Genomic DNA, 72,089 nt, shown 5'->3' on the forward strand with positions numbered 1-72,089 from the left:
AATAGAAAATAAGCACATCAATCAAACACTTAAGTAATAATATGATCATCAACAATCGCGTTATATATTTTATAAAATATGATTTAAAAATGGTCTCTCTAGCATTATCCAGCAAGAAATGCAGAAAAATTTCAGAAACTTGCTTTTGATGACAAACTTGCAAGTTAGATTCTTTACTTTGTTTCTGATCATTTCATTTTTCACGGGATATGCTATCCACATATTCTAAATTACTTTCTCACACACTTTTTTTTAATTTATGTCCGTTGATGTTCTTCAATTCATCCAATCCGACGGCCGAAAAGTAGAAAAGTGTGTGAGAAGTAAAATGGGATGTGTGGATATCACACCCCTTTCCCATTCGGGAATTTCCGTCTTTGAATCTTCCCCACGACCAAAGAAGTGACCTTTTGCAAATGCTTTCCCCTACTTTGCGGTTTGTCACGTGTAATTTTATTTCTTTTCTGTAAAGAATAGAATCTATCTAAAACATGAAATTATGAGAATCTGATTATCTTCTCCTCATCTCAACTCTTCTATTGAATACCTCCTACTTCTATTACGATTCGATACACACGTTATAAGAGTGTACGCGGTGTAGATTAAATGACGATTGAATTGAAGATTAAATCCATGATTTGCGCAGATTTAGACTTTGGCATTTGTTTTGTGACAGACTTGCTGTTTCTAGAAGAAGGACGTCTTGTGTCTAACTCCCAACTTAGCTACGATATATAGAATTTTTGGTCCAAATTTCATCGTTTAATAGGATGGCCTTATTTTTAGTGGAAGAATTTTTGGTTTATTAAGTGATCCCTTGGACCTTATTTGGGATGCCCTATTTGATGATTGTTATTGTTTAATTACTTCAATAAAGCTATCGTTTCAACTCAAGAAAAAAAAAAAAAAAAAAAAAAGAAACTAAACTTTGAGATTTATCATTCTCATTCCCTAGCAGATTCCAAGCATCTTATGTGCTAAGGTTATTGTTTGATACCCTTTTTCTTACGCTGCGCCAGTACGTCTTTCAATAGTAAATCCATCAGAGAAGTGTTCCAATAACCGGAGGCAGATTCTCTACCCTTTCATTTTTCGTGTCTTTCTGTTTGTGTGGTTACGGTTAAGCCATATCAACATTTTATATTACTATTCTTTTTTGTCTCATTATCTTTATAAAAAAAACAATATAAAATGTTGACGTGGTTTAATCGTGACAAAAAAAAAAAAACAATAGGGTACGGGAGGGCACGGGAAGTGGAAAGGCAGATAATCTGCCTCCCCAATAACCACCCAAACCCAACGGATTTTCGGGAACACCCCGGGAAGTGGAAAGGCAGATAATCTGCCTCCCCAATAACCACCAAACCCAACGGATTTTCGAGAACACCCCCACTATTTGTTTGTTATTATTATTATTATTATAGCGATATAGTTTACACTAAGGAGAGGGAGACTTCGGCTAAGCCACACAATATGTAACCTAATTTGGTATCGAACTTGCCATTTACGAGATTCGAACCTAAGACCTTTCACTGTTTTAACTTACATATAAAAATTGGTACAACTATATCTATTTTCTTATTATGTCCGACCTCGTTTTGCCAAGTTAGCTAGAGCAATGTCAACACCCTCTACACCCACATTCATATCCCCTTTTTATTGTTTAGATGAATTTAGTGTAATTTATATGATGTAGTTATTTTTTTATGAAAAACAATAGCAATTTTACATTCATCTTAAGAAGATGTACAAACTTCAAAGAGGGTGCTCTATATTTATTTATTTTGAACAAATGATATGATCTGCAATAAGAGAGAGGGGGTAGGCTTAGCCTCACAATGAGCTAGTAATAATGTGGTTCAAATCACCTTTGATGAGAATCGAACCTATGAGGGTAATCTGAGGGATTCTACATCTCCAAATTTTCATCTCCTGTATATGGGGGATTTAGAACACTAATTTCCTTAATAGGTACATAGTGTACCACAATGAATTACGGTGACCTTGACAAAAAAAACAAAAGAAATATAATGATAATATGGTCAAAATTGCGTGACGTTATTTTTTATGGTAGCAAGATACTTGTTTATATACAAAGAGAATCCAACTCCAAAAAGGGAAGAATTGTGAAAATAAACCCCAATTAAAACGCATCCAACTCTTTTGCAACAAAAAAAAGTAGGCAAATATGGATCTTGTAGATCATATCAATAATTTAAATGTCCACAATTAGATGTTTTTGTACCAAGGAAGGTATTACTTCTTCACCAATACTCATTCAATTACTTCATTTTGTCTTTTCTTATATACGGTGTTGATTTTTCTTTTATTTTTTAGGGTATCTTTTTTTTATTTGTTTCCACGCGTTAACAATATCTAAGGCCAATTAAATTTCGTACGTAACAAAAGTTGACAAAGCAACCATAAATTTACCTAAAGTTGTACAATTAGGTTTACTATTTAGTTTGAGAGCTTTCCTATACATCTGTGTATTCCGAAAAAGCTTGATCCATCAAACCATTGCTCAACGACATGGAGATGATCTGAAATCTGGTTAGTGAACTTTATAAATTTGTTATTCCCGTGAAGTGTTGTTTAATTAATTTGATGTATAACGATTGGCATGCATATATAATCGCACGAGAGAGAAACATATATAGCATGGAGAAAAGAAGGTGAAATAGCTTTTATTTTCTTAGTAAGGAATCAATACATAGGTTGTTTTTAAAATTATTTAATTATGTTAATTCATAATTTTTTTGACTAAAATTAATACAAGCTACACATTTTACTGAATTTTGAATTTCAGAGTGCCAAATATGTACATATATTTTAAAATATTTACATCCATCCACATATATACGCTGAGTAGATATATACTTGTACTTGCACTTTTATTCCACTCTTGCATTCTTTACATTTATCATCGGAATACATGGAATTATAATTTTATTAATACAGGATTAAGATTAGCTTGGCCATCAGATATTTTCTCTTCCCTTGTATACAATCATTAGATTCATTACAGTGTAATATATTTAAGCGATTATACCACCATTAGTGCATGGGATTCCATCCAAACTTTTCGCGGTGATCAAATTATTTAATTATTTTCTTTTTTGGGTAAAAAATTAAATTATTTTTTAGTACTGCTCAAAATATATTTTGTCCTCTCTAACTTTGTTTTTCTATATACATTGCAAACTGGCCCCTTTATCAAACTCCCTCTTGGTAAATTATCTCACAGAAGCCCGTACGTGTGCATACGTTTAGTGCAACTTCAACTTCTTCCTTCAGCTAGAGATCATATCCGTCCCGTCCCTTCCTTCACTCCCTTCACCACCCAGGATCCAACTTCCCAGAATGAGTGAAACAAACACCGCGGGCAACAGCAGTGGCAGCCGCCACCAGCTCTACATCTACCTCGCTTGGGGCACCGGCATCTTTGTTGTCCTCTTTGCCATCGTAGTCTTGCTTGTTTACCTCATTCTCAGGCCCTGCCGGCCAAGCTTCATTCTCCAAGACATGACTGTTTACAACTTCAACGCATCCACCGCACCACCCTTCGCTCTCACCACCAAGATGCAGGTGAGTTGTACATATAACTCTATTTTCAGTAAGCGTGTCGGTTTTGTGTGTTCAAATAATATTACTCTTCTTAAATTTATCTAATAATTCTTTCTTCATCTTGTATAAGCTCAACTTTTTGGCTTCGCTCTTGTAGGTGACACTCTCCTCTACAAACCCTAATTCTAGGGTTGGCATAGCGTACCAATCCGGCATGGACATCTACGCCGTGTACCGAGACCAGCAGATCACGTTGGCATCTCTCTTGCCTGGAACGTACCAAGGGTACAAAGAGCCTGTGGTGTGGTCGCCGCTTTTGAATGGCGATAGTGTGCCGATATCTCCATTGTCCGGGGAGGCCTTTGCACAAGATCTGAATGCTGGGACGGTGATGATAAAAATCAAGCTTGACGGGAAGGTGAGGTGGAAGGTGGGCACTTGGATTTCGGGCAATTATCACTTGAACGTGCTGTGCACGGGGAATATCAAGTTTGGTGATATGATCATCAAGGGTCAGCCGACGGATCCTTGCATTGTGGAAATTGGTCTATAACTCTCAATTGATTTCTCTCTTAGCTACCGTTTTTTTTTTTTTTTTTTCAATTTTGTTCGTGTTTTCTTTAGGGAAGATAGGATTCCCTTCCTCTTTTTTTTTTTTTGGTGACTTTGAAGGATATTCTTTGTTCTTATACATTAAGGTACTCAAGGAACAAGAATATCCATGAGATCATTACATTTACATAGATGGTTTTCTGTCTCCTGAATCTTGTGGTGGCAACATTTATTTTTACCGTTGCCTTTTGAAAATTTCTGCCTATATACTATGGCGACAAAGGTCATCAGAGATTATGACAGGATTAACTGCGCTGGCCAATTTGTGTCATAGTTACGTTATCATCTCTCACAATTCATCTACAGTTCAGTACTTATTCAAATAGAATCTCCCTTGCGTCCAAGGAGACCAAGGCACTTTCTTCTAAAATCCAGTATAAAAAAAGTAGAAATTGTTGTATCATCATATCCTGCTTTCCCGAAGCATGTGTTTGGATCGTGTTGCATGAAAAGTGTACACAAATTGGCAGCCACATTCCTAATGGTTTTGAGTATTTTTGACACAGTTACGAGTAAAATCCTTTCTTTTTTGTCATCCAAGAAGTCAAAGAACGATGACCTTTGGAACCTTGAAAGGATTTTTGCTAATCTATAATCGAAATTCAAAATAGGCATTATACATTTTACAACAATCAATCAGGAAGGAAAAATAGTTCAAAAGAACCGCATGCTTATCGGTTTTCCAGTAGTAAAGAAACCAGAATTCGAAAACCCTAGATTACTGCAGAGGCATGCCTGCTGTCCTTCGTGATTGATTACCAGAAACATATATATACATCGATCACAACTAGATACTACCATTTGCCCGATGAAACTTTGCCCAACGAATATTGGGAATTGGTCGGTCAATCAGACTTTACCCAAAGAAATACAAACGTTCGTCGGACAAAAATGGTTAACGTTTTGGTTTCTTTAGAGGCCTTTGCCCCATGAATGCCGTTTGATGGGCAAAGGGTCCTTCGTTGCGTGATGTTTTCGCTCCAAGGGAAAAAATTGGCACGTGATATGGCATCCTTTACCCGACGAACAATTCGAGGTTTGTCACACATAAGTATTTATGATTTGTGGTTTAGGGTTTACATTCCGCAGGGCAAAATATACTATTTCGTCATGCAAAGGTTACGGATATTTTGGTATATTCAACTCCTTCAATGATTTTCGTAGTTTGCATAATTAATTTTAACAATCCAACCGTCAAACTTGTTTGTATATACTCTGAAATCACATACGCCAAAAATACTAAAACAAATTTTGGAAGATTAGATAACAAGACGAAACCCTTCGATGGTTAGAAACAAAAAATCAGGATTTAACGGTTATTTAAGCTCTAATTTTGATGATTTTTTTGACAATTACACTCCTGGATCCTAGAAGGAAACAATGAAAGAACCTAATCATCAGTTCATATATTTACACTAGTGTTTGTTGAATAAACACTTACGTTCTACTTAATGGAAGTATAGAATAAACTCTAAGTGTTTGTTGAATCTATTGTTTGGACAAGATAGGCAGTCTACAAAGCTATTTCAACGATCCAACCGTTAAACTTGTTTGTATTGTCATGCCTTGAACCCGACATACGTCCAGGATCGACACTTGACGTCACCATGTACCCGTACATTTATCATGCCCCACCTCCGAGACATGGACAAAACACCACTCAAGGTCCAATTGCATAGTAATTTTTTGTATACTTTATGGCTGCATCTAACCTCCTCGTTAGACTGCTTACATACCCTCAAACGGGATCAAGCCTTTCATAGTTCACCATTTATTAAACTTCGAGATTTCTAATAGTACTATATAGTAGAAAATCATTTAGCTCCAGAATTACTCAAACGAATTCAAAAGGCATGCTCACTCGATTCCAGACTACATAACGAACCCATATATCAACCAAGGTTTTTCATTCACATATATCATAACATTTTCTAGCACAATTCCACAACGATAACATACAATATTTTAATGAACCAACGATGCATGATATTGACCTTTAACCATATTTATCAACAAAATATAAATCAATCATAAACCATAATTGATAAACTGATAAATAATTTAGCCAGAAATCCTGAATGAGTCACCTACACATTCATCGGCCTTTCTAATTCAAAACACAAAGGTTCTCAAATATTTCATTAATAAACATGTAGAGAATTAGTGCTAGAGTGACACAAAGGAACCATAAAGATTTCTAAAAATCTAGCTCCAAACTAACTCAACGGAATCTCGAATAGAATATGATTCTGGAACACTCAACAAAATCTAACTAAAATATGGTCGCCTATCAAAACATACCAAGTACAACTAATCCTCTTAACCCTAGGTAATCAATGATCACCCATCACGGATATACCAAGCATGATCACCCCTGAAATACGTATGGTCCCCCATTATGGATATACTAACCAGGACCATATCCTAACTCTAGGTAATGATCACCCATTATGGATATACCAAGTATGATCACTCCTAGAATGCGTATGGTTCCCATTGCAGATAAACCAAGCAGAACCATATGCATAGTCGTCTAATAACGTAGGCAATGATCACCCATCGTGGATATACCAAGCATGATCACCCCTAACATATGTACACCCCCATCGTGGATATACCAAGCAGGATTGTATCCTATAGCTCTAGGTAGTGATCACCTATCGCAAATATACCAAGCATGATCACTCCTAGAATGTGTATGGTCCCCCATTGCGGATATACCAAGCAGAACCATATGCATAGTCTAATCATGCAAGCAGTGATCACCCATCACAGATATACCAAGCATGATCACCCTTGAAATACGTATGGTCCTCTATCGCGGATATATCAAGTAGGACCATCCATATACCACTGTTACATGGTTCAGTCACATCATCGTCCAACCTACTTCCTACATCAACACCTCTGATTTACAACGTGATCACATACACTAGTGATTTTCTATGACAACTAAATATCCACTACTATAATATTAGCTTTAGGTGGCGAATGATGGTGGCGTATATTAGAAAAATCATGTCAGATAAATTATATCCGACACATCATTTAATTAGTGGCGGATATTAGAAAAATCATATCGGTTATATCCGACATAAATTTCTGATGGATATTTAGTGGCGGATATAAAAAAGCTCCTGTCGATTATAACCGATAGTATTTTTGAATCCTTTTTTTAAAATACTTTTTATAGATCATGGCGGTTTTTAAGTTAATGGTGGTGGTTATAACCAATAGAAATTGACTATTTTATTATTTTACCTTCTGGCGGTTATTATTTTAGTATTCTAGCGGTTATAACCGACAAAAATGAAAATTTTATTATTTAAAATGTTATATTGATTAAAATAAATAAATAAACACATATTTTAAATATTTTTTTTCACTCATGACCCTAAAGTCTAATGAACCCAATTCCCACGAGCCATAAATTTTCTGAGAGAATAATAATAATAGACTACAATCTGAAGCTCTATCATTTTTGTAATAAGGATTATGCTCCCTCATAGGCAAGCAACAAGATACAAAGAAATTCAAACAATTTTTTTCAATGCGTCACAAAGCACATTGTCTGGCACATAAACATACATGAACATTTGGTGTACTCTATCATGTTTGATTTTATTATTTTAAAATGTTATATTGATTATAAATAAATAAATAAACACATGTTTTAAATATATTTTTTTTCACTCATGGCCTTGTTGGATATATCCGACACGAACAAAGCAAAATTTTGGAAGGCAGCCAGAATAATCGTTGAATGTTTTTTTTGCGATTTTTTACACATGCTATCTCGGAATATATACAAACATATTTGACGGTTAGATCGTTGAAACAAGTTTCGTAGAATGCATATCCTATCAAATTGATAGATTTAACAAACACTTGAGAGTTAATGTTATACTTCCATTAAGTATAAAATAAAATTTATCCACTAGTGTAAATATTTTAAATTGAAGATCGAATTCAATCATTGCATTCTTTTAGGGTCGAAGAGTGTAGCTGTAAAAAATCATCAAAATCAGAGTTAAAATAATCGTTAAATTGTGATTTTTTGTTTATAACCATCGAAAACTCTTGCTCCGTTACCTAATCTCTTAATGTTTGTTTTTTGCGATTTTTTACGTATGCGATCTCGAAGTGTGTACAAACAAGTTTGACGGTTGAATCGTTGAAAAATGTTTCGTAGAATGCGTATCGCATCAAAACAGTAGATTAGACAAACACTTAGAGTTAATGTTATACTTCCCCGTCAAGTATAAAATAAGATTTTGTGGTATCCAATAGTGTAAATATTTTAAATTGAAGATCGAATTTGTTCAATGCATTCTTATGTAATTTTTCGTTTATAACCGTCGAAAACTTTTGTTCCGTTACGTAATCTCTGAATGTTTGTTTTTTTACGATTTTTTACTTATGCAATCTTGGAGTGTGTACAAACAAATTTGACGGTTGGATCGTTGAAAAAAGTTTCTTAGAATACATATTGCGTCAAAACAGTAGATTAAACAAACACTTAAGAGTTAATGTTATACTTCCATTAAGTATAAAATAAGATTTTGTGGTATCCACTAGTGTAAATATTTTAAATTGAAGATCAAATTTATTCATTGCATTCTTATAGGGTCGAGGAGTGCATGTGACAACCCGTTCCACATTTTACGTTTTTATTTTATTTTAAAAGTGTGAATTTACGAAATTGCCCTAGAAGTAAGGACTTTGACTTCCGTTGACCATCGGCTTGAGAGATGTGGGACTTATTCTTTTAGCATATCCTCGTAGTACTCGTTGGTATGAACGTATAGGCGAAAGCCGTTTGCGAGTCCGAATTATAATGGTATAGTTACAGACGTTCAAAATTGGTTATTAAAGGTTTAGTTTTAATTAAATTAAATCCCCACTTTGTGGGGTGAAGCCAAATCAGAAATGAGGAAAGAAAGAAAACAAATAAATAAATAAAAAATAAAGGGAAGTAGCCTTCTCGTCGACCCACACCCACCGCAAGCTCCCATTTTCCAAGGCTGATTCCGGCCAAATCCGATGGAGTTTTTCAACACCACCACCACCATCTTGAAGCTCTCATTCCCCTCTACAAAATTCACCCAAGAACCACCTTGATTAACCATGGTATATGGTGGTTGGAGGCCACGAAAGTCGACGAAAATCAACGGTGCTCCGGCCACTCTTTTCGATTTTCCGGCAAATCGGCAAAGCGATGGCCGATGCCACCACTTGGGCTTTGTAGCCCATCATCCCAGGAGCAAAACCCAACCAACATTGACCTCGTTGGACCATTGTAGAAGACAAATCGACACCGGGAAGCTTTAGGCACCCGCCAGCTTTGTAGGAAAAATTGATCACCTTCCATCCACTTTTGGACTTCGTGGCAGGTATGAAACTTTCTCCACTCACTGAGATCTTCATTTCTGTGAAGTTTGAGAATTTTTTGAAATAGTTGGATTTTCCGGCTAGTCGGGGCGGCCGACCGCCACCCACGGTGGCGCGTGGCCAGTGGGCCGCCAATGCTATTTTTAGGCTATGTCAAATGTCTTGAATTCAGTTTTGATATTTGAATGACGTAGGTTGATCGTTGGAACCTAAATTCGTTACGATACGTTACTTGATAAAAATGTGAATCGACGATTCGACCGTTGGATCGTCACCAAACTTGGATACATTATAATACGTAATATTTAAAGATCATAGGAATTTATGGATCAGGAATCCGACATACGGATCTTCCCAAATTGGATTTGTAAGTTAGTAAAATAAATGTTCATGTCCACTTGGTTTTGGGCAATTGGCGGAGATCCAACCGTTGGATCGTAATGAAATTTTAATATGTTATTTTAGAAGCATATTGTGTATATTTGGGGGTTGTGGATTGGAAATCTGATATGCGAATCTTCCGGGTGGAGTTATACAAGGGGTAGAAAGATCGACGGTTGACTTGTGGTCAATGGGTCTCGAACTATTTTAGAATGTCCTTGAGGATGTGTTTTACGTGAATTACGTATTCTATTGATTAGAGTTCTGAGATGTGATTCGATAATTGGTCGCAGGCACCAATCATTCGGGACGCCTCGATGCGTGCACTAGAGAATCATAGCGTGGACTTCAAGTGAGCAGATCTTTTCCTTTTATCGTACATATTATTGATAGTTCCATCGACACTTTTAAATTGATTTTGGTATATTACCTTCATATAATTATTGTGAATGCTTGAAGTACTATATGAACTACGAATGGCTTGATCCTTATTTAGGGTACGTAGGCAGTCTCACGAGACGTTAGATGCAGCCATAATATATTTGAGACAAAAGCCTTATTTGGGAAATTGAGTAATGCGAAGGAAATTGGTAAAGACAAGTTTTAGTTTTGTGAATTAGTTAGTTAAATTTGTGTTAATTGGGCTTGTCACGGATAATTATCCCTGAAAATAAGAAGTTCGGGAGTAGGGTGTTATTGATTGTACATTTTACACCGTATTGTATATAATTTAAAATGCTATGACATGGTTGAGTATTTGATTGCATCATGGTATATCCATATGTATATTACTAGCACATAATTATTGTGAATGCTTTGAAGTGCAAAGGTGAACGTAGGACACCCAAGTAAGTTCAGGTGAGTTTATGGTATTAGTTGAATCGATGGAGTTATAGCATGACTACATTTATGTGTTAAGCAACTCCGATACTGTCATACTGTTTGCCCATGAGTTGTACATGTTATATTAAGATGCATTGAGAGCTCATGAACTTGCTATGGCCAGGGCACAGTCCTTCACATGATGTTCACCTCCCGCACCTTACACTCATCTTTGACTCAAGGTAGGTGCACAAGTCTGTCGTACAGACCACTATAGGTGATTCCGACTCGTAGGTGACCCGCGATTATTCGTCCAGTCTTCACGTGATCGTAGCACTTGAGTGTACTTATTACACCCAGTCCTATCGTACAGACCACTAGAGGTAGTTCCGACTCGTGTGCAGGGATGTTTGATGAGTTATAGATTAAGTCGTATAGGTCACTATAGGTGACTCCCGACTTGTATACTAACATTGATTGATGAGATATGGATACTTGCACCCTGGTATTAATGCTCCCGCCCGTGGTCAGGGCATAGTCCTTCACGTGATGTTCACCTCCCGCACCTTGCGCTTACCTTGGACTCAAGGTAAGTGCATAGGCCTGTCATACAGACCACTATAGGTGGTTCCAACTCGTAGGTGACCCGCGATTATTCGCCCAGTCTTCACGTGATCGTAGCACTTGAGCGTACTTATTACATCCAGTCCTGTCGTACAGACCACTAGAGGTGGTTCTGACTCGTGTGCAGGGATGTTTGATGAGCTATAGATTAAGTCGTATAGGTCACTATAGGTGATTCCCGACTTGTATACTAACATTGATTGATGAGATATGGATACCTGCACCCCGGTGTTAATGTTCCCGCCCGTAGTCAGGGCACAGTCCTTCACGTGATGTTCACCTCCCGCACCTTACGCTCACCTTGGACTCAAGGTAGGTGCACATGCCTATTGTACAGACCACTATAGGTGGTTCCGACTCGTAGGTGACCCGCGATTATTCGCCCAGTCTTCATATGATTGTAGCACTTAAGTGTACTTATTACACCCAGTCCTGTCATACAGACCACTAGAGGTGGTTCCGACTCGTATGCAGGGATGATTGATGAGATATGGATAAGTCGTACATGTCACTAGAGGTGACTCCCGACTTATATGCAAGCATTGATCGATGTGATATGAGTACAGTCGTACAGGTCACGTTAGGTGATTCTGACTGATGTATCATTTTATATCGATTAAGTTCATTTGGCCTACTTGTTAATGCATTGTAGAGTCTATAGACATGGCATACCCGTGGTTTTGGCCATTTTTTTTTAGCATGGGTGGATATATAGATATATATATATATATATATATGTAGTACTGTTCTATAGAAAACGATAAGGGATTTACAGTGAGGAGTTATTACTGTTAGAAAGGTAATAGTTTTGGGAAGCTTGGTTTTACAGCTTACTCACATTTTTTGTTTTGTACCCCTCCATGTTATAACTGCTAAGTCCGTATTGACGAGGATCTATGGCTAATCTTAGTATTAGTGGCTACTTTTAAGGGTATGATTCTTACCCATACTACTGCACTTTACTTATGCTCTGGCATCGCGTGTGAAATGGTTCGCTCCCACTCATAGCCCACTCTGATATTTAGACACTTTTAGGTTCAAATTTATTCACATTTTATACATTATCACACTTTATGGCTTCGTCACCTTTCAGGTGTCGGCCAACACAGCTCGATTTGGGGTCCTAATGGATATTCCGGGTCGGGGCGTGTCAGTGTAACTGTAAAAAAAATCATTAAAATTGGAGCTAAAATAACCGTTAAATTGTGAATTTTTGTTTATAACCGTCGAAAACTTTTGTTCTGTTACGTAATCTTTGAATGTTTGTTTTTTACGTATGCAATCTTGGAGTATGTACAAATAAATTTGATGGTTGGATTGTTGAAAAAAGTTTCGTAGAATGCATATCGAGTCAAAACGGTAGATTAAACAAACACTTAGAGTTAATGTTATACTTCCTCATCAAGTATAAAATAAGATTTTGCGGTATCCACTAGTGTAAATATTTTAAATTGAAGATCGAATTCCTTCAATGCATTCTTATAGGGTCGAGGAGTGTAGCTGTAAAAAATCATCAAAATCGGACCTAAAGTAACCGTTAAATTGTGATTTTCCGTTTATAACCATCGAAAACTTTTGTTATGTTACCTAATCTCTTAATGTTTGTTTTTCGCTTCGTAGAATGCGTATCGCATCAAAACAGTAGGTTAAACAAACACTTAGAGTTAATGTTATACTTCCATTAAGTATAAAACTAGAGTTTGTGGTATCCACTAGTGTAAATATTTTAAATTGAAGATTAAATTTATTCATTACATTCTTATAGGGTCGAGGAGTATACCTGTAAAAAATCATTAAAATTGAAGCTAAAATAATCGTTAAATTATGAATTTTCGTTTATAACCGTCGAACACTTTTATTCCGTTACGTAATCTCTGAATGTTTTTTTTTTTTTTTTTTTTTACGATTTTTTACGTATGCGATCTTGTAGTATCTACAAACAAGTTTGGCGGTAAGATCATGGAAACTAGTTTCATAGAATGCATAAATTTGCCTAAATTTTGAAGTGGGAAAATTAATTTGTGCTAAATTTTTATTTATGTTTTTCAAGTATTGATTAGACAATATTTAGTTTGTGCGATGACATTTTCATTGTACAATTCTGTTTTTGTTTCTTTGTCACATATTTTACATGGATTATTATCTATTAAACCAAAAGTGTAAAAATTATCTATTAAACCAAACAATTATTTATTTAATTTTTAAAAACATATTCTATTTAAATACATATTATTTATTCATTTATTAAACCCAACAATTATTATTTTATTTTTTTAAATCATAACAAAATTTTTTGGGGTGGGGGGGATTTAAAATTTTGGGGGAAAATTTAAAATTTTCAGAGGGAATTTTGGGAGGATTTTTGCCGCCATTTTATTTCTGTCGGTTTTTGACACACCCCGACCGAGATCGGAGCGTGCTGGCCGTCACACAAAGGTGACGTAGCCATGTGCACGTGCGGAAGCTAATAAAGTAGTATAAAGTACGAATAATTCAGAACTAGCATACAAGGTACTAATATAAGTGCTAGTAAGTGATATACAAAATCAGAGCAGGTCTAAAGCAGTCCAAACAAAAACGATAACAGTAGTACGCCCGAAGGCGACCCTACAAGGTGGAGTGTCTGTCAGAACACCGAAAAGCTCTCAAGGGAAACCACCGCAACGGCTAAGCAACTAGAACCTGGAGGGGCACAAAACAAAAGCGTGAGTGGGCAAAAACAAAGCTCTTTGAAAACCATTTAACAAAATACCATCTAACCCCTCGTCGTAAAACCTGTATACTTCCCAGAAAATAAACATATGTACGTATGTGTAAACATGCACAACATGCTCAAGGGTATGCCAATCATGCTCAAGATATGCCGTGCCAAAGCCTCAAAATGAATGTAAGTGCCCAGGTATAAATCATATCAACATCATAACATCTAGCAGCCTGAGTCACCTAACGTGACCTGTACGGCTGCATCTAGAGCTCAAATCTCAACTCTAAAACTGAACCTGCCCACGAGTCGGAACCACTCAAGGTGGTCTGTACGACAGGCCTGGGTGTAACATATATGTATACGCTCTAGTGCTACGATCACGTGAAGACTGTGCGACTAATCGCGGGTCACCTACGAGTCAGAACCACCTAATGTGGTCTGTACGACAGGCCTATGCACCTAACTTGGATCCAAGCTGAGCGTGTGGTGCAGGAGGTGAACATCACGTGAAGGACTGTGCCCTACTCTGGGCGGGAGCACTAACACCGGGGGTGCAGGTTATGAGCTCTCTAGGCACCTCAACCACTACTGAAACATAAACGTGAATGTCACTTACCTGACACTTACCTTTGCGTCCACAGCACCCAATATGCATATGTATATGTATGCCACTAATATTGCATGCAATGATGCGTAAACGATAATAATAAAGTGCATGGCATAATGTAAATAGCCCTTTTTAATCAATTTCTGGGAATATAAATGTATATAGGTATATACGGAAAACAAAAGCCCACTCACTGGTATGTAGAAGGGTCGTAGCCCCCCTGTCTCGCGTGTGCACGCTCGTCCTCGGGGTACGTGTCACCTAAATGCGAAACAACTATAAAAACGTTAACTTTAAAGCACATAACCCGTTTCTCGTAATAACTTCTCATACATTGCTCAAAATGGACAAATGAATATACCAACGTGCTCTACACAACCTCAGGATCACAACCATATTTTTAAAAATAATTTTTGGACCCCGCACGCGCCAGGACATGCACGGACCCACGCGCCCCCACGCGCGACCACGTGCCAGGCATACTGACGGTGTCAACAGACGCCGTCAGGAATATTCCGTCAAACTGACGGAATATTCCGTTAAACTTAACCCCTGCCGTCAGGAATATTCCGTTAAACTTAACGGAATATTCCTGCTTCTTCTCCGGCCAGTCCCCGATGCCGGCGCCGTCGCCGGCACCGTCGCCGGAAAACCTGCAACTCGTGTTTTCTCACTCGTTTTTCAACCATTTTTCACGTTTCTTACACCAAATTAAAGCCCTAGACTAGTAGAACACATCCATACAAGTTTTAAGGGCTAAAACTCACTAAATCATACCTGTGCAAACTTTCCAAAACCGGCCAACTTCGAACAGGACGATCCCGACGTCCAAATTCACCCAACGAGCCACTCCCAAGCTCCTGGGAACCTCACGAACACAACCACAAGCTCAGAAATCCCTAAAACTCAATGCATAACTATTGCATGAACAGTACCCAAATCGGCCATCGTCGAAACGACGTGAAAACGATGTGTTTCTCACCTGAAAAGGGTATGGCTGAGCTTGCCTCGACCTCACGAGCTCAAATATGTCCTTGGCTTCCTCGATCTGCAAGGGTTTGAGGGTCCTTGGTGTGTGTCCGTACACTTACAGAAGGAAGAAGAAGAAAGAAGAAAGGGAGAGAGAGAGAGACACGGGACAGGGACAGAGGGAGAGGGAGAGTGAGTGAGTGTGTGTGTGTGTGTGTGGCCCTTCACTTGCCAACACCACACAAGACTACCAAAACATCACGAAAACCATTTAGGGGTAAAATTGTAATTTCACACGTACGTTTTAATAATCCCGGGACGGGATGTCACAGTTTTTATTTTAAAAAAAATGTTTCTGTCGATTAACCGACAGTAATGAAAATTTTCCACAATATAACCCCTTTATCTCTTCCTTGCGTCGGTGCTTCTCCCTTCCCCCTTTTCTCCTCTCCTCATTTTCTTTGTCAACAAAAGCTCATTTTCTTTGGCATTAGTCTCAAGCTTTGATTCCACAGAAGGGTATATGCTATTTTCAGCTTCCGCAATAACACCATCTGCATGAGACTTTGAGTTTTCAGATTGCAGCTTGGTATTGCCTCCATCTGATTTTTTTTCTTGTTGTTCTTAAGGGATTTAAGAGGTGTCCCAAGTCCCTCAACCTTCAACTCATTTTTAGCCTTCTCGTTTGACGGTTTCTTATCTTTGTCTGCATTCTTTTGGTCTTGCAAGTGTTGTATCCAGCAAGCTCCAAGTTCCCATCTCACAAAATTATCAAAATCTAGCTCCTCTTTCTCAAGCTTAGCAAGATTTTCTTCTAACACACCCTTAATAAAAACACACGAGGCTGAAAGATCATCGTGTTCCAGAGTTTGCATATGTGATGCCGGTTTATTCAGCTCTGAAGGTATTATCTTGTGAAGTAGTAATCATAAACTGCAAAAAACAAGGTACTAGTTAGGCTCTTATACTGAAAACTCCATGACAAAAGGTTGGTAGCTTTACATAATACTCACTGACATCATTGCGTACCTGTTGATATTAAGGCCATTAGCACCATTGCTCCCTTGCCTAAGAATTTAAGGGCCCTGAGGTTTTCGAGATTGAGCTCTGGCGAGGTTTCGGATGGTGAATGCAGGGGATATGGAACATGCAGAAATATTTTTTTTATTATTAATATATTTTCTGTCGGTTTTATCCGACAAGAATGCGTTTATTTATTCTTATCATAAATTCTCTGTCTGTTATATCCGACAGAAGTCCTGGCGGTTTATGTATTTTCTGTCAGTTTTATCCGACAAAAATTCTCTTATTTATTTATTATAAATGTATATCATGTTGGATATAACCAACAGAATTTCTGTCGATTTTAGAGTATTTTTTGTCAGAAAATTCATTTCTTGATGCAAGCAACTCTGTCGCTTATTATATCCACCACTACATCCATTTTCTGTCGGATTTTGCTTAAAATCTGACAGTAATATACGTTTTTTGTCGATTTTTGGACCGCCAGTTATAGATAATTTTGTAGTAGTGATCTAGTCACATAGACATATTGACACACCCCGACTGAGATCAGAGCATGCGGTCGTCACGTGGAAGTGACGTAACCATGTGCACAGTGCGGAAGCTAAGAAATAATAATAAAAATACGAATAAATAAAAACCAAGCTAAACACTGCGTAAATAACATACATGTGCAAGCGTAAGTGTGAAAAATAATGTTCAGAGCACAGAAGACTTAGTGCAGTCCGGGAGAAACAACACTAAATAAACACACCCAAAGGTGATCTTACACTGGTGATAATCTGTCAGATAAGCTGAGAAATCCTCTGGGGAGCCACCAAAAGTGCTAGCCAAACTAGAACCTGGAGGGGCGCAAAACAGAAAGCGTGAGTGGGCAAAAACAAGGCTTTTCAAAAATCATTTCATAAACAAAGTTCTAACCCCTCGCCGTAAAACCTGTATAGTTTCCCAGAAAATAAAATATGCACGCATATATAAATCATGCTAAAAAATATGCCATGTCGACGCCTCTATATAACATGCAAGTACTCAGGTAATGCCATATCAATGCCATGTAATCTGTCAGCCGGAGTCACCTAACGTGACCTGTATGGCTGAATCTATAGCTCAAATCTCCAACTCACTAACTATACCTGCACACAAGTTGGAACCACCTAAAGTGGTCTGTACGACTGGACTGGGTGTAAATAAATACGCTCAAGTGCTACGATCACGTGAAGACTGGACGAATAATCGCGGGTCACCTACGAGTCGAAACCACCTATAGTGGTCTGTACGATAGGACTGTGCACCTAACTTGGATCCAAGATGAGCGTGTGGTGCGGGAGGTGAACATCACGTGAAGGACTATGCCCAACTCTGGGTGGGAGCACTAACACCAGGGGTGCAGGTTATGAGCTCTCTATGCATCTCATATCACTACTAAACATAAACATAAACCATAACTTACCTGACACTTACCTGTGCGTCCATAGCACCAAACATATATATAAATGCAGCTAATAATGCATAACTAAACGGGCAAACATAATGCATGGCATATAAAACATATAAGCGTTTAATTTCATTTTCTGGGAAAATCGCAAGTATATAGGTATATACGGAAAACCAAAAGCTCACTCATTGGTATGTAGAAGGGTCGTAACCCCCTTGCCTCGAGTGACTGCGCTCGTCCTCAGGACAGGTCTCACCTATATGCTAAACAACTATAAAAACGTTAATTTTAAAGCACATAACCAACATTACGAATTAACTTCTCATACAATGCTCAAATAGGGTGTATGAATACACCAACGTGATCTACTCAACCTCACGAACATCCCCATATTTTTAAAATAATTTTCTGACACCACATGCGCCTCACGCGCCGGCCAAGGCACAGCCACACGCACCGTCCACGCGCAGGCACGTGCCTGGCACACTGACGGCGTCAGTTAACGCCGTCAGGAATATTCTGTTAAGTCTAACAGATTCCGTTAACGCTGTTAGGAATATTCCGTCATCTTCTCCGGCCAAACTTCAGCGCTGTCACCGTCGCCGGAAAATCGGGAAAACTTTCAAACTTCGTATCTCACTCGTTTTTCACCCAAATTTCACGAAATTGGTACCAAAATGAAGCTTACAACTAGAGGAACAAATCCTTACCACTTTCAAGCACTAAAACCAACGGAATCTTGCCGGGAAAACTCCACCAAATCCGGCCAAACCTGCAACTCACGATCCTGACGTCCAAAACCTTCAAACGAACCACCCCGAGCTTCCTAAGGACCTCACCAAGCTTCCTACAAGCTTGAAATTCCTAAAAACACAAGAATCAACGTGTGCATGAACAGTACCCCGATTTACACCTCTCGGGTTCGACGTGAAAATGAAGGTTCCCTTACCTAAAATGGGTATGGTTAAACACCTAAGCACCTCACGATCACAAATATGTAGTTTGTTTCCTCGATCCATAACGTTTCCAATGGTTTTGGTGTTGTCCGTACGAAGAAGATAGGAAAGGGAGAGAGAGAGGGACTCGGGACAGGAAGAAGATGGGGATGAAAGTGTGTGGGTGCGTGTGTGGTCCAAAATCAACCAACCAATTTCCAAAAACGACCACACAACAAAACAAACATACTAAGGGCAAAACCGTCATTTCACCTCTACAGTACGAAAAGTTCGGGAAGGGCTGTCACACATATGAATTCTATGAAATATTCTAACAAGGTTCTATCTCATATTTTCAAACTAGCACTCATACATCTCACTTATTTTAACAATAAGTTAAATACACACACAGACACAGATATATATATATATATATATATATATATATATATCATAATAATGCATCCTATACACGTAAATCAAGATATATATGGGATAGCCCACTACCGAATATAGGCCCACTAGACTCTACTTAGTCTCTAGTAGTACTAATTTTAATATTTGAAATGATTCGAGACATGTTGACCAAAAGTCAACTCTCAATCAATGGTGGGGTCCACAACATTACATAATTTGATCTAGAACACCCACTTACAGATTTTTGATCCGTAACTTCCCAAGAGCCTTAGTAATCTTCTAGAACAATATCCTAAAATTTCAGAACGATCCAACGGTCGGATCTTCGCCAATTGCTAAAATTAAGTTGTGGTCAACAATTAGTTTTACAAACTTAAAAATTTAATTCATAAAGATCTGTATGCCAGATTCTTGATCCATCAGTTCCTAATGTCCTCAAATATTATGTACTATAAGGTACTAAAGGTTGGCGCCAATCCAACGGTTGGATCGTTGATTCATATAATGATCAAGTGTCGTACCTTAATGAAACTAGGTCCAAACGATAGAAACTCATTAATCGGGTGTCAAATATGGAATCGGGATATTAAATGTAGCCTAGAAGGATCAAGTGGTTCCTCGGGCCATATGCCGCCTCGATTCGTCGAAAAATTCACCTAACACCAAAATTTCCCAAATTATACCAAAATAAAGATCTTGACGAGAGGAGTAAGTTTTATAATTGGGCCGAGGTCCAATTCGGTTGGGAAGTGGCTTGAAAATCCTTTGAACCTCTGGAAACCCTAAAAATGGTGCCACTTAATTCGACGTCCAAATGAACTCTAACATTCCAACCGCTGCTTGGGTCTTGTTCCTGGGTTCAAGAGGAGTGGATTGATGGTGGTGGTCGCTGGTGAATGTTGCAGGATAAGCGGATCGCCATTCGTGGCACTCTTAGACATCACCCGATGTTCTCCACTATACAGGGTCAAAACCTCGTCGATCTTGGGTGGAAAATGGAGAGGGAAGGCCGGTGTGAAGTTTCCAGGTGGTGCCTCAGTGAAATTAGATAAAAAAATGACGGAAAACTGCCGGATATCCTTTCGGGTCAAAACCAGGTCGCGGTGGGGGTAACAGGTCGCGCGGGTTACTTGGTTTCCCCCTCTCTCCTTTCTCTCATTTCCTCCTCTTTAATTGGTCACCATTTCCCTCCTTTTCTCTTCCACGTCTGTAATTACCTAAAAATTTTAATTCGGAAGCTAATTACTAAGATAGGCCCAAATTCCTTTTCTTAGCAAATTTCACTAAAAGATTAATTTTAGTAATTTTATTATGGCTACATCTAACCTTCTCGTTAGACTGCCTACGTACCCTAGCAAGGGATCAAGTCATTCTTAGTTCACATTACGCTTCTAGAACAACATACTAAAATTTCATTTTAATCTAACGGTCACATTCGAGTGGCGGTCAACGTTTTAATTTACTAACTTGCAAATTCAATTCAGGAAGATCCATACGTTGGATTTCCGATCCATAAGTTCCTAAGGTCCTCAAATATTATGTACTATAATGTCTCAAAGTTTGATGACAATCCAACGGTCGAATGGTCGTCAATTACGAAAAATCGTACGATGGTACAATTATCTGAAAAAATTTGAATATTCGAATCATCGTATCAAATTTCAACAAACGGACTTTGGATATGAGCTCAGGACATCAAGGATTTCCTTCTGTCCAAAATCCATGGAAACAGATTCTGCCCATCGTGCTGCGCTTGTGGTGATTTTCGGCGACCAGAAACCCATTTTTTTGTATAACTCCAAATTCTACCAAAATTTACAGGAAGATAGAGCTCAACAAGAGGAACAAGTGTTATACCTTCCACGAAGTCCAAAAGTGGACAGAAGAGGGTCAATTCCGCTGATAAAGTTTGCGGGTGCCTAAAGTTTCCCAGTGTCGATTCGTCGCCCACGGTGGTCCAACGAGATCAAAGCCGGTCGGGATTTACTCCTAGGATGATGGGATACAAAACCCAAGTGGTGGCATTGGCCATCGCTTCGTCGATTCACTGGAAAAATGAAAAGGGTGGCCGCAGCACCATTGGTTTTCATCAGTTTTTATGGCCTCACACCGCCACATACGGTGGTTAATCAAGGTGGTTCTTGGTTGGATTTTGTAGAAGGAAGTGAGAGCTTCAATATGGTGGTGGTGGTGTCGAAAAACTCCACCAAAGTTGGCTGGAATCAGCGTCAGAAAATGGGATGTCGCGAGGGTGAACTGGGTCGCGAACTGGCTTGGAGTTTCTAGGCCTTTTTGGGTCAGTTTCTTCCCCTGGAAACTTCCTAATTTCTCACCAAATTTAATGACTTACTACTAATAGTAAGTCCACGTGTTTAAAGTTCTCACCATTTCCGAGGCTCGTAACTTCTTCGTTCTAACTTGGAATTAAGATCCGTTTGAACCTACGCACTTGTAGGGTCGTCCTCTATTCAAATATTTCAAGAATTTTGATAAAATATATGAGGATAAAATACGTCCTCGTATAATTATGCTAACCAAATAGGGCATTTTTGTCATTCCCCATTCGAATTTCATAACCATAAATCGATCTTTTTTTTTTCTTCAATAAAATGAATATCAACATCATTTTTAAAATATTCAAGGTGTTACAGCGTCTCTCTTTTTCCCCTCTCCCCCGTTGCCATATGGTAGCTTCTAGTTTTTTTTTTTTAATTTTTACAATTAAAACGTTTCTAATTTCTTCATTTCAACTCCAATTCACGAACGGTTTTCACCTACACGCTCGTAGGATCAAGCTCTATCCAATTATTCTTAGTGTGACCTTGTAAGGTCTACAGATTTTTAACGATTACTAACCAAAATTGAAACTTTGTAATTAGTTTAATTAAAATCTAAATTTAATAAAAATAATATAAATTCCCGAAAATAATATAAAATCTCGTTAATACAAATACGTAGTTTACAATAGTGAAATCTAGGAACGAGATTTCACATGTATATCCTCCGAGATCGCATACACCAAAAATCACTAAAAACAAACTTTCGGGAATCAAGTAACGAGATGAAATCCTTAGACAGTTAGAAACGAAAATCACGATTTAATAATTATTTCAACATTGATTTTGGTGGTTTTTTTAAGGACGCTAATTGAGAGTAAAATCACAAATTAAAGGGACATGATCCCTCAAATTCGATGATCTTTTAAATGTTTGAAATTAAATAAAAAAAAATAAGAAATTTTTTTTTGAGGTTTGCCCAACAAAAAGGTGCATGTTGTTAGACAAAAGTAGACATATTCGTCAGGTCATAGTATCAATTTTGTAGGGCACATATAAAAATTTCTCCGCGCTTTTTCCCAAAAAATAAAATTTCTCACCAGGTTAAAGGGGTTGCACAATGAAATACTATAAAATTCCTTGGGCAAACTTCAGTTGTAATACATAAAGGGTAAGAAATTTACATTCCTCACTACTATAAATAAAGGCACAATGTCGTGAGAAAACATTTTCCTCACTACTATAAATAAAGGCACAATGTTGTGAGAAATCACACCACAAAATTCACCCAATTATCTCTTTCTCTATGCTTGATGCACCTCTCCATCTCTTTATATCCCTTCAGTTAAATAGGCCTACAACACTAATAGCTTTATTTAGTGAAAATAGTTTGAATTTTAATGAAAATGAAAAAAGTTTAATATAATAAGGAAAAAAAAAGCTTACCAGCGGGACCTGCATGTTCCCTTTCTTCCTCTCTCCCAAAAAAAACTTGTGTGAGGCTTGACTTGACACTGGACTTTGCTAAGTGGCATTGCAATCTACTTAAAACTCTTTACATGGTAAGTTATAAAATATAATATTTATCATTTCCTATCAATCTTCTATTTTAAGATTTTTATGATCATTTTTTTACTAATTAATATACATTGTGAGATTGATCTAACAGTTGATATTTTTTCCTCTCTCCTTTTCCTTCCCCATACGCTGTTCATATTTTTTTTCTTTTCATTTAATTGATTTATTTATCTATAATTATAATTACTGGTGATGGGGAAGGAGAATCCGTATGGTGTTCGATTTTGTTTCTGACGTCCAGAATCATTACTATGAGCTTCCGAGCCTTTTAGCAATTTTCAGCCGCTCATGAAGAAAAATGGACCCGATCGATCGAACTTGAAGACTGAATCATTTAATATATTTTTGTGATATTCAATTTTGTTGTTAGTCGAGGTAGAATGCTACAATTCATATTTATTGATAAACTATTACAATTATTGATGCTTTTTGTTTACAATTCATATTCATACGAAGAAAGGAAACAAGCAGTGTCCAAGAAGATTGCAATGGCAGAGAGGGGAGAAAAACGAGAGGAATGAGAAGAAGAAGAAAAATATGAAGTGTGAGATAGATTTGATGGTGTATATTAATTAATAAAAAAGATAGTTATAAAAAATTTAAAGCAGAAGAATGATAGGGAATGGTAAAATGTTGTATATAAAATATAGGTAAATTTTAAATGAATTGTAGTGCCACTCAGCAAAGTTCACTGACAAACTGAGCTCCACATAAGTTTCCATCCTCTCTCACCCATCCGTATCCCCTCTCTCTTCACCCATCATAATCATCTCTCCTCATACACTATCATCTCTCGTTCTCATCTTTCACTATCACCATCATCTCTTTTCTCTTTCATCTATAACTATCATCTCTCACTTATCTCTCTCATGTCACTCCTTCCTCCCCTCCCTTTTATTTTTTACTTTTTTGTTATTATAATTTTTTTTAATAAAAACACCTAATAAAATTTTATTAATAAGAAATATTGTTTCTTAAAAATATATATTTCTAGGAAAACTAATGAAAATTCAAGCTATTTTCTTGTTATATTAGTCAGTTTTTATAGCTTTTTTTTTTTTTATAAAATTGACACTATTTCTATAATCGATGCCGGCGACACCATTTCTAGAAACAATGACACTATTTTCAAAATCAATGTCACTGTTTCTAGAAATGGCGACACTATTTTAAAAAATGATGACACTATTTTTAGAAATAGTAACCTTATTTCAAGAATCAATGACACTACTTCTAGAATTAGTGTATTATTTCAAGAAATAGTGCCATTATCTCTAAAAATTTTAACTTCCAACTATTTCTAGAACGGTGACACTATTACATTGCAATAACTATTTTTGAGGGTGGAAGTTGTTAATGCAGAATCCTTTTCAGCCCCTAGGATAGTGCAGGCCTAATAAGAGGCCTAACTAAGGCCTGAGGAAAGAAGAGAAGACTAAGGCCTAAAGGAATAAGAGAAGACCAAGACCTCTAAAGTTAAGAGGACACAACTCTTTAGCACATGATATGCCATATCCAAAGTGCTAGGCGTACAATGCTAGGCAAGAGTGTTAGGCATTTAGTGCTAGGTAAAAGTTCTAGGCAAGGGTGCTAGGCAGAGACCACCAAGAGGGTGCTAGGCTGAGACCACTAGACCAGGGTGCTCTAATTAAACCACCAAACCATTGTACTCTAATTAGATTGCCAAACCAGGGTGCTCTAATTAAACCACCTAAGAGTTAGGTATGCAATGTGCTCTACAAATGACTACTTCCTTGAGTGCTTTACAGATGACCACTACATAAAGGCACGTTGACCAAGACAAGATATTAAATGAGTGCTTAGAGATAGGCCACATCATCTTTTATTTGGAACCAATCATTCGACTTTCCTTAGAAAGGTAGGCTTTTGGCCTATATAATGAAAGAAAGAACATAGAAGAGAGGGAGGTTGAGTGAGGAGGAGAAAGCCTACGGGCTTTTCAATTGGGACAATGCTTGACAAGGCGGGAGGAGTAACTAAGGTTCCAGTAAGATGCTCGGCTCGCCTGAACCTGAAAAAGTGAGCCATCCTGATTGCTAAAACATCACTTCGATGACAAGAGAGTGGCCAAATAGGTGGAAAGGTGTTAGTAAGCTAGTACAAGTGGTTGACACATTAAATGTCAGTTTGAAATGCCCTAAGAGGGAAAGACCTATATAAAGGGGTAGAGACCTCTATTATGAAGGTCAGACGAATCGAAGAGAATATAATAAATGTATGAGTTAAGCGTTTTTTAGCCTTGAAATCAATATATTAATATCAACATAGTGGATGTAGTCCAGTTTTAAGGGGTGAACTGCTTATATCTTTGAATCCATTTAATTTTCAGTCCATCTCCTGAGCTTATCGAAAGTAATTTAATCAAGTTTATTAACCTTGCAACTTTGAGCGTTAACAGTTTGGAGCATCTGTAGGGAGCGTATACTATTTGGTTGTGTTTGCTACCTTGTTGATCTAAGCACACGGTACAAATGGAACAATAACACCTTGCTAAGCACCATGACAGGGGCAAAAGGAGCGGCCCAGCCCGCCGAGATCAAGGGATCCATCGAGTGAACAATACGAATACCAGATCCCTAAGCCACCGCCAATCGTCCAGAAGAGGCTTCCTCTATTAGCAGAGAGTCAGGAATGCCTGATCCTAAGTTTGGACTTTATTGAAAAGAAGCGCATGAACGTCGAACTCCAACAACAATCGTAACATCAAGAAATCGCTCGGCATTACGATCAGAAGGTCAACCTTAAGAGTTTTCAGAAGGGGGACTTAGCGATACGAGTTATGATGCTCTCTACTAAGGAGAAGACGTGCCGTACCTTAGCCCTAAAGTAGGAAGGGCCATACAGAGTGGTTGAGGTAATGAGACCAAAACGTATCAGTTAGCCAACTGCGAGGGTCGATGATTGGCCTACACATGGAATGTCAAGCACCTTAAGTGATATTTTATTTATAAGTGGGTGGAGTAAGTTAAAGGTGAGAGTATGGAAGAAACACGACTTGCATTATGTAAATGGAAGACTTGCTCGACTCTCTTCTTGTGTGGAGGTTTTTCCTTTTTGAAACAAAAGAAGTTTGTTGAAAAACAAATTTGGATCAGGTCAGTCCTCACTACACTAAAGCCTACACACACAAACATTCCCAGCCGCTAATAACTTGGCAACTTTAATCGATCATCACTACCAAGGGGAAAAGGATAATAATAACCTAGATCCCAGATTTCATCATACATCCACACAACGGTAAGTGACAAAAGACGAATCCCTAAAAATATTGAAAATGACCCCTAAAGGCTTTGTCCAAACAAAAAGTGAATATAATTACAACCCCAATAAAATTGTACAAGTTGTTCAAAAAATTCACTTCCTTGTCCATTGAAGGCCCAATTGGTTGATCAGGAAGTGGCAGAGAGTAGTTATTGACAATCAGTGTTACACCTTTATCTCTTCGTCTACCTCATGCTTGGACTCTTTACCATTGTCCTTAATGTCTAAGTCGTAGTCGGGGTACACTGCCTTGACTTTCTTATATAAGTCCATGAAGCCTTTAAGGCAGAGTGACTCGAAGAGCTTGATACCATCGTGTGTCTGCATGAAACGATCCAAGTCCAGAGTAGCTCTGGATAAAGTGTCATTAAAGGCCTTCTGGAGATGTTCGTTGATTTCCCTAAGACTCATAATGACGTCATTCCAGTTTTTCAAAAAAATATTTAGGTTATGAAACTGTAGGTTCAGATTGAAAATTTTTACTTTGTCAGAATAAAAAACATCATTCCAACTTGCAACCCTAGTGAATAGGACCCCACATCATTTTAACTCGTACTTAAACTAATGATAAGGACTTGAAAACTTTGAATGTTAACTAAAAATCATGTAATAACTTTATTTAATAGTTAGACAAAGCCCAATATTGAACTAGTCCAGTTAAAATGGCCCAAACACTGAGTTTCCAATGTTACCCTTAAATCCTTCAACTCTTGGTGCACCCAATCCCGTTTAACATTTCTCTTTCTTTCTGGATCTCTCTGCTATTCTCTGCCTCCATAACCTTAAATCCTTCCATATTCGGCGTGCCCACACTAGTACACACGCATGAAGAGTTAAAGAGAGCAAAATTACTTTGATTTGTGCACAGTCGCCCATACCTAAACTTGCTGCCACTAGCTATATCTGGTAACCCTCACACACAAATCCATAATTTTCCTTAAAAAATTAATATAAAAACATTTTGGGGGTTTTTGCAAGCAGGAGTAGTGTTTTTTTTTTTTTTCTCTTTTTTCTTTCTTTCTTTCTGGGAATTTAACTTATGCTTCTTCTTTTTTTTGGGTCATTTGGGTTGAAGTGGCATGAGTAATTTTGTACCTTTAATTGCTTCTTTCCCTGATCTGGGGGCTTTATTTATGATTCATACTTTTGTTGAGTTTTAAGAGGAAGTGAGTGAGTGAGTGAGTGAGTGAGGAGAGAGATAGCTTTGGTATTGGAGAAGGAAGATTACTACTGCTACTAGTCGATGATTTTGCTTGATTTGGTGATGAGAAAATGATGGGTTTTGTGGTGGTGGGGGAGGAGAAGAAGGAAAATGGGCCTTCTCAGTTTTGACTTTTGACTACAGAAAAAAAAAAAGATGAAATGAAGTAGGAAAAATTGGGTGAGAAGCAAGAAAATAAAAGAGATCCCTTTTGGAACTTTTATCAATTAATTCCAAATCAGAAAAAGGGCTTAACAAGCATGACAAGTAACAAAATAATTCACACTATTTCTAAACTGAACCAAAATAATCCACATTATTTCTGAAGTGAAAAATAAACACTATTTATGAATCTACAGCAAAAATACAAATTATTTGTGAAACTAAATCAAAATACAACACTCTATTTCTAGAACTACAACAGAATAACTCACAATATTTTTGAAATTGAACTAAAATATCACACACTATTTCTAGAACTACAACAAAATAACTACACATTATTTCTGAAGCTATAGCAAAATAACTCACACTACTGCAAAATAACCCACACTATTTCTGCAACTACTGCAAAGCAACTGCACTATTTCTGAAACTTAACCAAAATAATCCACACTATTTCTGGAACTACAGTAAAATAACCAACACTATTTTTGGAATTCCAGCAAAATAAGCACACTATTTCTGAAACTTAAGTAAAATAACCCACATTATTTCTGAAACTGAACCAAAATAATTCACACTATTTCTTAAAGTATAGCAAAATAACTCACACTACTTCTTGCCAGTCGCTAAGATGTGTCGGGGGTCGAATTCCATCTTCCTTGTAAAATCAAGCCCAATTATCTTGAAAGTAGTCCATCCACTCCTCAAGAAATTTTTCTAGGGGATGGGTACATTGACTGAGCTTGAGTTCCACTCCAGTTAAATGATGCCACATATATATATATATATATATATATATATAGGAGCTAGTAGGTAGAAATATTGTTAAAATGTTTAGTTTGGGTGGCATTGTAACTTTATTAGCCATGGTGTTAAATGACAAAAGTTAAAGAAATATAGGTGTCATTTGTGCAATTTTTTTTTAAAAAATCTAATTAATTATGACTCTACGCATAGAGGATTTAAAACCTTGGCCTAACAGTAATTTGAAAGTAAGGAATCAACAAGGATATGAAATTTGTACCTCTATTTTCTACTTTTCTTTGAGAATTTTCTGAGTTTCTTCTGCAAAAGGCAATTTTGCTTTGAGAAATTCCTAACTTCTTGTGCTAATGTATGATTTGAAAATGGGAATCCAAGTTCAAATGGAATTTAATTTGAACTTTTAAATTTTGTGAAATGGGATTTGTGTTTGTGGAATTGTACGATTACAAGTGGTCTAATATCCTAATTGATAGGATGTTGAATTTCCGCGCATACATTCTGGATTTGAAAATTCCATTTCTCTAAATTATTATAATAGTAACTCACACCCTCTCTTTAATAATCATAATTTAAAAAAAAAAAAATTGCACGACTTGCATGCTCTGTCTTAATGGCAGTTAAAGAAATTGTATTACTTTGAAGTTACCGTTTGACGAAAGTGGTTGGTGTTTTGCCTTAATGGCAATGAGATTTATATGGTAAATCTTAATATTTGTGAATTGGCTAAGGGATTAGTTTAGGCTCTCTTAGGGGTAATTATGGAAAAAACAATTTTATTGCGGATTAGGCTTCACTTCGGGCCATGTTTTTAATGTTTGTGGGGCTATTTTATGAATAATTTTGTCTTTATGGTTAAATCTCAAGCCCTTTTGGTTAAATAAAAGTTTAAGGTGATTTGTAGTTAAGAAAAAGTTGGCCCAAACCATTTTTATTAAAGCTCCATAAAATTTTTAGTATCAAATTTACAAAAAATTTTATCAAAAAATAAAAAATAAAAAATTTTACAGATTTTTGTGCTATAATCAGAATATTTCATAATATAAATCGCTCTATAAAATTCATCTATGAAACAAATGAATTAAACTGAAGTCGTTTAGTGAATTAACTGTAACAAATAGATAAACGGTTTATACTATTTTTGTCCATCTATTTTTATACAGTTTGATTGATAGACTTTCTAGCAGCACGATGACAATTCTCAGCTGCACGATTGATATCCAACGGCTAGCAAAAGTTTAGCACAAATCCTTCTCTGCACTGAAGAAAAATTGCATTGAAGATGCCTCTAAGACGTTGAGGTAGCTCTACATTTACAACTTCATTTTTGAGTGAAGATACAATATTCATTGACAGAAATTGAATACGTACAAACAAGATAGAGTGCATACAATGAGCTTTAATAAAAAATTTGTCGAGAATTTTAACCTGAACGAAAACAAAAAAGAGCATTCCCGCACCATGAGAAATTCCATATAATTACTATCCTCAGTTAAAAGGTATATTAGAGCAAGTCCACCGACGCTTGATAGCCCAACACCCAGCTAAAACCCTCCAGCCCAGCCTAATAGGTTGGCACCCAGCCCAAGCCAGGCCATAGGCCAGACCAGAATCTACAGACCAAAGAGTAGGCCAATCTGATGTCATGTTGACTCCAATGTGACGTCAAAGGGCATTTGATTTTTTTTTTTTTTGCACCAAGCGCGTGGGAAGCACTTGTGACTGGGCTCGCATCACCAACAAGAAATCAGAGGCTGGCCCTGTATGCACAGACGCACTCACCGATAAGATGGGGAGGTCACATGGCCCTTTTCTAGGCATGTTGGATTTCCAACGGCTAGTTTTTTGGACCATTGGATTTCCAATGGTCAAAAAATTTTGAATTTGAAATCCAACGGCTAGATGACGTGACGTGTTCTAGGCCGTCCGATCCAAAGATCAATTGCCCACAATTTTCGGGCTTAAAAGAAGAAAAAAAACCCCAACGGTCAGAATTGTTACTGTTCGCCACATGTCATACTTATGGGCTGTTGGATTTGAATCTTTTTTCAAATCCAATGGTCTAGATTAATTCACTTAATAAAAATTAATAAAAAATTGTTAAAAATACAGAAAAAAAATTAAAAAAAATTATTATTATTTTCCTATAAATACCTAACCATCATCTTCCACCTTACACCATATTTCAATATTTTCAACACTTTCTACCAAAGCTTTTATATACTTTTTGCCTGAAAAAAAAAAAACCTAAGAACCTCATTCTTTCTTTTTTTTTTTTTTTTGTCCATATAAACCCTATGTCCGTACATTCATCCTCACGCCAAAATCAATCCTTCTTTTTAGCTCAGAATCCTTTTTCATTGTTTTCAAATCTTGAGTTCTTGCAATGTCTTCTTCAATAAGAGCGTATAAACAGTTTGAGGAGCAACAAAAAAAATTATTGGCACAACATGAAGAATTGGTCAATCTCGAGGAAGGTGGAGGTGGAAATGAGGCTTTCGCGATGGAGGAGGATGAGGATGATGACCATAGAAGGCAAAGGGTCTCACATTCCAGCCGTGTCATGGAAGCTGTGGGTCAGATATCCAAACCCATAAGTGCTGGAAACTTCGATAGAAAGAGGGAAAAACGAGGTACAAATCTCTTAAGATTATTTTATCCCCAACTGTGTATTTCCTGATCATGTTTTCAGACGTTGTTTTGGAATGCAACAAAGTTTGTTCGACAAAATCATGAGTGCTATTTGCAACCATAATCAATACTTTGTGCAAAAAAAAAGGATGCTTTTCATGTTCTAAATCTTCTTCTTGAGCAAAAGTTACTGCTGCCTTGAGGAGACTTGCATATGGAGCATTTGTAGATTAAGTAGATGAGATAACGAGGATGGCAAAATCAACTGTTCTGGAGTCCCTGATGGTTTTGCTCTGCAATCGAAGTCCTCTATACGAAGAAGTACCTTCGAAAACCAACGCATAGGGATCTACGAAGGCTATTGAAGAAATGTGAGATGTGAGGCTTCCCTGGTATGATTGGAAGCATCGACTGCATGCACTGGACCTAGAAAAACTGTATAATTGCATGACAAGAAGCGTATGACGACAAAAACGGAGCCAAACGTATCATTTTGGAAGCGGTGTCTTCATTTAATACGTGGATTTGGCATGCATTTTTTGGTGTTTCAGGAACTCAGAATGACCTAAATGTCCTTGCCCAATCTCCAGTCTTCGACGAAGTGCTGCAAGGAAAAGCACCCAGAGTCATATACTCAGTCAATGGCCATACATACGACAGGCCGTACTACCTTGTAGACGGCATTTACCCAAGGTGAACAACGTTTGTCAAAACAGTCCCACATCCACAAAATGAAAAAGAAAAACACTTTGCAAAATGTCAAGATGGGTGTAGGAATGATGTGGAGCATTGGTTTGGTATCCTACAAGTTTGTTGGACGATTGTCAGGTCAGCTGCTAGAATGTTTGATGTCGAGGCACTTCGATACATCATGATGACGTGTATCATTCTCCACAACATGATTGTGGAAGACGAGTATGATTATGATGCCATCAACGAATATGAGCCAGACACAATGAACAACTCAAGAACACGTATCTATTGTGCTCATGATGGCACCGAAGATCCTGTGCAACATGAGCCATTGGAACGGGATGGACATTACAATCAATTGATCGCTGAGCGGTACACTTCATTGCAAGAGCCATACTGGCACTGTACCCGTCAAAATGACTTGATTGAGCACCAATGGGGATTGCAATAAGGTCAAGATAATTAAAAGAAGCTTATGGTGGAGCAATAAAGTTCTTAGTTTATTTAGTGTGTTTTTTTAAGTTTATTTGATGAGTTTATATAATTTTATTTAATGTGTTTTTTAAGTTTATTTGATGAGTTTATGTAATTTTATTTAGTGTGTTTTTTTTTTTTTTAAAGTTTCTTTGATGAGTTTACATAATTTTATTTAGTATGTTTTTTTAAGTTTATTTGATGAGTTTATGCAATTTTATTATGATAATGACACGTGATGTGATGAGATTGGTTAAAATTTTTATTTGAAATGAAAACTATTTATTTATTTATTATTTTATAAAAAAATTAATAATATTTTAAATAGGCTGGATGCCAACGTATTTTGTAGGGATGAAGATCGTTTGTGCCAGAACATTTTTTAAACTCTATGCTAACATATTTTTTTGGAATAGAAATGCATTTAATCTATTACCGTTCATTGAAATCTATCACTGTTATTGAATAGATGAAATAGGCTGAATGCTAGTTGAATTTTTTGGGAATGAACTTGTTGTTATGACTTCATTTAATGTGATGTTGATCATACGAAGGGACTGCACAGAAGCATCCTTTAAACAGTGTGTGCATGTCACCGCCAAAAAAATAGTTTCATCCATAACGATGACACCATTAGGAACATATAAAGGTTAAAAAGCAAAATCAGAAGCTATAACGATCATTACACTGCTCGAAGGTCTATTCAGTATTCATTGTGCCGACTGGAAAATTGTGCAATCATCATGACAGTGGTTGTTTTCAAAATCTCTTCGTTGAGTTTAATAAGCAAATTTCCAATTTCTTTTTTGGCCAGATTCTTCTCTTTTTCTTGAACAAGAAGTTTATTTCTTAAATTCCAATTCAATTGTCATTTGAATTTTTTTATAAAGAAAAGAATAATCTTTATCTTTAAGAATGATTTTTGTTTTTCACGTACATTGACTGATTAAAGTGACAAAGTTTCTTTCTTAAATTCCAATTCAATTGTCATTTGATGTTTTCATAAAGAAAAAGAAGAATCTCTATCTTTAAGAATGATTAAAGTGATAAGCATCTGTAGTTTTGTTTTCTACTTTATTATTGCCGCTTCAACTACTTATTGACGTAGTTCTAAAATTTTCATTTTGTAACAAGTATATGTTAATTCGTAAATCTAAATCAAATCATAAATATTGTGAATTTATTGGCGGAGCCAAGTTCGAGGCTCTGTTAGGCTATACTAGCATAGAGAGATTTTTAGTTCTTCAAGCTTAAAAATAATAATCTTTTCGTCTATTTTATAATTTTTAATTGTCATATTCTACTTGTAAATGAAAATTTTAAATATTAAAACTGCTTTTACTGAAAATAGAGCTAATAAATGTTGAATAAACTCATTATTTTAACTAATATTATATTTTAACATTAATAAATTAAAAGTTCCTTATTTTATTCCTATGATAGTTTTGAAAACTAGAAGCCTAGAAAATATAGCATAAAATTCTCGCTTCAAATTATTATATTCAAGTTTTTAATAAAATTCTCGCTTCAAATTGTCATATTCACCTAATGACGTAGCCATCGAATAATTCATGGCCACGTCATTGGGTGAATCAATTCAAATTCAAGCGATTATAGTTTAATTGTAGTTTGAAATTTTGACAAACCTCAAATGTGCAATTTGATACGTTATTCAAACCCAAAGGCGAACCAACTCAAATCGCGTTCTGCCCTACAAAAGATCATATCCAATTTATTTTTTAAGTCGGTAGCATGCCATATTCTATTTCGAAATGTGTTCCACAACATAACGCACATATCAAACCCTACTTTGGTGGAGTTTTTGGTTAGCCGTGATGGTGGTCAGCTGTCTTTAGAAAAATGTTGCCCTCAAATTATTTTGGAGAGATGACAGTCTACAGCTTATTGACGGTTAGTTTATTATTGTTGTGTTTTAAAAAAAAAAAAAATTTTTTTGCTTTGTTGTGGGAATAAAGAGTTTTAAAATAAAGTTGTTAAGTGTTTAGTAAACTCTTTTTCTTTTTTTTTTTTAACAGTGTTCAAGTGTTTGGTAAACTTTTATATAAATTGCTTTGAATAAGTTAAATGACGAAAAATGATATAATATTTAATGTGGTATAATAATTATCAAAGACAATAATGTAGGGACATGTGGAGGTATACTTGTCATTTGAAAAGTTCATTAAATGAACATTAATTATTATGCTTTGAAAAAAAAAAAAACCATTTTTTTTAGAAGCATGGTAGACTTTGCTTCTATTTTTTTACCTTCATTTATATCATACTTACTGAAAAATCTGGTATATTAAATGTTTTTGGTAAAAAAAAAAAAAAAAAACTTTTTGCTTTGTTTTACCAAACACATTTAATGTACCAGATTTTTCAATAAACTGCTTCATTTAAAGCACCATAATCCCAAACCGACCCTGAATCTCTTGGCAGTCTGCAAAGGTAGGGTTGGTTTGGAATTATAGAGCTTTCATTAAATGTGTATGGTAAAATAAAAAAAAAAAGTGTTTTTTCTTTTTATTTTTTGGTTTTTTTTAAACTGCTATCAATGAAAGTAGAAAAAACATATAAAAATAGAATCAATGTCTACCATGCTTCAAAAAAATTGTTTTTTTTTTTCAAAGCATATTAATCAATGCTAATTTAATAAACATTTCAAATGGCAAGTATATCCCCACATGTTTTACAAAATTACAATTTTTGCCCATATATTATCGTGTTCGACAATTATTATATCACATTAAATACTATATCTTTTATAGTTATTTAACATATTCAACTCAATTTATATAAAAATTTACCAAACACTCAGATACTGCTTTTTTAATTAAAAGAACTTTTACAAAAAAAAAAAATTTACTAAACACTTAACAACTTTATTATACAACTGTTTATTCCGCACAGCAGAATCAATTTTTTTTTTAAAAAGCACAATAATACCAAATTAGCCCATAGTTGATTATCCCTGGATCTTGTGGTTGAGGGTTACTCAAGTTGGTTTGAGAGGCTTTACTTCTTCACAAGCTTGCCATATCCAGCGATCTACTAACATGGCGGCACATAGAATGGCCACATTGACCTTAATTTCAGTTCGAGGAGCCTCAAAATTTAATCTCAACTGTATGTCTTCATGGTATTTTTTTTATAAAATTCCTATCGTTGCACTCAAAAGACCTACAACAGTAAAAATTGACAACAAATTCTCTCCAATCGAGCCCTTCAGTTTTTTACGCGACGGTGATTCAATTGAAGACAAAGCCCTCTATTGTTGTCAAAGTTGTTTAATAATTTTTTAATAAATGTGATGCAATATATAGTAAATGTTATTGTGTGTACCAAGTATTTGATTGGTTGTACAGAAATTTTCCATTTTCTAATTTTAGTAAAATACTTGGGAAATGCTAATGACATTTTTTCTAAAGTGTGACTCTCCATGTATTATTCGCCACCTTATATTTTTGGCACAATATGAGTTGACAAAGAGTTCATAGAAAGTCATATTTTGAAAGAGTCTTTCTTGGCCATTGAAATAAAGTTTGCTCCCAAGCAGGGTCCCTCATTTAATTATGAGTAATGTGATGGGAACTAAATTTGTAGACTAAATTTTATAAACTAAATGACATGAAAATTGATGATTAGATTATTACTTAAACGTTGATAAACGTGCTCATTTTCTATTGATAACACATCATTTAATCTACAAATTTATTCTTCCTAACATTAGTCTTTAATTACTAACCCAGTGTCCCTTGTACATGTCTGCGTGAACCACACTGTGTCATCAGCTAGTATAAAGCAAGTAAAGTTCCAAAAGACAAAAGAGACTACTGGACAGCAGTATTTCATCTCTTTAGATACCAGTGCATATCTCAGACAGAGGGAGACAGAGAGTGACAGAGATGGGGGTGCCCTCGTTTTTCAAATGGCTGGTGAACAAGTATCCCAAAGTGGTGGTCAAAGCTATCGAAGGTCAGAGAGAGGAGTCTCCAAACCCAAACCCTACTAACTTGGAGTTCGATAACTTTTATCTTGACATGAATGGGATCATCCATCCTTGCTTCCACCCAGAAGCAGATGACGATGATGATGGTGGAGTACGACCTTATTCATTCCTCTCTTTCTCTCAGTCTCTCCCTCTCTCTATATATACATGTATTCTTCACTAGCAATAAGATAAACATTCTATAATAACAATTTTTGATATTTTCTTTATCTTTATGTTACGAATTTTTTTTTTTTATCCATATTTGGTTACATAATATAATTTCTACATTCTGTGTTCAGCTTCTGCCACCAGCAAATTTTGAAGAGGTGTTCATCAATATTTTTGAATATATTGATATACTTTTCAATATTGTTAGGCCACGGAAGCTACTATACTTGGCCATAGGTGAGGAAGTTTGAATTTTGTTTTTGATCTCGTAGTGTTTAATAAACCCATGAGACTTTTATACGCTGTTTGCTTTCCCTAATCAACCGCAATGCAGTTGAGATATGTGTTCTTATATATGTGTTGCACTTAATGATATAAACTAGAAATATTGCACGTGATGGTATAAATTTTAATTTTTGTTGTAGATGGAGTTGCTCCAAGGGCTAAAATGAATCAACAGCGAATGAGGCGCTTTAAGTCAGCGAAGGATGCTGAGATCGCTGTGGGTACTTTTACTATGAGATGCTTCTGAATCACAGTTTATTTTGCTTTACGTAACCTTGTTTGTACAAGTTTATAAATGTCCCAAATGTTGGTTTCAAATGTGTAGGAAGTTGAAGAAGAGAAGCTGAGAAGACAGTTTGAATTGGAAAGCAAACAAGTCCTACCAAAGCAGCAGTCTGAAGTATCAGATTCTAATATAATAACCCCCGGAACTGAATTTATGCATAAATTGTCAAAGGCTCTTCGAAACTATATCAGTTTACGTTTGAGCAATGATCTAGGCTGGAGGGACATCGAGGTCTGGTCCATCATAACATTTATATATCAAATTACTAATACATGAACAACCATTATTTACACGAACAATCATTAGTGTGTAATTCATGACGTCTGTATGTATTGTTTTCCTGTTTCTTCTTTGTTTTAATTTCATGGTTACTGCATTAGGTAATTCTGTCTGATGCCAATGCTCCTGGGGAAGGTGAGCACAAAATAATGTCATTCATACGCTCACAGCGCAATCTTCCTTCATATGATCCAAACACGCGCCATTGCTTATATGGACTGGTATGATGAATAGTATGCTTCACACAACTGTTTCTTGTTTTTGTATTGTTTTAGAATTTTGTTGGAAATTTGGAAGAAAAAGAATTATACGGTTGCACTTATTATTTTTGTTTAAATACTTATTTCCTAACCTACTTCTCATTTTTTTGAATTTTTACATTCTGATCCTTCATTGGCATCGTGGCATGCAGGATGCTGATCTTGTCATGTTGGCTTTGGCCACGCATGAGCTTCACTTTTCCATACTGAGAGAGGTTTAATTACAAAGCCTTAAAATTTCTCAAATTCAAAAATTAGTCACCCTGTTGATTTCATGTTTGACTAGGGCTTTCAAAGCATCGATGAAGCAATGTGACAATATATGGAGCTTCTGACTTTATCTAATGAACTTGAATTTTTTCTTTTCATATTCTGGATATAGGATGTTCTACATAATGAACAGCGTCATAAAAACCGTGAATCTATTCGAGAGAAGGGTCCATCTTCAGGAAAGTCGGATAACAAAAAAAGATCCATGCTAAAAAAGCCCTTTCAGGTATCCGAAGTGGTGCTGTTATCCTTCCCTGAAACTTGACTGCTGTTTTGGTTCACCTTTTCTGTTCTTCTAATTGCAGTTTCTTCATGTTTGGATTTTGAGGGAATACTTGGAGCTTGATTTGAAAATTGACGACCCACCCGAGAACTTTAAGTTTGATCTTGAGCGTATAATTGATGACTTTATCTTCATGTGCTTTTTTGCGGGAAATGATTTTCTGCCCCACATGCCAACTTTGGAAATTCATGAGGTTCTTTGTAAACTTCATTGTTTTATGGCCCTTGTTTTATAGATGCCAATACAAAAATAAGTATGTAAACCGGAACTAATTTTACACGCCAATAATTGTGTCCAGGGTGCAATTGACTTGCTGATGACTGTCTATAGGAAAGAATTAAAAAATCTCGGTGGTTACATGGTTGATATGCTCCGGGTATAACATTGAGTAGCCTCATAACACTTTCATCTTCTTCACAACAAAAATAAATATCAATGTCGACAAGATCATCTTCATGCCACTTCTTATATGCACAAATCCAGGTCAATGACAAGAAATCAGGGTACATCAAGCTATCCAGAGTTGAGAAATTCATCCTTCTTGTTGGTTCTTATGAAGACAAAATTTTCAAGAAAAGATCAGAACTACGTGACCGTAAACTGAGACGTCTGTGTTATTATAATGATTCTGTGAGTGCTTGGCAGACACATTTGTGTGTAGTGTTTATCTAATAAATGTTCTGCTTATGAATTACATGCTGCATTAATTGCATATGCTTTGCCAGCTAGAGGAAGAAGTTGATACTGGAAGTTCAATTACTGGTTCGAGCAATACTCAGGCATTCTTCAGTGGAGAAGAACTGGAAGTTTGGTCAGATGGAACGTCTGACATTATGCATTCTCAAGTACGTTTGTTCCCTTAAGGTTTCCTATGATGTAATTTTCGGGGTATAGTGTTTTATATGCGTACACTGTATGCTTCATTATACACATGTGGTAAAGTATTTTGGTTCTATATTTTTTGGCATGCTTAAAAGTTGGTGGTCTCGTTTATACATGCATATATGTGGTGTTTGTTCAGGTTGTAGAAAATACAAAGGAGTTGAAGAAAAAAATGAAAGATAACATCAGAAGGAAATCTGATCTGTTCAAGAATGGTGATTTGGGGAGTGACAAGGTATGACTTTCCAATATTCTTTCTCATAATTTCTTGTGAACCATTTACATCAAACCGTACTTTAAAATTTGAGTTTTACATGCTTGATCAACATTCCTTCAGGTCCGATTCGCTGTGGGAGGCTATAAGGAAAGATATTACAAATACAAATTTTCTGCAGAAGGTCCAGCGGATATTGAAAGAAAAAGGAAGGAAGTAGTATGTCTAATTGCCATGGTTCTTTTTTCCCCTTTCAACAAACTGCTGCCTTCATTCCATGGAGTTTTTGTAAAAGCTACAAAAACTTTTGATGTGATTTAGCAATATTATACCGGGTTTACTTCCATTGAAGTTTATTTTGTTTCTGTGTATTTCAGAGACCTTTGTTTTTTTCAAAGCTTCCTCTAACACGAAAATTCCAATTGCTGATATAATTATAGGTTAAATGCTACACTGAGGGACTGCTCTGGGTTTTATTGTACTATTTTTCGGAGCCCCCATCATGGACATGGTAAGACATTTACGTAATATGAACCTCACATAGCTACTAGATACTGATATGAAAACTAATGATGCTAAATTATTTCTCCGGAACATCCTTTCAGGTTTTATCCTTTCTATTACGGGCCATTTGCTTCAGACCTCAAGGGCCTTGGTCAGGTGAAAGCGAAGTTTAAAAAAGGTTTCCCTTTTAAGCCTATTGATACTCTCATGGCTGTGTTACCTCCAAGAAGGTAATTCTGCTATTTTCCTTATTGTTCCCTTGCTTTGCAAGTTTGGTCTTCCTAAGTTCTATAAGGGATAAGACGAATGTTCTCCTTTTTGTAGTGCTCATGCACTTCCTAAAGATTATCAGAAACTAATGACTGAAGAGAGTTCCAGCATTATTGACTTTTATCCTACTGGTAAGTCCTGTTCTGTAATCTCAATAATGTTATATCGAGGGGATTTCCTAGAAGTAACTACAAGCTTCTGTTTCATTTGTAGATTTTGAAATCGACATGGATGGGAAACGCTTCACATGGCAGGTTTGGTTGCCTTCTTAAGCTTCTGTTTTATTTTTATTTTTTTATAATTTACGCACACCATTATTCAAATTACTGTTATTTATTCGCTAATTGGCATTGATCATCATCCAAGGGTATTTGCAAGCTTCCATTTATTGAAGAGGAACGCCTTCTGTCTGAGACTAAAAACTTAGACAAAGAACTGCTGGTACAGAAATTCTTTTATTCGTCTACACAAGTATTTGAGAGTTATTGCCTTATTCGAAATGTATTCCAAGCTTATGTTACGTTGTCTAGGGGGACGAAAGAGATCGAAATACAGAAAAATCTGATCAATTATTTGTGCGAAGAACACACAATTTGGTGTCACAAATTATGTCACTATCTAGCAAGGAAAGTTGGTCTATCAAGATTGACACTAGTTCGAGGTAGGACAATTGTTTTGCTGTAGTATTGCTTTGTTATTTTACCCTTTTTTCTTCTGTTTGGACTGAACTATTCCTGGATTGTTTTACCCTTTTTTCATGTTTTATGCCTTTCCAGTTTTGGAGTTGCTGGCACCATACGTCGTCTTGATGCTGCCATGAGTGAAGGAGGAGATTACAAGCTTCAAGAAGACCATGTCGTGTAAGTCAAAAACGCAAATGACTTGTATCTTTCGTTCTGCTCAATACGTTACTGTCATATGTTATCGTCTCTTTAATTTAATCCTGTTGCAGTTGCATGCTATATGAGCTTCCCGATAGTGATGCACATATGCCTCGTTTACTTGATGGTGTAAAGCATCCCAGTAAGGTATTAAATCGAACTGTTTTTCCACCTCTGATCCTATGTATTTTCTGGAACTTTTATTTATACGTTTCCAGATGCATCTTTTAGTTCAAAACTCAGGTGGCATCACTTTTCTTCATCAATATGCTATGTTATATATTATGCAACTTAATTAGCGTGCAACAAGCTTAGATAGTTTCGGTAGTCGTTTGAATGAAATGACAATTTTTCTGATCATATTCTTTTGCAGACAATCACCAAGGATGACCTTACGGAGACAAAATTATGGCATGAATATCAGGGAAGCGCACCTGCCACCACCACCACCACCACTTCCAGGTCAATCGGTTTATTGCTTCCGGTCTTCTCCATTTGCTTCTCTTATTTATGTGTACTGCCTATTCTCTTTTAACTTATTCAATAGAGAACTAAATGCAATGCAGCGCCCGGCTCCAGGAGAGGTTTCGGAGACGAGATAACAACGGAAATGGAGGCTTCCAGAACAATGCTAGATGCACTTCTAGCTCTACGGATTTAATACACAAATTTGCAGGTTCTGGATGGGATTGTGGTAGAGGCAAAGAAGTTGCTAATCCTAATTCTGGAGAACGGTTTTATGCTCCTCGGGGAATACCTGGCGAAAGAGTAATGTCATCTAGCTCATATTCAGCCATGGGTTCCACAGACTACAAAAGAGTCTCTTTTCATGGGAGATCAGTCTCTAATGATAAGTGGAGGGCAGTTGGTTATGTTTCCGGAGATCGAGCACAAGGCTTTAAGGATTTGAAGATATCGGAGCCAAGCCAAGCTTGGAGGCCAAGTGCACGAGGACAACCAGCGAACAATGCTTTTTGGCCATCTAGAAATAGTTTCGGACATAACACAAACCATTCTTGGCAGAGTTCACAATTAAATCATAGTCATGGCCGTGGCAGAGGCCAACAGCAGGGTGGTCGCGGCCAAGGCCAACAGGAATATTGGAAGCGTTACACACCTTTTTCTGCTAACGATTCATCACAAGCCGGTGGGAGATCGTCACAGTTTGTTCCACGTAGTTCTGTCAATCAATGAAGCGCCTGGTCATAGCTCGTTAAACCATAGGCTTTTTATGCATTTCCGCCAAAACAGAGAAAAAGCACTTTTGTGTACAGTTTTCATCACTCTGAACTCCGGTTGCATTTCACAATTTTAGGGTGTAGAACATTTGGCAGTTGATTCTAGCTTTTCCTTAACATTTTCAGTTGTTTTCTGCTGATTACTAAACGTCCATTATGACTCGTATGCAGAAGCAACTAATTGCAAACTCTGCGCATACGCAATAGTTAGGAACCGTAAATCCTCATTATTTGGTTCCTTTCCGCCAAATGCAAGTCCACTATTGTTGCAAGAGAAATGCTAAGGGGACTCTTAAAGCGGAACTCTATATTCACTCTTTGAAACTCATGTTTTTGACACAATGTAGGCACGAAATTGATGTTAAACTATGAGATGACAAAGAGTGTTGGATATGTATCAACAATTAATGATAAATATATATATATATATATATATATATATATAAATTCACATATGCTAATAATTAATTAACCACAACTGAGTATATTCATGAACTATGAAAAATGAAATTAATATCAAACAAGTAAAAACAGTGATCAAGGCTTGCGTATCGCAATATCCTTAAAATAGAATTTCGTCCCTACTTAGTACTTATAGTTCGATGAACATCTGCTTCACTAGGATACAATGACCAAACTAGAATTCCAGCACCGAAAAACTTGGTTTCTGGCGAATATCTTTATGGTTCTCTCAGCAAGAAGGTTTTGGTATTTCAGAATGAGAATTCATTTTTTCTGTGTTCTAAATGACATGTAGATGGATGTATATATAATACCCATATGCTTGTTCGCAACAGGTTTGAATATGATATACATCTTTTGGGAAGCATTTGCTCGGAGGGGTGCATGGCCCTAGGCGTTCTTTCATTGTCTTCCGGATGAGTCTGTTGATATAAAAATTAATTAATTAAATCTCAACTTAAAACATTAAAAAGCAAAATGACTCCATAAGCTACGTTGGAAAGTACGTTACATTCACCATACTTTTTCTTTTTAGCTGTTATTAGATTTCAAGAAAAGTCATCTCTACTATAAACATATAGAAATACACCACAAATTACACTTGGAAAGAGTGTCAGATTGATTGTTTACATATCAAATTCGTTCACATGACGACTTTCATGAGTAGGTGAATCGGAAATTAGAACTGATGGATACGAATAACAGCACTCAATCTAAATGTCCTCCTTGGTGACTCTTGTGAGTCCAGTGGCTTACAGTTCCTGTTAGGACTACCAAACAAATCTAGGACTAGTGCAAATGGAGTTGTATATCATGCTCTAGAACTTCAAAATGTTGGCCATGTCAAAAAAATTTCACCAACGTCTTTCGCCTTTCCTGGCGCAAAACCATGTAGTAGGGCCATGAACCCCTGCTTCCTTCGTCAGCGGTGAATTTTTCCAGAAAATCAAACATGGCTGAGAACAAAAATTCCTTGAGGTTAGTAAGTGTGCCAAAGCTACAAATAAGAGAACCGAAGAAGACAACCTGAAAATAAGGCGAAAGAAGGTTATTGCTCCATCGACTAACCAAAAACTGCATAACAGTATCTTGCAACGTCAGAGTGGTTAAAAAGCCTTCTATCTTACATAAACAACTCATTTTATCTATTCGGGAATTCATACACATCTTCTACTTCTCAAGTTTTAAGACCTTAAGTGTTTAGGACACTAGCTGACCAAAGTTGCACAGTAATGTGGATTATTCCATCCTTTTTGAAGATTTTATCATACTGTGTATCTTTCAAATCTCAAGTGCACGGAGACTCAAATCTCCGTGTAGGTCTGCATGCAACTCCGCACAAATATCATGTCTCTAAATGTTGAATAATAAAGTTCCTAGCAATGCATAATCATTAAATACTCTAAGAATTCTATGGCTCCATTGCTCGTACCACCGACACACAATTACAGTTCATGGCGGATAAAAGGCCCTATATTACAAATAGATACAGAGTCAGGCCTATGTTACAAACATAAAGAGTTAAGCCTGCATTAAAACATAAAGAAAACTGTTGATACAACTTTGTCAACCAACCAAATCAGTGAAATCACATACACAAACAAATCACCAGAGAACAAGAAGTAAAATTTCAACCTTCAAGAAGAAAACCAGTTAATTTTCTTCGATCAAATTCACAATTGAAAAACAGCAGTTTGCTCTTCATTCTGATCAAGTATATATCTGCATAATAATACATGTCAACTTTATTTTATTTATGGGACTCAATTAAAAAAGGATACTCGAGCTCCCAAATTAGAAACAGATTCCTACTCTCATTTAGGAGAAGGACTTACATGGCATGGGTTCATTGTCACTGAGTTCCGGTTCAATAATACAATGCCAGAACTCCACTATGGCAGTGAATCCGTTCTATGTAACTTTCTCTCCTCATTTGGACGTACAAAACACATTCAAGTAACTGACTCTATTAACCAAGTTGTCTCCGAAAGAAGAACCCACAATCCAAATCCACAAATTAATGCTCACTAATACGGATTGGCAAAATGAATATTATCTCTAAGGAGATGATTTTCACATACCCCATTTAGCATCTCACATGCTCCTCTTTGTTATCTGTCAGCGGATTAAATAAATCAAATAGAAACAACGGCCAGTAAGTGTGTATATATCATTCCCGTATCTCTAATACGAAACTAATCAAATGCACAATTCAAGTAACCAATAACTTAATGCGCTTCAAATTCTAATTATTCAACAAATATTATCTCAAATAAGACCAAATCTGATTTGTTAACCAATAACGAAATCTAATTAAACTATACAACCAAATCTGATTTGTTAACCAATAACGAAATGTAACAAAAACTCACAGCAACGAAAAAATTTGAAAAATGAAATACCTTTAATGTGTAGAGCTTCTACACATCTTTGTAGAGCAACTGGTATTTGGGTATTCGCTCCGGTGGAAGGGGGCAATTCACGATCATCTTCCCCTTCATCGCTCCTCTGAAAATCGCCTCGACAACATCGATAAAGTCCTGTTTCTGCTGAAACGCGCCGACCCATTTGGTGTGGTCCGCAGTTCCGGAATCCATCTTCATGTGGTGGGCATTGAAGAAGAAGATGGTAGACGGGATCAGAGCGATGTCGAAATACCTGACGTAGACTTGAATTTCCTCCGAATCGGTATCGACAAGCGCGACCGTGGCGAACTTGGAGACCTCCCGCGCCGTTTTGGCGAGAACGTCGTCGAGGAGAAGGCAAGCGGAATCGGAGGAGCGGCCGAAGCGGAGGACGAGGACTTTGTCGATGGTGGATCGGATGAAGGAATCCACCTCCTGCTTCTTCGTCAATGTCGGCAATACGTAACTCATGACTCTCTCTGTTCTTCTTCCTCACCTGAACTCTGAATTCCTCTACAAGGATGTTGTGAGCGGCAGATCAAACCCAGTGAAGAAATTCCACAACAGAAAATTGAAAGTTGAGGAGGATGACTAAAATTTACGGCTTCTTTAGGTTTTTTTATGGCTGGTTACTTAGGACATCTCCCGATCATAGGATTATAGGCTGAAAAATAATTCGAAATGACTCAAAAAGGGTCTTCAATTGAGGGCTAGGCCAAATGATTTGTGAACCCCATCGGACCAAAAAATGAAATCAGGCCAGCGGGCTAGCCTCATCCAGCCAACCTTTTCCCGGCCCAACAATTCAAATGCAACGGTAACCTCAACTAGCAACGGCTAGCTGACGTCATGCTGAAACCAGGTTACGATGCATTTGATTTTTTTTTTCTTTTTTATAAATTCTAATTTTTTTCCTATAAATACCTAAGCTATTCCTACATCATTTCTCACAAAATTTTCACAATTCCATACTATCTTACCTCATTTTATTTTAATTCTTCACATTCTATTCTCTTACCTCTTCCAATAATCATTCCTTCAAATTTTTCAATAATTTTCAAATGGCTACATCTGCAATGAAAGGAAGGGTTTGGACCTGAAAAGAAGATGAAGCTCTTTGCAGGGCTTATAGATGGGTCTCAGAAGATAGTGTCAATGGGAGTTCTCAAACAAGTGAAGGTATTTGAACTCGTACGTCCAAAAAATACTATGAGTTCTACGAAGGCACCACTCCACCGAATCCTCGAAACCACGAGAGTTGTTCTTCAAGATGGAAAAAACATCTTCAACCAAGTTTGAATAAATGACATCAAGCAATGTTAAACACCCAAATTAGACATGAAACTGGAGCCAATTACTACGACGAAGTAAGTATTTTCACAAGTTATTTTAAATATTTAATTATATTACATTTAATTTCATAAATTAATTTCTTTTAATTTTTGTAATTATATTTTCTAGGTATGCCAAGCAGAGGAATTGTATATGGAGGACATGAAAAAACCCATTAGTCATTACGATTGTTGGGAAATTTGTAAAGGGTGAGTGTTATTTCAAGATCCACCTCAAGAAAGATTTGGTCCTACGCCGGTGTTTGGAAATGTTTCCTCAAATGCAGTTGGAGATGAACAAAGATCTCCTATCATTCAAGAAACAAAGGTTGAAAATATGTCTCCGGGTGAATCTTCCATACCTAGGGCTACGGGATGAAATAAGGCCCGAAATTGAAGGAAAATGGCAAGGCAAATGATGATTTAGCCTTTCGAGAGGAAATGGCGTCCTCATTGCGATTACCAAAAGAGATGAATGATAGGAACATGCAAATGAACACTTTAGAGTACACTCAAATGAGTAAGACATATTTTGATAGGAAAAAGAGGGAAGTTATGGCTCGACGAAAGTTGTTTACATCCGACTATACTCCTACAATGGCGGATGAAGATGATGATGATTATAGTCTTTAAATTGAAGTTGTTGTAGACTTTAATATTTAAGTTGTAGTTTTTAAATTTAAGTTGTTGTATTCTTTATATTAAACAACATTAAACAACATGAAACTTAAACAACATTAAACAACACAATATCCACCTTAGTACTACTTGGGGGAGTTATTCAAACTTAAACAACATTAAACAAAACATTTAACAACATAAAACTTAAACACCTACTCCATGGTTCTTTTGGCCCAAAGATGTGCAACAAGATCCTGTTGTAGGTACTTGTTTATGGCATGCAAACGTATCATCCTATAGCGCCTCATGTACTCATTTAAAGAGATATTACCAGTTCTTGCATCCAAAGGTAAATTAGGCCCATCATATATTTTCGCACGAGCCATACTTGACCTATTTGGATCATCTTGGTCGTCATCAGACTCTCCATCAATATAGTCATCTCACTCATCCTCCACAATCATGTTGTGTAATAAGATGCACGACATCATGATGGAGTTCAATTTATCTCGATTCCATCGTCTTGTTGGTTCCTTAATGATCCTCCACCGTGCTTGTAGAATATCGAAATCTCTCTCAACATTTTTCTGGTATGCCTCTTGGTGTAAGGTAAACCACCTTTGGGTGTCATCCACAGGGTTTACAATTGCTTGGACAAGTGTCACCCACTTTGGGAAGATGCCATTTGCCAAGTAATACCCCATATTGTATTGACACTCGTTGATGTAATAGTCAAGTTGAGGTGATTTACCCTCCGTTAGGTTATTAAAGAGGGGTGAACGCCAGAGTACTGTAATGTCATTTTGGGATTCTGGGACTCTAAGAAAGCATGCCAGATCCACGTGTCAAACGAGGCAACCGCCTCTAACACAATAGTTGGCTTTCTCAATCTTCCGCTAATCCTCCTTGCCATATGGTGGGACAGTTCTTCCACTGCCAATGTATGCAATTTAATGACCCTATCATGCTTGGAAAGCTACGATCTTCAGCTTTGCGAATGATCCGAGCCAAATCTGCTTGATTTGGTTCATGAAGGTATTCCTTTTTGTACATTTGAACAATTGTGTGACAGAATTCAGCAAGATTATCAAGGCATGTAGACTCAGACATACCATATGTATCATCTATCGCATCAGCTGGGGAGGCATAGGCCAGCATTCGGAGTGCAATAGTAACATTTTGATGAGGTGAGAAACCATAATTGCTTGCTCTATCCATTTTTTGTTGAAAGTATGGATTGACATGTTAGACATCACGAAGTAAACGCTCAAAGACATGACGCCTCATTTGAAAGAGATGTCTGAAATCCTTTTTTGTGTACACCGCTTGGAGTTGAAGTAGTTGTCCATCAGAGTCTCATGCGCCATCTCTCTATTTCGTGGTTTGTAAGAGCGACCAGCAACAGAGCCACCCCATTAAGGTTGTTCTTCAGTTTCCTTACACACCATGACCCCAGCCATTGCTGCAATATATGGTGTGTTGCGCCATGATTCATCTTCTTCATTAGATTCCTCATTTTCTTATCTTATCTGCGCCCACTTATCTTCCAATTCAGAATTGGATGAGGACTCCCAGTTGGAATGTGAAGAGGATCCAAGGTTGGAATTAATTGCAAACTTAAATTGAAAGACATATTGGAGAGGGCAAAGATGAAGGTATGTGAATTCTACCCCAATATCCAGCCAATTTAATAACATTGGAAGCTGAAGATAAGAAATGCCACGTAGATAAGAATCTCATCTAAAATTTGCACAACCAATTACATCTCGACATGTGGCACTCGGAAGTCCTATCCGAAAAATTATTAAGATTACATAAAGATAAAAAATCTAGAGAGTTACTCACTTTAACGACACATGCATCCTATCCGAAAATTTATTGAGAGTACATAAAGATAAGAAATCTGGAGAGTTACTAATGTTAGCGATACGTGTCACTCGAAATCCTATCCAAAAAATTATTAAGATTACATAAATATAAGAAATCTGAAGGTTTATTCATTTGGCGACAAGTGACACTCAAAATATGTCTGAAAGCCTTATTTTAATATAGTAGTTTAATTTAAGTAACCATATTAATTCAATTAAAATAATAAATTATATTTGGCTTATCGCCTTAGGCCCTCTCGGTTGGAGATGGTTTTTTTTGTCAAAGGGCTATATTCGGCCTATGGCCTTTTGGCCCCTCGGTTGGAGATGGTATAAAATATAGCTTGACACTGTTCATTAAAATATAATTTCTTACAAGGCTATAGGGCTAAAGGGAGCCTTTTGGCCCTCCTTTAGTTGGAGATGGCCTTATACCCCACACAAGTATTTTAAGGCATTTTAAAAGAGATCTTAGATTTGATTCTCGCCAAAGGCGAATTTGAACTCTATTATTGCTCGTCCATTGTGAGGCTAAGCTAAGCTTGGCAAACGAGTCGTGTTTTGTGTCATGTTCATGTAACACCTGTTATCTTAATGGGCCGTGTCATGTCACACCCGTTATTTTAATGGGTCTTTAACATGTCGTTCACTTTGCCCAACAGATAAAATGACTCGACCTGTTATGACCCGTAAAGAAAAATATTATTTTTTCCTTAAATTTGCACATACCACATTACTACATAAATATTACTTCAAAACATAAAAACACATTTGTCGTTAAGTACTACATCTACACTCCAAAATAAGAGCTTAATAAAATAACACCAATATTGTAACATCTCACATCACCCAGGGGAGTGGATCCTGTAAGCCTTATATGTATATTTCCATCTCTACTTAGCACGAGGCCTTTTGGGAGCTCACTGGCTTCGGGTTCCATCGGAACTCCGAAGTTAAGCGAGTTCGGGCGAGAGCATTCCTAGGATGGGTGACCCACTGGGAAGTTCTTGTGTGAGTTCCCAGAAACAAAACCGTGAGGGCATGGTCAGGGCCCAAAACAGACAATATCATGCTACGGTGGAGTCGAGCCCGGGATGTGGTAGGGGTCCGGACCGGGATGTGACAAATACACTACTAGTCTACTACAAAATATCAAATGTGCAATGATATGCAAAATGAATGAGTTTTTCTTTTCAAAGTTGTGAAGCCTTTCTCAGAAGTTAAAATTTTGCCAATGAAACTCAAAGCTTGCATGTTATTTCTTTACATAATCCTTCAATTTTCATCGATCATCATGGGGAAATTGTCTTGGAACTTTGGCTTGATCTATTGCCTTCAAGAGTTATGTTGATGATGTTTTAAGTAAGGTTTCCCACATCAGGACTCTTTTCCGTATAAATTAAGTACAGAAAAACCAAACATTATAAACCATTCAAATTATGAGAAGTTTACCAAAATAATTATGAAAAGAAATAAAACATAGTGCTATGCCATATAAAAATATATTACCTCATTTTTTCCAAATTTTTTAAATTAAATTTAATATATATAATATTATATATATATGTATGATACATAATTATTATAGTATTTTTAGGGGTATAAAATTATTAAATTAATATTTTACTTATCATGTATCGGGTTACCCACGTGTATACCTGGACCAACCCGTTATCTTAACAGGTGCTTATCGGTTTACCCAATAACGACCCGATTCATTATCGTGTCGACTCGATAACTTGTTAATTTCGTTTTGTGTCAGATTAACGAGTCTTGTCAAAAATTGCTAGGCCTAGGCTAAGCCCACCCTTTCCCTTAGTGTAGATAATATCGTTTGTTAAAAAAAAAAAAAAAAAAATAAAAAAAAAAATAAGGACTCATTCTAGTGCAATCAACTAGGATTTTAAAGGATTTTTATAGAGCCCATGCAAATGTATAAGAAAAAAATTCAGAAAATTTGAAGGATTTCATCAATAAGAGATTTTGTAGGATATGAGAAGGAATGATAAGTATAACAAAATCCTACCTCCACTCCTAGGATTTCTTTTCAACCCTCTTGCTTTCTTTCTCTCTCTATCCATTTTGCAACTCGATCTTTCTTTCTCACCCTCCATTTTGTTAAAAAAAAATAAGGACTCATCCTAGTGCAATCAACTAGGATTTTAAAGGATTTTTATAGAGTCCATGCAAATGTATAAGTAAAAAATTCAGAAAATTTGAAGGATTTCATCAATAAGAGATTTTGTAGGATTTGAGAAGGGATGATAAGCATAACAAAATCCTACCTCCACTCCTATGACTTCTTTTCAACCCTCTTGCTTTCTTTCTTTCTCTATCCACTTTGCAACTCGATCTTTCTTTCTCACTCTCCATTTTCCTAGAGAAACCCATCCTTACTTCATCTCTTCTAGCGGCTCAGTGTCACATCCTGACCCCGGCCCCCACCACATCCTGGGCTCGACTCCACTGTAGCACGATATTGTCCGCTTTGGGCCCCGACCACGCCCTCACGGTTTTGTTTCTGGGAACTCACACGAGAACTTCCCACTGGGTCACCCATCCTGGGATTGCTTTCACACGAACTCGCTTAACGTTGGAGTTCCGATGGACCTCGAAGCCAATGAGTTCCCAAAATGCCTCATGCTAGGTAGAGATAGGAATATACATATAAGGATCACTCCCTTGGGCGATGTGGGATCTTACACTCAGCCACCCACCCCACTCCTCTAAAATAACCTAACTAAGATCTCTCACTTGGGTTTGTTTTTATTTATTTTTAATCAGATTATTCTTTCGGTTTATAGAATTCGATTCAATTTGACCATATTACAATTTCCCAACTACTCAATTGCCCTCTTATCTTCTTTCTACTATCATGTTCTTAATTCCAAATATATCGAGTTCATTATGTTGGCTTGAATTTACATGGGAAGTGTGACATCCCACATCGCCCAGGGGAGTGATCCTTATATGTATATTCCCATCCTTACCTAGCACGAGGCCTTTTGGGAGCTCACTGGCTTTGGGTTCCGTAGGAATTCCGAAGTTAAGCGAGAATGGGGCTAGAGCAATCCCATGATGGGTGACCCACAGGGAAGTTGCTCGTGAGTTCCCAAAAACAAAACCGTGAGGGAATGGTAAGCCCAAAGCGGACAATATCGTGCTACGGTGGTGGAGCGGGCCCGGGAAGTGATCCGCTCCGGGCCGGGATGTGACAATTTGGTATCAGAGCCTAACCCTGGTCGCGAGTGTGCCGACGAGGACGTCGGACCCCTAAGGGGGGTGGATTGTGACATCCCACATTGCCTAGGGGAGTGATCCTTATATGTATATTCCCATCCTTACCTAGCACGAGGCCTTTTGGGAGCTCATTGGCTTCGGGTTCTGTAGGAATTCCGAAGTTAAGCGAGAAGGGGGCTAGAGCAATCCCATGATGGGTGACCCACTGGGAAGTTGCTCGTGAGTTCCCAAAAACAAAACAGTGAGGGAATGGTAAGCCCAAAGCGGACAATATCGTGCTACGGTGGTGGAGCGGGCCCGGGAAGTGATCCGCTCCGGGCCGGGATGTGACAGGAAGCCCTCAACCCAACCATTTTATCTACCCTTGGAATCCTTCTAAATCATGCTTTCATGAATGATTATGGTGGAAGGTATACTTTGGGAATTTGCATTTGAACTTTTCTACTAGTGGAGGACCATGGAGGATTAGGGGTTACTCTAGAGAACTGGGCACAATTCTTCATTATTTTTTCAAGTTTAATCTTATGTTTTTATTTAAAAATAATAATTTTTAAAAGTGACAAGAGAGTCTCTCAAAATCCATTCAATTCTTTAATCAACCATCCTTAAAAATCCATTTAAAAAATGGAAAGAATTCTACTATCCTTTGAAATCTAACACTTAAAAATGTCTTTTTGAAATCCTCTGAAATTCAAATTGACCACACCCCTACACGTACTTTTTTTATAGTATCATCATACTCACACTTTGAATATATGCCTTACTTTTCTACATACACCCCCACACACTTCACACTATTAACAGTAATGTAAAAATGCTCAATCCACATCCATTAGATTAGACCTAGCAATTTCTTACATGACTTGTTAATACAACATGAAAATAACGGGTTTCGGAGTTAACACGATAACTAATCGGGTGGTTATTGGGTCACCTGTTAAGAACTCGTTAATAACGGGTCCTTAACGTGTTTATATGCGGGTAACCTGTTATGAAAATAATTATTTTGATGATTTTAAAGGTAAACTACTAAAAAAATTTACTATAAAATACAATACTATAGTGTATATATTGTATATTAAATATACATTGTTGTATTATTATTATTATTCTATGTAAGTTAGAAAAATTTAAGTTTTATTTATTTATTTTTATTATGAGATTTTTTTTATTATCATTATTGGGTAAATTTTACTTGACATGTTGTCCAAAATTCAAATCAAATTAGCAAAAAAGACAACTTTTAATTTTAGACTCAACGACCTAACATGTTTTTACTCTCTCATATAATCATACTTATACATATTTATCCTCTTAAAAGTGAAATTAAAAAAACATTACAAAAACATTAAATAAAAATATCTAAGTAATTTAAAAATACCAAACATAATAAAAAATTATAATAATTAATTTACAAGTGCAAAAAATGTGAAAAATACGCAAATGCTTGTGATCGCATCCTTTATGCCTTGAGATGGGTACATCGTCGTTTGAATTTTTAAAACCCACAAACCCTCGTGAATAGTATTTTTAAGGGAGTTCAAAATAAATAAAATTTATAATAATTAGTGTACAAGTGTGAAACAATATATAAACACTCGTGATTGAATCTCCACGCGTAGATGATTGTTTAGATTTTAAAACCCTCCAAACCCTCATGAATAGTGTTTTTATAGGGAAATACCCTAAAATGGGACAATTTCTTAATCTTGGGACAGAAATAAGACAAATCGGTCATGCGCAAAACCAAATTTACTAAAATACCCACATATAAATAGGTTATTCCTCCCATTTTTTGATTCCTCTCTCTCTACTCTATCTCCATTCTTCTCTCTCTTCTCTTACTTTCTCTCTCTACTCCCTCTCCCTTCCTTAGATTTCTGAGCTCTAATTTCAAAGCGATGGAAGTCCAAAAATAGGTGAGAATAGTGAGTTGGGCTTGGGGTTCACCTCATACCTCTGATTTCGAACAAAGGGATGTGAGAGAAAGGTGAGAATAGTGAGCTGGGTTTTGTACCATATTTTTTGTTTTGGCCGGAAAGTTCCATTTTTTCCGGTGACTGAAGTTTCGACATGCATAGTAAGGTAGGGCGTTTATTTCCAAGTTCCTTCATCAATGATTTATGGAATAAGTGGGTTGTTTGTAAGATGAATTAATACTTAGAAGTTAAATTAGGGTTTGTGTTTCATGTTGGGGCATATGAGAATATTCATTAGTTATGATGCACGTATGTTGTGGCCCATAATTTAACAAGTATGACCACAACCTAGTTGGCCTTGGTGAAAAAAAAAATTAAGAAAAAAATTAGAGGACGTTAAGGGTCATGCGTATCTGTGAAATAACAACAACGAGTATCATGTTTTCCACGTGCATGGTTAAACAGTGGTTGATATATGTAATAAGACTTTTCAAACTATCACTGTAACCTTATATACATAAAAATTATGTTTTAATTCTATTCACTATACCAATATGTTGTCATTAAAGTGTCTCTCGTTCTGTGCATATCATGTGCATGTACTGTACATATTATGTGCATGTGGTGTGTATATAGTGTATTAGGTGTAGATGGTGCATATTTACATCTTTGATACTCTTTGCATTAACGTAATTTACTACTTTTTCCTTTGATTCAGAGGCAGGCCTTGGAAATACGAAAAAAGCAAACGAGTTCGTGACACAATTTCCTTTGATTCAGTTGAGTTCTTTCATGCCCATTCAAACTGCAATTTTTTCAAATCCTTGAAATATTTGAACCCAATCAAATTTGATACCAAATTCAAATTAATGAATCTTTGATTCTTCATATAAAGTTTAGGGTCATTTTTCTGATTTCGAAGAAAGAGATCTGAGCCATGGGTTTTTGGGTTGAGCCTAGATCTGTGAGCATAACATGTGCATGTCGTTTACATACAGTGTATGAGAGAGCTTAATACAAAGAGAGCAAACGAGTACGCGAAACAATTTCGTCCATATCCTTCTCTCTTCATTCTTTCCATTCTGATTTTTTTTCGTCAAATTTATCTCTTCTCCAAAAGGCAACTGACCTTTAATACAATTTTTCATTTAATTGCAGCAAAAGCCAAACCCTATTTTAGTGCTTTTAAATTTGGATCGAGAGAGGGAACATAAGGAGGGAAAAGATAGAAGAAATGAAAACCTACATATAAGTCAGAGAAATGATAAAAAAAATAAAAAAAATAAAAAATGAAGGATTTGGGTCTCCTCCAAGAAACACCAAACCAATCACTTCAACTCCATAAATCCATCAATCAAAAAGTAAAATTAAGCAAACCTAGTTCACAAAACCTAAGCAAACCTAGTTCACAAAACCTAAGAATGAAAAAGGTAAAAATCAAAGAAGATGAGTGGGTTAGAGAGAAAGCTCTTATGCATATTCGAAATTAGAGAGAGAGAGAGAGAGAGAGAGAGAGAGAGAGAGAGAGAGAGGCCTTGGATGAAGAAGATGGGTGGGTTAGAGAGAGCTCTTGGATGAAGAAGATGGGTGGCTTAGAGTTCTTTGAACTAGAATTGGGGGAAAGAGATTTCTCTCTCTCCTCTTTGTTTCTTTCTCTACAAAATGAGAAATGAGAGCTAAAATTTTTGGATAACCCATTTATATAGGAGGACAATTTGGTCATTTCAAGGTGTAGGAAAAATCCTACTTCTGTCCAATTGTTGTGCATGCCGTGTGCATATTCGAAATGTCCTATTTCTGTCCCAAGATTAAGAAATTGTCTCATTTTGGGGTATTTCTCTTTTTTATTTGAGTGGAAAATTAATAATAATTATTGTTGAAGTGTGAAAAATGTAAAAAAAAATATATACAATCGCTTGTAATGACAAGCTTTATAACTTTCGTGAAGGGGTCAACTCCAAAATCCCACACCATAATCCATAAACCTTAGATTTATATTTAACTGAAGATTGTTGTTTACACTTCATTCTTCTCACCGAATTTTGTTTTTCAAATTTTGTTTTTTGAAACAGAATCTTTTAGCAGATGTAGAAAAATGAACGATTCAGATTGTTGAGATTACGTTCCAATATTTATGTTTAAATGAAATATGAGTCAATGTTATATAGTTTCTAGAGACTTTATAAACTCAGAGCAATATTTTCACTAACGATGAAACTTTGTACGTAATATCACAATTAGAAACCGTTCATCTTCCTGCATCCTCTACACGATTAAGTCTATAAAAAAGAAAATGTGAAAAAAAAAAAAACAAAAACAAAATTTAGTGACAAAAATGTAGCGTAAATATAAACGACAATCAATGGTTAAATTTCGATCTATAGTGTATGTGATTATATTGGCAAATTTCGAAGTTGAGCCCTCCACAAAAGTTGTAAAGCTTGTCATTACAAGCGTTTATATATTTTTTAAATATTTTCACACTTCTACATTAATTAATATTTATGTGATACTTGGAAGACAAATGTGTTTTGAAGTAATATTTATGTGACAATGTGGTATGTATATACTAATTTAGTATTATGTTTTTCATTTGATTATTTATTGGTTTAAAATATATTTTCTCTAACGGGTAATAGATCGAGTCATATTACCCATTTATTTTAACGGGTGTGTTACATGACACGACCCGTTAACATATCGGGTAAGACACGAACACGAAAAAGACGATACGAATGCCAAGTCTACACCAGATGTTTAAAAAAGAAACAAATTTTATTAATCATTTAACATGTAGATTCCAATACAAACTTACAAATATAATTTTCCTTCTTTCTTGGCTATGGCAGCCTTTAATATGCAGGTAAATAATGGCCTTCGTCTGCCCCTTTTCCCGAACATTGTAAAATCCCCTATTCCCGAACATTGTAAAGTCCTTGTATTTCTTTCTAGCATCGGCACAAAAACGATTATGTCAAAGCACTTCGTGTTCTAATAAGTTACATCACAGATATCCCTCAAGCACAACATGATCATTTGATAGCATTCCTAACGCGGTTATAGGCATAATGAAAAATATGAATTCTTATCTCATGCGAAGCTTTCGAATCGTCGGTTTCATGATCCATTCGTCAAATATATATATTTTCCAATCAACGTGTTTGTAGTTCCATTGATTGTGGTTTTGCTCTACAATTGAGGGTGAGAGTGACTTTGAGAGTTGAAGAAGATAAGTAATCTTGAGATATATAGGTTAAAAGTGATTTGGGATGTATTTAGAACTAAACAAAAAAAAAAAAAAAAAAAACCTTATGAGGTCGGAATTGTCATTGCATATTAGTCATTTAATATTAAATTCCAATGTAGAGTGTATTAAACATTATGTGGGGTGCTAATAGAAAAAAAAAACCTTTTTATTTGCATAAAAATTGCATTCATCACATGATGCACATATCTATTTGATGCGAATAATGTACTTTTATTGAATAAATATAACCATCTATTGTAGAGCCTATTTAACTGGAGAGTTATAGAGGAGTAGAGAGGTGTGACAAGTATAGAGAAAGAGAGAATTGGGTGAATTCTGATATGCAATTTCTTACCCCGTTGTGCCTTTATTTATAGTAGTAGGGAAGGTTAATTCCTTACCCCAATAGGATTATAACTTTAAGAGGATAATATCTTAAGTATAAGACATGGTAGAATCCTATAAAGATTTCCTAGGAAGACACAATCACATTCCTAAACTATTAGGACTACAACGCTCCCCTTTAAGTGTGTAAATACTCAAGTATATGGCACATCAGGTCTTCTGTAATAACCTGAAAATTTAAATATATGGAATAGAATATTCATAATTATGAATATGTGGAGAAAAATCGGAAATAAATCAATTTATGGTTATACAAATTTAATTGAGGAATTTTAAAATTTTGTTACTGGAAATTATTATAATTTATGTATTGGTATTATTGAGATTTTATATTATTTTTCGAGAATTTATATCTATTTGAATTGAGTTTTAAATTAAACTAGTTACGAAGTTTGAAGTTTGAAAATTAATTATCTAAAATCCGTAGACCCTTCAAGGTCACAATTTCATGTTTGAATAGAGCTCGATCTCACGAATGCGCAGGCACAAATTGTTCGTGAAACGGAGTTACAACGACGAAGTTATTAACGTTGAAAGTTAAAGATATTTTTGTAATTTTAACCTTCATCTAGAAGGCTCCAGATTTTCTGGAGTAATGGATGTGCCACGTGTGTGGCTGTGATGGAGATGAAAGGAGAGAAAATGAGCGGGTGGATGAATTAGAAGGGGGAGAAAAGGATAGGACCATTGGAAAAGAAGGAGAGGAAGGAAATGAGGGAAAGGAGAATCGGCCGACCCGGTTCCCTCTTTTCGACCCGCCGACCCGACCCGACCCGACCCGACTCCATTTTTCTATTCCTGCCATCGTTGATGATGGGGCTGGTGTCAAATTACTCATCACTTTGAACCTAGTCATTTCCTCTCCCATTTTCACCTAAAAAACTGAAGAAATTGGTTTGATTTTAAGAGAAACCGCACGGTGAGTGCGACGGGTTTGGCTTCGATTCATCAAAATTTGAAACTAAATCCTTCAATTACCACCACCTTTGGACTCTCCTTGAGGCTTGGAACAAATCCCATGCATTGGTTGGGGGTGTCGGAGTTGTTTTGGAGTCAAGAACACCCAAATAAAGGGTTTCCAGCGGTTTGAGGGCAATTTGAGGTGTTTCTCGGCCGAATTGGAAGTTATTCCTCTCATTGAAGTCTACTTGCCTGTAAAATTTGGTAATTTTTAGAGTTGGTCGAAATTTGGGGTTTCCATTCATCGGAAACTGCCACCCACGGCGGTGCGTGGCCAGTGGGTTGATGCCATTTTGTGCAAATTTTGATATTCTAAATATGAATTTGGTATCCAATTGATGTGTTTCGATTATTAAACCCAATGTTGGTTATTTCGATTGCATGAATGTCTTTGGAAATGGATTGAAAATGAAAGGTAAACTACGAAAGGCTTGATCCCTCATCAAGGGTACGTAGACAGTTTAACAAGGTTTGGATGCAGCCTTAAATATTTGAGATAAATCTTTTGTTGGGAATTTGAATTAAGAAAAGAAATTTGGTGATTAATTGTAAAATTAAATCTTATGTTTTGGTAATTAAATTTTGGTTATAGATTCTGTGAGTGATTCATAAATTTAGATAAAGAATTATGAATTATGGTAGTTAAATAAACAAGAGTTTAATTTGGCCTATCACCGCAATTATTTTTCGTAAGAAATTTTTTTTTAGTTGATGAAGTCGTCAACACAATGAGTGAATATGAGTCTCAAATTAAGGAATGAATAAAAGGTAAAACTCACAAAACCTTGCTATGGTAAAACCCAAGGTGGGATAAAAACCCATAGACTCGTGAATGGGTAAAACTAAAAAAACCTCAGACGTATTCATGAACTCATGAGTGGGTATAAGTGTGTGAAGAAAGGGAAGTTACATCAGAAGTTGGTTGTTCGGCAGATGTAAGGAATTGGTCAAACTTCTGCCCAACAACATAAGGTTGTTTCTGATCGGTAGCCTACTATTGATAAATGGCTTATTGTTGTTTGGCAGCTGCCTACTGATCAGACGACTACTTTTTGGTGGTTGGCTACTAGTCGGACAACTGTTGTTCGGTGGATGTATGTTGATTAGATAGTTGCCATTTCGTGGTTGCATGCTGGTCAAACAACTAGTGTTCGGTGGTGCTGGTTCCTCAGATACTCCCACGCGTAGCCGACCCTCTCCCCTATACATACCCCATATTCTACCAAATTTTAGAAGCTTTTGCTACCCCTAAAAAACTCTAAATACTTTACTCTCTCAGAGAAACTGACTTAGGCATCGGAGATCCATTGGCCTAACCCCCCCCTTCCCCCCACCTCGTGGGCGCGTGAAGCTTAGGTATTTGATCAAATGTGTTGATTGTTTTGCAGGTGCATTTTTGTCAAGACTGAAGATGATGGAAATTTGCATCTACAAATTGGTGGTTTCATTGAGAGCTGATTCAAATACTCGAATAAGCCATTTACATTTGTTTCTTGAAATTTTTGTTATGTTGAATTTCTCACACGTCCTATCAATTAATTTTTCCTAGAAAAGTTTCTTGATCAATCATTGGAGAAAAGATACAATGGTAGGAAATTCAGAAACCACGACGAACGGAACCCTGTACAAGGATTTGAATCGGAGAACGGAGACGAGGACATAGCCCTACGATGGAGATCTTGAAGGCTTAACGCGACGGCAGGAGGAGCCCCACCGCCGCGGAGCCGCATCATCACCACCTCTATGACCCAGCGGCCACGGTAAGGCCACAAGCCATAACCCAAGTTTATACGTCGCTGCCCTTGCAGCGCACGAACCTTTAAAACCCTGGGTAGGAGGCCTAGGTCCACTTATTGGCCCACAGGCAGGAGACCCAAGGCTTTGCAGTAGCCATAACAGGCCCAAGGTAAGAGACCCATCCCACTGTAGCAGCCAACGAAGCTGCACCGCAAGTTTAGGCCTATAGGAGCTTAGCAGAGTTGGCCTAGCTAGCAAAAGCAGCCCATGGGCAGACGGCCCAAGCCCAGCTTGCTGCCAACCAAGCTTAACCTATTGCATGTTGAGCCTAATCTGGCGAGGAGCAAGGCATGGCCCAACAACAGCCAACCCACGCGCGACCCTAGCGCATTCTAGCACACGTGCCGACCACCTAGCCGGGTTGGCCTGCTCCGCGACTTGCTCTGACGACCCGCCCCGCTGCCCAATACAACCCAAGGCCATTTCCATTAATCCAAATTTCGACCACCGGTCCCGCAATTGATTCAAGGTTATTTTCACCCCACTTTTTTGTAGGAATACCGCTCTGGGCTCAAGTTTTGTACTTACAGTCCACTACATTTCCACCACATATGGAGACGCCCATTATCCAGACTCTTCTAATCCAAATGGCCAGCACTGTCTGCCATAGGATGTTGCCAATTTGACGAGTGCCCTCGCGCAGCAAACCACCTTGGTGAACTAGCACCTCGAGCGCATCGCGATGCAGTGCGACCCAGACGAGGTGTCCCGAAGCAGGACAAGGGCGGAAGAACATGACTTATTCCAGCGATGTTTCGACAAAGAGTCACTTAGCCCGCCACGAACCATGCGTTTGGTTAGTGTGCACTCTCGTTTGGGCCCTTAGAAAAACGTTTTCTCCCGTCTAGATGTGCAGAGAAGCGTTCATTCTCGACTCGGCTCACGAGTTAGAGTGCAAGGGTCCACACTCCGACGAGCACTCAGGACATTCTAGGAGAAGTGTCCACATGAGGCTAGGCCCACAAGAAGATCCTCTTGTGAGGCATTGGAGTAGGCAGCCGCATGACGGACAGAGGAGAGCACGAAAGCAGTCTAGCTTAAGTTCCACTGCTAGCCTTCGCCCAACGCAATGGAGAGCAGCACAGAATGAACCATGTGCACTGCAACCACAACAGAGACGAGCAAGATATGCTGAAAAGCAATATGGAGCAGCAGGTCAACACCAGGGGCAGTTGGAGTTTCTGTTGAAGTTCCTTTCAAGTGCAAATATAAGGATAGTATAGTGGCATAAGTAAGGGTGTCAAACCATAAAGACTGATAAACAATTTAGTAAAACTTTTGACTTTTACATATTATCATCAGTTAATGACTCCTATGATTTAAAATTGGGGGGTTCAAGTAATTTTGGAAAAGAAATAAAGACAGAAAGAAAAGGGAAAAATTAGAACTATCTAAAAATAAACCTAATACATGAAATTGGTTAGAAATGTTTTTAGGACATAAATCTGACTTAAAATGAGCTAAGAGCTTCCCTTAAACATTCGTGAATCAATGAGATGATCTTTTAACTTATCCATTTCAAATGCACAACTAAGATGTTCACATATCTAGTATGGCATATAACTAGATTGTATCAATCCTCACTTTCTTTGCATGTAAGATGCATGGTATATAAATCAAACTTATATTTGTAGGTGCAACCTAGCATGACATACACTCAGATTTAGCACCTAGAAAATCATTAAGAACGAAGAGGATTACGAACATCACATGAACTCTAGAACATGGCATTTATCCTATATTTTCATGGAATCAGCTTACATGCTTAGTTCTGAACCTAACCACGTGTTGCTAAGGAATGAAAGAAGATATGGTAGTCACCCTTATCATTCTCAACAGAAAGCAAACATAAACAAGGTAGTTAAGCTTCAAAATATGTGCTTGAAACAATTGAGATAGAAAACTGATTCTAGCTTTCAAATGAAATTAATAAACTAAAATTGCATCATAACATTAATTCAATCATGTCTAGGGCTTCAAAGCAGCCTTAAGTATCCATAAACAAAATTAAAAAGATAACAAAATACATAAAAAGTTAGGAAAGCTAGAACCTAGAAATGGCTTAAGGTTAGGGACTCATCCTCCTCTTTGATGTTGTGTATCTCCTCCTTTTCCTCCCTTATCAATCCGGAACTTCAGCGAACTTTCCTTGGTTTTCACTAAGGAATATTCATCCTACCGCTTGATCAAGAAGAAGCCTGACCACCTTTTCAACATGAAGAAGGACCCGAAGGAGTCACTCCACAGATACATCAAAAGGTTCAAGGTGGAGAAGGCAAAGATCGTCGGATGCGATGATAGCATTGCATGCTCAGTCTTCTGAAAGTGGCTTCAAGTAGATCACCCGTTTTTCGGAGAATTGATCATGGGCGAGAACTTGACCCCGACATTCTTACGCTTTCTCCCTCTTGGATAAGCCCAAGCGCTCCCAAAAGCAGCCTGAGTAGTCGCGCAAAGATGCAGAGCTGACTCACAAGAAGGCGAGCGACAAGTCGCTTAACAACGAAAGTAAGCCAGGAAGCAGATGCAGGGACCAATCCCTGATGAAAGGAAGCATGGCACCTAAGACATACACCAAGTTCTCAGTCCCGATCAACCAGATCCATACCTCTCCAAGATGGACTAGACAAAGTACTGCACATTCGATAGAGGTCCTAGGCACACAACCAATGACTACATCACATGGAAGAAATAACTTGGGTAGCTCGTGAAGATTGAAGCTGTGACTCAATTGAGTATCAGAAGATCTGATTTCAATTCCTGAGAGGAGTAGTCAAAGAGATCAAAGGCGACTATGCCATGTCTCAGTGATGCATTGTACAAGTTCTTAAGAAGACGATGAAGAAGTCTTTCACCCCAGAAGTAGCAGCTGAAGTGCAGAAAGACAATTTTACCTCCACCAAATAACAATTACAGCATACAGGTCAAGAAGATGGCGTCGAGGTTAACAATGCCCTGGAAGATGAATCAGGATGGAAACTCGAAGAGGATGCTGATGACATTATTCTTGACCCCAACCAGCCAAAAAAGATTGTTAGAATTGTCTCACATCTGAGCCTGAGGGAGAAGGATGAGCTCACAGTTTTCCTTAGGGAAAACCATGACGTTTTCACATGTTTACCTTCTAACATCCTTGGTATTGATCCAGCGATAGCTTGCCACAAGCTGCACGGCGATCCCATTACCAAACCTGTGATCCAGAAAAGGCAACATTTTGCACCCGAGCGAGTAGCGATTATAGAGGAGTTGATCGACAAGTTACTAGAGGCTAGATTCATTGAGGAAATGGTGCACTTAGCATGGCTAGCCAACGTCATGTTGGTGAAGAAAAAAAGATAAGGGTGAATGAAGAGTATGCATGGATTACATTGACCTTAACAAGGTGTGCCCTAATGACTACCCAGTTCCCCAAATTGACTTGCTTGTTGACACAACATTTGGGAACCAGCTGCTTAGCTTCTTGGACGCATACTCAGGCTACAATCAGATTACCATGCACAAGCCTAACAAGGAGAAAACCATATTCATGATCAAGTAAGGCACATATTCCTACAAGGTGCCCTTTGGCCTCAAAAACACAGAAGCAACCTACCAATGATTCGTAGACACGATGTTTAAGAAGTAGCGGCCAGACCACATCGAAAACTTGGCAGAGAGTTTTGGCATCCTCTAAGAGTACAAAATGAAGCTCAACCCAGCTAAGTGCACTTTTGGCGTCTCCTCAAGCCGATTCTTAAGGTATCTTCTAACCCAGCGAGGAATTAAGGCTCATCCAAGGCAGATCAGAGCTATCCTGGATGTGAAGTCTCCCATAACTCTGAAGGACATCCGAAGTCTAACCAAACGAGTAGCCGTACTCAATTGTTTCTTTTCGCGATCCATTGATCGATGTAAGCCTTTATTCAAGGCGATCAAAAGGGCGCAAAATGACAAATGGGACAACGAGTACGAGAAAACATTTCAGGACCTGAAGTAGTACCTAACATCACCTCCATTACTATCCAAGCCGAAAGCAGTAGAGAACCTATACATCTATTTGGCGGTATCAAAAGTAGCAGCGAGCTCTGCTCTCATATGAGAAGAGCTGGGGGCCCAACTGCCTGTATTCTATACATCTAAATCTCTCCTTGATGCAAAAACCAAATACCCGAAGATTGAAAAACTAATTTTGCCAGTTGTTGCAGTGTGGGAGCTTAGACCCTACTTTCAAGGGCATCCGGTCATCGTCATGACCCAGTACCAACTGCAATCAGTTTTGCATAATCTAGATGCTTCTCAACAAGTGATGAAGTGGGTGTTAGAACTTGGCCAATACGACTTAGTATATCAACCCCACACAGTGATAAAAGCCCAAGCATTGGTGGAATTCGTAGTAGAATTTACCCCAAGCCTGAATGACGTAGCAACTCAGCTCGAAAACGCCCCTAAGGTAGCTGAGTATGTCGTAGCCGCACCAGCCCCACCTGTAGGAGATTTTTGGCGTTTTCACGTCGATGGATCATCCAACTACCAAGGATTGGGAGCATGCCTAGTTCTTTTTACCTCGGAAGGTTCGATGCTCAAGCAGGCGATCACTTTAGGCTTCAAGACACAAACCACAAAGCAGAGTATGAAGCTCTACTAGCAGGTCTCCGATTGGTGAAAGATTTAGCGATGAAGAAGCTCACGATCTATTTTGAATCCCAGTTGATCAACAACCAAACCTCAGGAGAGTACGCAGCAAAGCATCCAAGGATGGCCTGATACCTCGAGAAGGTACGAGAGCAGTTAGTGACATTCCAGGTACATACTCAATTAAGTTCCATGAGCAGAAAATGCCCATGCAGATGCACTAGCAGGCTTAGACTTTGCCTTAGACCATCAGCTTAAGCATTTCATCCCAATCGAATACTTGGAGAAGCTGAGCATAGATGAGGAACCATTAGTCAAGGTGGCGTAAATCAACATAACTCTGAGTTGGTAGAATCCCATCATTGATTAATTAGTCAACGGAACGTTCCCTGTAGATAGATTGGAGTCAAGGAAGTTCTAGATGAAGGTAGCACGCTACTACATATGGAATGGCATACTCGCTCGCAGATCCTTCTCAGGACCACATCTCTGCTGCCTATCACCTTTCAACGACCTAAAGATTCTTAGCTCAGTCCACGAAGGCGTTTATGGAAACCATTCTGGAGGTCGTTCATTGGCGCAAAAAGCTTTTAGCGTTGGCTACTACTGGCCAACCATGCATCAAGACACCAAGGAGTATGTACAAAAATGTGTTAGCTACCAACACTTCAAGCCCATGCTCGCACTACCTGCTATCAAACTCTACACAGACGAGCCCATGGCCATTCATGCAGTGGGCGATTGACCTGGTAGGACCAATGTCACTTGCCACTGAGGACAAAGGTATGATGATAGTAGCGATCGACTACTTTAGAAAATGGGTAGAAACTGAACCCATGACTACAATTACCTAGATGGACATATAGCGCTTTATATGGAAGAACATTATCTGCAGCTTCGGCATCCCTCACTCCATCGTCACAGACAATGGTTCGCAATTCGTGGGCAAAGATCTGGTGAAGTTTTTCGAAAAATATGGCATCAAGCAGCATATGTCCACGCCCTGGTATTTGCAGGGCAACGGGTAGGTTGAGGCTTCGAACAAGACCATCCTCGATTGCCTTAAGAAGTTCTTTTCAGACAAGAATAACAAGTGGCTAGATGAGTTCCCCAATGTTCTATGGGCATATCGCACCACTAAGAGATGAGCAACTGGCGAAACTCCATTCTCTATAGTGTATGGTTCTGAGGCAATTATTCCTCCTAACGTCATCGTGCCAAACATCAGCACTGTACTACTAAATTTGGAGTAGGATGAGAATGAGATGGCCACAAACTTGGACTTGGCAGAGGAAGAGCGCGAGAAGGTTATCACCCGTATTGTTGCTTATCAGCAGTAGTTTCTCTCTAGCTACAACAAAAGGGTAAAAACCTGGTAATTCCAGCCAGGAGACTTAGTCTTCAGAAAAACCTTCATCATTGCCTGCCAGGAAGGCTCCAAAAAGATGGTTCCCATTTGGGAAGGTCCGTACAAAATCAGCCGAGTAGGCGGAAAAGGCAGCTATACTCTTACCACTATGAGCGACAAAGAAATCGACAAGAAGTTGAATGCCTACAACCTGAGAAAGTACTACATGTAACCTCCCACCATTCCTTGGACCTCATTTAAGAAAAATAGAGTTCGAAGAGTTAAGCAGCTCAATGAACAAGACCTTGCATGATGAGGATTATCAGTTATTATGCCATTACTGCCTACCATCAAAGTTAATAAATTTCTCTATTTTCAATGAAGATTGAAGGAATTATTCATAAGCTTTGGTAGAATGAATAAACAAACTGACCACCTTTGTGACAAGCAGAAGATGTCCCTACCCTTGTAGACATGGCATGTGCTCTCTAATTAGGAGAGGGTAAACTAATCTGGAATATCCAGACGTGGATGGGTGGTATGCTTGCCCAGTTTCCCCTTAATGCAGTGACTGCCTAAGCCGGATGACTCCTAGAATTGGCCAAGATAGTCCTTATCCTATAATAGACTTAACCTACTGAAGGATTCAGTTTCGTGGGATCCCAATTCTCTAACCGGAAGAGACACTGAGTGTATGATTCCTGCCCATAAAAGAGTTCACGTAACTAGATGGTCCATCCTCGATGTGCAAGTCTTCATGAACATAGCTTGGTTTTAAAGTGTTGCAATACTAGTTAAGTGACCTACGAAATCAAGTCACAACGCATAAGGATATGGCTTCTGAGGTGCGATTCTACCTATACCTTAGGCCTAAAATGCATCCAAGAGCCAAGGACGACGCTTGAAGTGGTTATGTAAGTCATCTGCTTCTGCAAGTAAGACACCCAGCCGACGACCCAACGACTAACAACCCAAGGTAATTCGTAAGCCAAGACTTACTGTTGACCCTAAAAATTACAAAACCTACGTGGCGCGCAGGCCGAGTAACTAATGAGCTAACTACGTCATTCGGTCGAATGCGGGGCGTGCCAACTCGTCGGCCGAGCCTGGCCGAGGAGTAAAATTTGTTGATGTAGCTTTGAGCGCGTTGCTGATTTCTTTAACTTGCGATTGCGACCGAGGAAGGAACACTCTCGGTCTCTGGGTTCTACAGCCTGAAGACAAGGCTGTTAATTTTGCGGAGTTCACAAATCGTCCGAGCCCGATTCGGTCACTGTGATTATATTCGTGAGAGTATAAGCACGTCGAATCGAGACCAAGGTGTATGGGCACAGGTACTCGAACGTGATGTATGTCTTGATGGTAAACGTAGTTCGGCCGTCGGAATGCCGAACCCTGAAACTCACTTGTGAGTATCCAATCATAAAACCACTCGGCGACCAGTACGCCGAGCAATGTAATTCGTAACACCTAACTACGCCGAGACGGCTAGCAAGGTGACCTCTGCCAACAAAGGTTCGAAAACTTTTCTCGACCGAGACTTGGATAGATAATCGGTCGACCTCGACGCAGTGCTGTTTATCCAAACTGAAGATGCCTCTCGGTCAGCTGATTCTGCGGCAGCAGTGCTGTTTATCCAAACTGAAGGTGTGTCGGCAGAAAAAGAAAAGGAAAAAATCTCAAGGTGTTGAGAGGTTTTGCGCAGGGCAATTGTATGCTGATTCGAAGGTCCTTTAATGTTGCATGATTTCTTGTATTTATAGTGCCCCATTCCTTGAAAACCAATTCTGATTTGGATTGGGAGTCCTTGCCCCATTTCGCCTCTAACTCGAGCAAACCTATTCCTACTGGGATTCTGAATTTTCCTTCTTTTCGAGACTCCATTCCTTGCCGGTCGAGACTCCTGGTCGCACTAGGACTTCCTCGACCTCTCCTATTTATCCGGACCTCTTAGGATAGGATTTGGCCGACCCTGCCAGCTGATTCGGGATTTATTATTCGGCCCATATTATCTATCATCACCTTGGGCCGAGCACAACCTGCTGCTCGGCCCAACAATAATATTTTGGGCCTAAACATTGCCCCCTCGCTTCTGGGGTCGCCGACCGTTAACTCTTGGTCGGACCTCGACCTTGAAGAAGCGAAAACGTTTATAGCTTTTTTGGACTGTACTTCCTTAATGACCGTTATTCCTACGCATTTATGAGGCATGATTGCACTTTCCTCCCTGCCCCCAACGCGTGGCCACGTGTCGATTCTCCGCCGCTCTTAAAACTTTCAATCGTGGGCCTCGAAACCGTGCACTAACTAGAACGTCTTATCTTCATTAATGCCTTAAAACTAGCGTCGCACGCAATCGTGCATCCTGGATTTTCGACTCCTCGATCCCCTCTTCGCAGGTTCCCAAAATATCCGAAATGATTGAGCCTTTCCCGGTTAAATTCCCCCCCCCCCCCCAATTTGAACCAGTACTTTTCGAATCCCAGACGTTTGATATTCATCCTTTGGTGGCCTATAAATACCCACATTTCTGCCATTCACATCTTACGCTTTCATAAATTCCAAAATCCCAAATTTATCATCCCTGTTCGCTCAATCAAAAATCCTTTCAGTTCTTCCTTCTGCGATTTCTTCTTTTCCAAACTATCTCCTACCATCTTTCCAAATGGCCTCCTTTATCTCGAAGCTTTCTGACGAGATCAATAAATGTAAAGATTTCATCGATCGGAGCGCCGTTAAGACGCTGCGATTCAAAAATGATATGGCCACCACCCACCAAATTCTGGGCCCCCTCTTCAAAGACGCAGTGCCGTCGTCTGTTACTGACCTGCTCAAGGAGCAGTGCTTGACACCCCTGTTTCAAGGGTTTGACTGGTCGAAATGGTGTTTGGCTCGGCCTCAAGGAGCTTGGCCCTCGACCACCTCGGCCTGGGCCGCCTGGGTGGACCGAATGAGGTCCTTCTTCGGCGAGGAGTGGAAAGCCCTTGGTATCTACGATGCCATCCTGCTCTCGACCATGGAGATTGCCATGGACAAGGAGCTGCTTATGGCGGCCTTGACTCTATGGTGTTCGGCTACCAACACTATGGTCCTTCCATTCGGCCCCCTCGGCCCCACGGTCCTCGACATCACGACTATCCTTGGGACTTCTCCATCCGGCCTCCCAATCGACGCCGCTCTCTCTGGATGCCCGTCCCTTCTTGACCTGAAGGCGCTTTTCGACGAGCGGGCCGTCGAAACGCTTAGCCGAGGCGATCGAGAGCCCTCGAGAGAAGAAGTTCAGAAACTTCACAAGAACTTCTTCAATTATAATACTCTCATCCTCCACTTTGCTGGTCGAGGCGAGGAGAGTCTCAGGAAAGGAGAGCATGAAGCCTTCCTCTTCTACTGGTACAACAAATTTATTTGTTGTACCAGGTCCAACAAATGCTTGATCGAGAATATACCAGTGGCCCAGGCCCTGGCTAGTGGTCACTCTCTGGCACTCAGCCCGGCTATTCTTGCCAACCTCTTTCGTTGCTTGGCCGAGACGACCATCAACAAGATTGATCCGCACCAGAACGGGCCCCTCTGGGTCTTCCAACTCTGGTTGTAGGTCTATTTCTCCACCCTTCGGCCTGAAGTCCCTACCTTCCAGCGCTCGGCCGCCCTTGGCCCTCAACTGGCCTCTCGACCGGCTCCACCTCACCGGGCTGACGAGGTCCTCAAGCATTTTTTTGGCCTCGACGTCCTTTCGGACGACGAATTTCTGGTGTGCCGGCGCCAGGAGTACCCTGCCTCGATCATGCTATCGACGGCAGCTTGGACCGAGGCCGAGGACGCGGGCCTCCGTCAGTCTTGGGGGTCATTCGTGCTGACTCGCGACCTTCCCCTTGGCTGCGATGCCCGCCGAGCCAGTTGGGAGGTCTACCATCCCCACTTTATCGCCCGGCAACTTGGCTACCTCCAAGGTTGTCCCGTGCCCCTGCTCGTCTCCCGTTCCCTCCTGAGCCGGGGGCGTCTTTCTGGCTCATCCGAGAGGGAGTGCCGGACGATGGAGCAAGAGTTCTAGGCTCGGTGCAAGAAGTTCCGTCTTCGGCCTACCGTTCCGGAATCCTTGGGCACCGACACCTTCGGAGACTGGTGGGATGAATACACCGGCGACTGGTGGTGAGCAAAGTTTTCGGCGATCGGCCGAGACCAGCGCCCTCGACCCAACCTAAGGAATCGGCCCAAGGTATATATTGTCGGCTAATTACTTTGCTATTTCATGAATAAGAAACCTCATTTGTCCTTGTTGCTAATTACTTCGCTATTTCAGGGGGTCGCGGGTCGAGGAAGGTTGAAGTGGTCGCCACGGTGGCGAGGGTGAAGAAGCTGGTGCCCACAAAGAAGACCATCGCCACCGAGCGGACGGTCCCTGCCAAACGCCACCACCAAGAGGCCGAGCCGGCGGATGATGCCCCTCGCCCTTCTAAACGCGTCAAGAAATTGGCGAAGAAGGGCGACCGGGAGATTCATGTCGTTCCTAGTGATACTACTGGGACGCCTGCTCCTGCCGGCCCTCCTCCTGAGACCACGGTCGATCCCATCACTGCCCCAGCTCCAGCGTCGGAGCCGGTCGTGGCGCCTGCAGTGGGGAAGTCGGCTGCGCCTGCCGAAGCACCCTCGACTCCAACGGTCGTTTTGGAGGTATAATTCGGCTTCCACTTGTTTCTTTAGGTTTCTGGTCGTAATGCTAACTGTTTTCTCTTTTTGTTCAGGATGTCGAGAGCGAGAGTGACGAAGTCCCGCTGCAACGCCGCCGTCGACCAGTCAACTCTCCTACCGCTCGACCATGTCCTTCTGCGGCTGATCGTGGCAAGAGACCCATGGCCGATCCTGAGGCCACGGCCGAAACGCCGATCCACCCGCAGGACGAAGACCCTCCCATTCCTCCACAGGAAGTCTCTTCGGCCTTTGTAAGTCTCGCTTTTTGTTGTGTTGATTTTTTTTGTGTGGCACATGTTTTTAAAAGACTATTAAATGTCAGGTGCCCGAACATTCATATCACCGGCAATTTTATGCGCCGAGGGGCGTTGTCTATATCTCCTGGCCGCCATCGTGGCCATCAAATGTAGATGACCTCCATCGGCCGCGTGAATTGCGTAGCGGTCTAAGGCACTGGGCTCGGCCATTAAGTTCCCTGGGTTCGAGCAATGACCCAGAGGGCATGGCCGAAGTCTCCTCTCGGCAGGTCTAAAACACTTCCCTTCTTTATGCATTGTATCACGACGTCTTCTTTCCTTCACAAAGTTTTCCTTTTATGTGCAGCCATCGTGGGAAGTGGAGCTTCACAAAGTCTCTCCGGCCGAATCGGTGGGTGCCACGCCAGCCGACGTCTTTGTGAAGCTGTACGAAGTCTTGTCTCTGACTGCCTCCCAAGCTCTCCGGTGCAAGGGCCTTGACTCTGTTGGAGAGTGTCTCAATGACCTCGCCAGCGGCGGTCACATGAGCCCGGAGGGTATCTCGTTCCTCACCGATCTCTTGGAGC

General features: G+C 38.4%; 4 protein-coding genes across 6 annotated transcripts; 3 read left to right on the forward strand and 1 right to left on the reverse strand.

Moving 5' to 3' along the window:
- The first annotated feature begins 3,363 nt into the window (after positions 1-3,363).
- Positions 3,364-4,120, forward strand: LOC137742982 (NDR1/HIN1-like protein 1). The gene is made up of 2 exons (XM_068482907.1): positions 3,364-3,588; positions 3,725-4,120. The coding sequence occupies exons 1-2, from the start codon at positions 3,364-3,366 to the stop codon at positions 4,118-4,120; spliced, it is 621 nt and encodes a 206-aa protein (XP_068339008.1).
- A 27,017-nt stretch (positions 4,121-31,137) lies between these two features.
- On the forward strand, positions 31,138-32,526 carry LOC137742983 (uncharacterized). Its single transcript, XM_068482908.1, has 3 exons — positions 31,138-31,384; positions 31,934-32,075; positions 32,211-32,526. Exons 1-3 carry the CDS (start codon positions 31,138-31,140, stop codon positions 32,524-32,526), a joined length of 705 nt encoding a protein of 234 aa, XP_068339009.1.
- Positions 32,527-36,457: 3,931 nt separating this feature from the next.
- Positions 36,458-42,642, forward strand: LOC137742984 (5'-3' exoribonuclease 3-like). Its single transcript, XM_068482909.1, has 23 exons — positions 36,458-36,652; positions 36,843-36,948; positions 37,137-37,213; positions 37,322-37,513; positions 37,663-37,782; positions 37,974-38,036; positions 38,204-38,317; positions 38,397-38,567; positions 38,673-38,750; positions 38,858-39,004; positions 39,100-39,219; positions 39,396-39,491; positions 39,594-39,689; positions 39,911-39,981; positions 40,076-40,204; positions 40,299-40,375; positions 40,458-40,498; positions 40,611-40,685; positions 40,775-40,905; positions 41,021-41,104; positions 41,197-41,272; positions 41,499-41,587; positions 41,692-42,642. The coding sequence occupies exons 1-23, from the start codon at positions 36,458-36,460 to the stop codon at positions 42,317-42,319; spliced, it is 2,976 nt and encodes a 991-aa protein (XP_068339010.1). The 3' UTR covers positions 42,320-42,642.
- A 672-nt stretch (positions 42,643-43,314) lies between these two features.
- LOC137742686 (uncharacterized) lies at positions 43,315-45,874 on the reverse strand. Of its 3 annotated transcripts, XR_011069425.1 has the most exons (3): positions 45,228-45,874; positions 44,661-44,940; positions 43,871-44,547 (listed from the first exon to the last, which is right to left on the reverse strand). XR_011069425.1 is itself a non-coding variant. In XM_068482620.1 (2 exons), exon 1 carries the CDS (start codon positions 45,699-45,701, stop codon positions 45,246-45,248), a length of 456 nt encoding a protein of 151 aa, XP_068338721.1. In that variant the 5' UTR covers positions 45,702-45,874; the 3' UTR covers positions 43,315-43,781; positions 45,228-45,245. The 3 variants fall into 3 exon arrangements, 2 of the variants coding, with proteins under 2 accessions (XP_068338721.1, XP_068338722.1); XM_068482620.1 differs by lacking the exons at positions 43,871-44,547; positions 44,661-44,940 and adding an exon at positions 43,315-43,781; XM_068482621.1 differs by lacking the exons at positions 43,871-44,547; positions 44,661-44,940 and adding an exon at positions 43,315-43,851.
- Positions 45,875-72,089: the final 26,215 nt, after the last annotated feature.

This window comes from Pyrus communis, chromosome 8, assembly GCF_963583255.1.
Source record: "Pyrus communis chromosome 8, drPyrComm1.1, whole genome shotgun sequence".
In the NCBI taxonomy this organism is placed as follows: Eukaryota; Viridiplantae; Streptophyta; class Magnoliopsida; order Rosales; family Rosaceae; genus Pyrus; species Pyrus communis.

Coding starts and splice junctions, on each gene's coding strand:
- LOC137742982 (XM_068482907.1), top strand. CDS start 3,364: ATGAGTGAAACAAACACCGCGGGCAACAGCAGTGGCAGCCGCCACCAG. Junction 3,589..3,724: donor CTCTCACCACCAAGATGCAG/GTGAGTTGTACA, acceptor TCGCTCTTGTAG/GTGACACTCTCCTCTACAAA.
- LOC137742983 (XM_068482908.1), top strand. CDS start 31,138: ATGTCTTCTTCAATAAGAGCGTATAAACAGTTTGAGGAGCAACAAAAA. Junction 31,385..31,933: donor TAGAAAGAGGGAAAAACGAG/GTACAAATCTCT, acceptor TTGGTGTTTCAG/GAACTCAGAATGACCTAAAT. Junction 32,076..32,210: donor GTAGACGGCATTTACCCAAG/GTGAACAACGTT, acceptor GACGATTGTCAG/GTCAGCTGCTAGAATGTTTG.
- LOC137742984 (XM_068482909.1), top strand. CDS start 36,458: ATGGGGGTGCCCTCGTTTTTCAAATGGCTGGTGAACAAGTATCCCAAA. Junction 37,783..37,973: donor GCCATTGCTTATATGGACTG/GTATGATGAATA, acceptor CGTGGCATGCAG/GATGCTGATCTTGTCATGTT. Junction 38,037..38,203: donor ACTTTTCCATACTGAGAGAG/GTTTAATTACAA, acceptor TTCTGGATATAG/GATGTTCTACATAATGAACA.
- LOC137742686 (XM_068482620.1), bottom strand. CDS start 45,701: ATGAGTTACGTATTGCCGACATTGACGAAGAAGCAGGAGGTGGATTCC.